The sequence below is a fragment of the Calliphora vicina genome, chromosome 1, assembly GCF_958450345.1.
Source record: "Calliphora vicina chromosome 1, idCalVici1.1, whole genome shotgun sequence".
In the NCBI taxonomy this organism is placed as follows: Eukaryota; Metazoa; Arthropoda; class Insecta; order Diptera; family Calliphoridae; genus Calliphora; species Calliphora vicina.
Window position 1 is genome coordinate 37,464,912 of NC_088780.1, and position 72,089 is coordinate 37,537,000.

The following is a 72,089-nucleotide window of genomic DNA, read 5'->3' on the forward strand; positions in this document are numbered from 1 at the left end:
TCGGGATGTCTTGTAGACACTAGGATTGCCAGGATACGATGCACAGTGCTTTGTCCCCATATAACGAATGGACAAAAGTAGAAGGAGCTTTCGTAGAGATATGAAATTTGGTACACTAATACCCTTTTGCATTGCTAAATAAAATACAAATTTTCAGCAAATTCGGATGAAGGACTTGCCTACCTGCCATATATCCTGAATATTAAAAATTACGTTTTAGCTAAAATATTGATTAAAATGTCTCACACATTTTCAGTTTTCTCTAGAATTAAGATGTTTCATTGTATGACAAATTTAGCCTTAAAGACAAGGACTCCTTTTACTTCCATATAAGCCTAATTTATATAAAATTCGTTAGACGATTTTATACAAATCGAAATACTATTTTTTGAATATTCTTGAGATAATTCACTTAATTTATATAATTTTCAATTGCAAAATAAATGGTAATAATTATAAAAGTTATTTATTGGAAATATAAATTTTTTTTAAATAATGTACAAGGGTTAGTCTCAAATTTGCTAATTCTAAAAACGGTAAATTAAAAATTCATATTCAGTGATTTTTATTTCTTAATTTATAATAAAGGATTGTTTTTAATTTTATTAATGACATTTATAATAGCACTGTTTACTGAATTTAGTTATACGCGTATTAAAAAAGTTTACTTTTTCAAATAGTTTTGTTTTTTCAAAATGTACATACAGTAGCCCAATAAAGTCTACATACAGGAATTCAAATTAAATTTCTTTCGTTGAAAGCTGCATTTGTAAGTTAAAAGTAATGAAATATATTTGGTTAAAACATAAATTCATATAAAAAAAAATTAAAACAACATCACTTAATTCGGGTTTAGCAACATTTTCTATCACGTCCAAAATTTTGGTGGTTTTTTGGGCTTTAATGTTCAAAATATTATGAAACATAATAGCCCCGCCCACCCAAAAGTAGACATGACCGAGAATAAATTTTTCGTTATTTTACTCAGAACCAATAACTCTAATAACGATGAACTTTTGGGCGTTATTTGAATTGTTTTTTTGCTAAAATCGACATAAGACATGTATTACTATATGTATATCTCATAAAAAAACTAAAAAACTGCTTTAAATTAAAGTAACACAATAATTTTTACTGTATGTAGACTTTCTTGGACTACTGTACATTACCAATTTTTTCTCTTACAAATTTATATATTTTTATTATTCTTTTACTTGAAGATACTGAAACCAGCAATCAGTCAAGTCTAAATGTTTTAAAACAACCATATTGATAAAAAAAAATTTTTGTAAGAAGTTCAACGATCTTCAATACACTAATTTTACTAAAATGTTGTCAAACAACATCATCACTTATTATTCAAAAATCAATATTAATATCGAGAACAATTATAACAAAATTCCAAAATTATAGAATATTTTTTTTAAGTGACAAAAACCATAAATATTACAAACAATACTTAGCAACTCCAATGAACCAATTATTGAAAATAAAAAAACAGGACAAATTTTTTAAGAAAATTTATTCAAAATTTGAAATACATAATTTGTACAATTGATATTACAATTTAAATGATTTAATTTAATTTTCAATTTGGGATATAATTAACATTATATACTAAAATTAACCATAATAGGCATTTTTAAAAATAATTGAATTCAAAGATGCGGCAAAAATTCCGTTAATTTTATTTTTAATAAATAAATGTATTAACTATAAAAAGCAATAACAAAAAAATACTACATTTTACACACTTTGTTTATATTTTCCACCAAAGTGAGATATTATTTAATTTTTTATATGCATTTTTTAAAGCTATGTAAAAACATTCTAGGAGTGAAATTTCACAACAAATTGTTTTTTGGTAATTGAACGTATACATAGTTATTTAAAATATTAAACCAAAAAACAGTTTTTTAAAAACCTAAATTTTTATAATATTTTTTGCAAATCTATCTTCAAAAGCACTTTCGTTTCCCTGAAAAATTTTTTGACTTTAGAGCCTTCTCTCAATAATAAATATGGTCATATCAAAATAATTTTTGGATACGTATATTAGTTGTCTTCTTAGTTTTCAAATTATATATATCTTATTAAAATTTGGAAGAAACATTTATTTTCGACTTTTGTCTATAGAACAGAGTACTGTGCGATGGTGGGTCAAAAACGTGCCTTTTTGAATGAAACACAGGTTTCTCTAAATTTTGCATCCTTCCAAAAAATACGATTTGTCGAGGTAATCAAAATATGTATTTTTGCCGAGTCATTTCTGCAGGTAGAGGGCGGAAGCTTAATTCATGGATTTTTGACTGATGCATGTTGACCGGAGCAGTGTTGACCTTTTAAAGTCGCGGACTTATTGGCACACCCTCGTAATATTGCATTAATACTGAAGCCAGCTGATGTCACAGGAATACATAGCCACATACGCTTTCCTAATAATTGCTGAGTGAGTCTTTTAATTGCTTCAAGCTTTATACATATTGTTAAAATAACCTTATATATTCAGGAAAGAGTGTGATTCTCCATGATGCAAATATATCCATATTGCTGTCTTCACCGATTTACCTTTGGTGTTGGTATATTGACTTGAAGAGAAAATAATTTGTTGCATTCTGTTTCTTAAATGGTCAAAGCCCTACAGATGTTAGGAATCCAGGGGGAAGGGGTGATGGGAAACAGGAAATTCCCTGTATTCGGTCAAGCCCGACCATATAATACCCTACACTAAATAAAAGAGCAAAAACATTTTACTTTTAAAATTTCAATAATTTATATTTTTGAGTGATTTTCGGAAGTGTGGTTATATGGGAGCTATGACCAATTATGGACCGATCACCTTGAAATTAGGTCGTGTGATTTATGTCTATATGAAAGTTAACTATGTTGAATTTTGTGTGTATACCAACATTCTTAAACGATTTGTGCACGTTAAAGTGATTTTCGGAAGCGGGTCTCTATGAGAGCTATGACTAATTATGGACCGATCGTAAAAAAATTTCGTGACATGAATTTTGTATATATAAAACCTATTTGGAGCGCAATTTGTGGAGGTACATTTATAAATTAAACATTTATGACCGATAAAGTCCAATTTTGGAAGGACATTTGTATGAGGGCTAGGTGAAATAATGGACCGATTTCAGCCAGTTTCAAGGCTTGGTCCTTGGGCTGAAAAAATAATATGTACCAAATTTGATCAAAATATCTTCAAAATTGCGACCTGTACTCTGCGCACAAGGTTTATATGGACAGCCAGCCAGCCGACCAGACGGACGGACGGACATACTTTAAGGTGGGTGTTAGACTAATATTTTTGGGCGTTACAAATATCTGCACAAACGCATAATACCCTCCTCACTATGGTGGTGCAGGGTATAAATACATACTGGCATACGCTTCATCTGTTTTTGCTGTCAAGTAAGCATCAAAATCGTAAAAATCCGAGGAAATCGAGTTCTATTGCTCATATCTCAGACATTTATGGACCGATTATCAATATCAAAATTATCGAACGTTTATCTGATATATCTTAACAGGATTTATGTCCATACAATATCTGAGGCTCTTTTTCTATAGAAAAAACTTGTCTTTTCTATAGAAAAGTTATCGATAACTTGTCTTTCCTTTAGAAAAGTTATCGATAACTTGTCTTTCCTTTAGAAAAGTTATCGATTACTTGTCTTTCCTTTAGAAAAGTTATCGATTGCTTGTCTTTCCTTTAGAAAAGTTATCGATAACTTGTCTTTCATTTAAAAAAGTTATCGATTACTTGTCTTTTATATAGAAAAGTTATCGATAACTTGCCTTTTATATGCAAAAGTTATCGCTAACTTGTCTTCTCAATAGAAAAGTTATCGATAAATTGTCTTTTCTACAGAAAAGTTATCAAAAACTGGTTTTTTCAATAGATAAGTTATCGATAACTTGTCTTTTCTATACAAAAGTTATCGATAACTTGACTTTCCTAAGGAAAAGTTATCGATAATTTGTCTTTCCTATAGAAAAATGATCGATAACTTGTCTTTCTTATGGAAAAGTTGTTGACTGCTAAAATCGTTCATCACTGCTATGAATATCAAGATGAGATATTTCCCTTAAAGCACCCAAATTGTTGAATATTATGTTCTTAATCATGTTCCCCAATAGCGGATAAATACCTTAATAAACTAAACAATTTGTTTTTGATATTATGATTCTATTTCCAATTTGGAATTGACTTGCATTTTGTGGTTGCAACTAGCAAGTTTGGGAATTTCTGATTGTTGAAATTGCACATACAAACCCCTTTTTCATATAAGTTTTTTTTTATTATTTTCAATTTACACATCACTTAAGTTATGAGTAGCATAAATTTGTAAACTTTCAAACAATGTGTAAGAGTATTTTCTTGTTGAATAACTAAGTGAACATTTAAGTTGTTTGCCCTTTTTTGTGTCATTGTTCAAAATCAAATATTTTCATAAATATACCGTTAAAGGGTCAATAAAAATTTCCACTTGAACACTCTTCAATAGCCAGTCAAACAAAAAAAAATTGCGCACTTTTTCTTTTTCAACATACCCAATGAACTGCAACAATAAGAAAATCGGTTTTAAAATTTTTGGCAAAAAAAATAAGAATTTCAAACATAATGCAATTTTTAAAAGAAAACGGTTATTTTCGTAAGATTTAAATAAATAAGAAATTTAAAATTTGTACAAAAAAAACAAAGAGAACAAAAGTTTTTAGCGTGTTTAAACAAACCGTGAGAAAATTTTAAAAACAATAGTGTCCCGCGCCAAAAAGCCTTTTCAATTCTAAGGCATTGCAGTAAAAAGGGCTGCTTTAAGGAATTAAGCACACCCCTCTTTAGCATAAAAAGCAAACACTTTACAAAACAGAACAATAAACTTACCAAAAAAGAAAGAAGAAACAAGCAAATTACATCTTTGCCTTTTCAACTTCTTAAGAAATGAAAAAATAATGGAATATAACTAAATGCCTGAAATTGCAAAATAATTATAGTCTTTTAAATAAAACTTGAAGATTAAAAGCAAAGAATAATTTTGTTGGGCGGTCAACTCCCATTTTAATGAAATTCAAATCCCTGTTACTGCTTCAAAACACAAAAAAATATAGTTTCTCTCAAAGGTTACGGCTCTCTTTTAGAAAATTCTTGCATTTCAATTCCCTTGCATTTCCGGTCGTTTCTACAAAAGAGAACATATCAAATTTCCGTTTCAATTCAAATAACTACAGATCTTGTGGCCTTTTTTGTGATCAAACTAGAAAACGTATGAGTGAGTGAATGAATGACTTTCTTGACATTTTGACTTAATAAAACATTTTACTGCGTGTTTATGATCGTATCAAAAGATCACAATCTTAACACAATAACCTAAACACAAGTAAGTAATACAAATAAATGCTGGCTGGCTGGCATTGAAATAAAAAGCATGACGTAAAGAAAAACCTTTGACAATTAAAGTACCGTTTAGCTCGAGGCAATGTTGTCCCTCATTTGAAAGTCCTTTTTCTTAAATATTTTTTTTTGTTCATACTCTAGCTATAATTGTTCATTGATTTCAAATGTATGAGTACTTACTTGAGGGTTACTTTTCTTTTTAGTTCTTTTAATGACTGTTTGATTTCTTTGATGACAAATATTCGTCATCTTGGTTGTGTTGTTTTGTTTCTTTTAAGGGGTGACATTTATGGCTAAGTTTTCCTTTGTTTGTCATTTCTGAAGTGCAAAGTTTTAAGTAATCAAACCATTTAGGTATGAATTAATTGATTGACTTTGTTCGTTACAAAAAAAAAATTCAAATCTAATATTTTGTAACATCTACCACTTAATGTCTAGAGAGATGTCGTTGAAACTTTAAGAAAGGAAAAAATAATGTATCCCAGCAAAAATTTCAAGTGAAGTTTTGAATATGAATTCAAAATAAAATTTGCATTAATGTCTCCAATCCTCCTCAATATGGTGCTCTTAGGTATAAACATGTGAAAACCGAATATCAAAATCGTTTGTTCCAACTAATTCGCTTTGTTTTTTGGACCTGAAGCACTATTCCCAGCCACCGTGTTTCGCTGAATTTCCGAATTCAATCGTCTTTTGCTACCAGGACGTATTTCGTTAAGATCGTCTAAAATCTTGTTTCCACTCTCGTATATATATTTTTTCCTTTATTTATTCCACTTGGGAACATAGGGCTTGTACAATGAAATTCCAATAATTCTATCATTACAAATTAATTTAATTTCATCAAACGATTTGTTTACTTTCTTGAGTTCATAATTGGACGACCGGAGCGCCGACTTCCTTGGGGATTCCATTCTAAGGCGGCTCTCATAACGCTGCCTATAGGTTTATGGAGAGTATGTCCTATCCAACTCCATTTTCTTTTTATTGTTTGACGAACTATTGGTTTTTCCTTCGTTAGCTTCCAGAGCTCTGTGTTACCTTCCAGAGCTCCAAGTATTCGTAAACACTTGTTTATAAATACTTGGAGTCTCTGAGCTATAGTGTTTGTCATCAGCCAAGTTTCGCTTAAATAAAGCAGTGTAGGTTTTACGCTAGCATTAAATTTGCGGATCTTCGTGTCTCGTGATATTTGAGGAGCCCTCCACGTTTTATTTAGGCGACCAAATTCTGACCCTGCCTTTTTTAGTCTACTAGACACATCTTCCTCCACACCACCATCAATTGACATCATTCATCCCAGATAACAAAAGTGTTTTACAAATTTAATCATCTGGTTTTGTATTCTGAATTGGTTATCGGTGACGTTATTAACTCGTTGTCTTTTCAATGTTTATTTCCAAAGCAACGGTTCTTGATAACTTAACTAAATCGTCCAATTTGCTTTGCGAAATGAAGCAGATATCGTCTGCGAAATCCAAGTCTTTCAGATGTTTGCGAAAGCCCCACACAATACCCCTTTTCCTCGCGCAAAGTTATAAAATATATTTACTATTGGTAAATAGTAAATATAACATGGATCTTGGCGTAAATGCTTATGAAGTTCACGGTTTGAATCTTGTGCACTGCGAAGTAAGTATAATTCTGTTTTCCTTGTCGTCAACCTCTATTTGATCAAGGAAGAACTGTCAATTAGAAATGATTATTTGCCAAAAGTCTTTGTAAAAATAAGAAAAGCTGTCACTAGGAAATCATGGATCTTGTCGTGAAGCTTATGAAGTTCACTGTCTGAATCTTTTAAACTGACCAATAAGATTCATTCACACCTTAAGCCCTGTGAAGCAAATATAATTTAGTTTTTCTATAGAAGAACGATCAATTGGAAATGATCATTTCCTTGAAAAAATAACAAGTATAATTGTCGTCATAGTTGATAGTTGTTCCTTGATCAAATAAAGGAGATCAAGTAACAACTATCAATTAGTAATGATCATTTGTCAAAAGTCTTTGTAAGAATAAGAATAACTAGGAAATCGTGGATCTTGTCGTGAAGCTTATGAAGTTCACTGTCTGAATCTTTTAAGCTGCCCAATAAAATTCATTCACACCTTATGCACTGTGAAGCAAATATAATTATGTTTCCTTGTTGAGGAAGAACGATCAATTGGAAATGATCATTTGGAACCATAACTTTACACCCAAAAATCTAATTCTTAATTTCCTACATCAGAAATTAGTTGTGATGTCAACGTATACCAACGCTTGTAGAAGCGTTTAATGTGTTTTCGAGCTACCGCAATCGAAGTTAAAAGAAGACTTTTACAAAATCGAATATACACATGTAAAAGTATAAAGATCTTATACAGATAATTTGAAATAATAAAAGAGCCATGATGATGACAAATAATCAGATTTTCCAACTTTTTGTATTTCCAATTTCTGGAAAATATTTAAAAAATTAGTGGGAATATCCTTTAGTGATCATGTGGATGTAGAGGATATCTGCCTTTTGATCAATCATTGAGAAAAAAATCAAGATCAATCATACCGAGAGAGTTTAACACGGTCATTAAGTTTAACTTCCAATTAAATATTATGGCATAAGTCAAGAATGCATCACAAGAGCTTGTGATGATCCATGATTTCTTAAGAAATAGTTGGTTGTTGGCTTCTAAATTCGTTTATTGTATCTATTTAAGTATTCTTAAAAAAGTGGCTTCCATAATTGGTCTTATTGGTGAGATAGACTACAATGATCTACAAAGTCTAGCATTCCTACTTTGTACCATATGAATGTAGAATACATTCTCTAAACCACTATAATACTCGTATTATTCTGAGGTTATTAGAGGGTGGTGTACGATAGGTGAGTTTGATTCAGCTATCCATTTCTTATTAGTTTAAATTTCAAGTTGCTGAAGGCTAGACAGTGACATATACAATGTTCAGTTGTCTCCGATATTAAATTTTGTAATGTAATCTCAATAGATTGGTTCTATCCGAATCCATTTAGCAATAAACTTTCCAGACTTTAATGCAACTTGGATCATTGTCTCACGAACAACGATATATAGATACCCTCATAAAAAGTTATACCGCCATGACAACTGTTTTCCAACAAATTTAATGCACGAACCAATCAACCAAGCAAATATCTTCAATGTCTAGGTTTCAAAAGGCTTCCATCATTTAGAGACAATCTTCGATGTAATGTACAAATTCTCTAAGGATCTAACGTGTAATCTAAAATATATTTGGCTCTCTTGCACTCTTTTTCTGTCCAAATACTCCTAAAATAATAATTTAATGTCCATAAACAATGTGGACCAAAATGTTATTGAAGAAGCAAAAAATTGCCCAACACATGTAAGACGCATCTTTGCATCTTTCTAGAAGAGCGCCGAACACTTCTGGCAGATAATCAGCTCTCGTATAACTGAATGTTTATGATATTCTGTACATACGAATACATTTTTAAAGAAACATCTGGATATATCGCTTAAACCTATAACCGGACAAGCATTTCTCAGTAAAGTTTGAGTGCAATATGGAATATAAAAAACAACAAGATTTCCTATAAAGTTTCATTTGCAGTTGTGGCAAAAGAAGTCAATCCACAGGAAAGGCTTTCTGAAGATAGTTAATGTGTCCTTTTTGAGCTAATTTGGTACTATTAAAAAAGGTTCTTAGTGGTAAACATTAAAGTAGACTTTGTAACAGAGGAAATGGAAAATTGGAGGACATTGTAAAGGAAAGGTTTAAAAAAGACCACTATAAGTTTAAGTAAAATGCCTGATCCAAATAGGTAACATAAACTGACATCAAATTCTTAATGAAAGCATTGTCAGAAAAGTGGAAAATTTTTAAATATTCCAAGATCTTAATGTCTTAAGAGTATATATTAAATGTCAATAAATTAAATGTGACTAGAAATCTGCCGGATGAACAAATACATTGTAGTTACAATTAGTTATCGTACCAGTACTTGACTGCCAATCGTCTCTAAATAATATAACTGATTAGTTCGCCACCAAGATTGTATTAATTCAGAGAAATAAAGAAGTACAATAAATGTTTAGGGTGAAAGATCCAATAAGAGCTTTGGGTGCTACTCAAGCAGCAATTTCAAAATGTTTTTGCGAGCAGAAGGATTCATCCAAAAGTAGAGAAATTGAGTGCCATATGATTGAAGACGATATGATGCCTGAACGCTATAAAAGAAAATTATTTTATGACAATATGAGCATCACATAAAAAAGTCCTTCCAAATTGTATCCTTACATATCTTAGAGATTTTTTTTCATTTCTATAAATCGTCTTTTTTAATTTAATGGAAATTAAGAACAGAACCTCGATTTACTCTAATTCTGATCTAAAATGTGAGCTCTATTTATAATAATTATGTTTTATTAGTTTCTATAAATCATCACTTTAAATGTAAGTTTCTTAAGTTCTTCTCATGATTGTAGTTAAAGATCTTTGGCTCCACCTTCTTTATCAGTCCAAGTAATTTTAAGCACATTTGAGATAATTTCGCTTTCAAAGAATATTCTCTTAAAAGTTAATTTCGTTTATTATTTCTTAAATAAAGCAACAAACTTCTAATTCGTTCTTATTGTATTTTTCGTTGCCACAACTGTCTTCGTTGTTCTTGGTAGCTAAACATCAGAAAACAAGTTCAGTTCAGTGAAACCATTATGGGGGTGTATCATTGGCAACACGTTGTAGTAATTCCTTTAGAATGGCTTTTTTGTTAAGCTTTTTATTTGTTCGTTTATTTATTTAAGGGTGTATTCTTAGTACTTAATACATTTCAATGGTTTCTTATGACTCTTGTTCACACTTGCATTGAGAGACTTTGGCAAATGGTGGGTGGCCCCCTTGTTAAACGGAAATTTACTACAGTTATTCCTGTGTTTTTGTTTTTTTCTGTTGTTTATTTATTTATTAACCACATTCACTGAATCCACATGGAACTTTTGCCCTAAGGACCACAAAATGAAAATTGTAAAAGGAAAATAAAACATAATAATCGAATCAATGAATTTGCACTTAAAATGTGGGTGTATAGATAGATGTTAGAATGAAAAGGTATTTAAAACATGTGTTTTAATAAAATCCAATAAGAAAATGGGAAAGTTTATGGGATTTTTAAGTTAAAAATATTAAGAAATTTATGTTGAAGTTAATAAACTTAATAAATATCGTGGATAATGGTATTCATAAGGGAATATTGGGATATATTATTCATATGTAGCTACAAAGTTCGCCAAAGTGGAAATTGTAGCTTTTCATAATGAATTGGTTTTCATTTATTAAAATGTTCTACTCGGACGTAGTCAAGGAACTTAACAAAGAATTGAAATAATGGAGTAAATTCCAAAGAAACGCTTGAAAAATCAATTGCAGTAAAACAAGCAAGAGTTCCATATATCTTTATTAACCTTCACCAAAGTATTTCTTAAACTTTAGGTAAAAAAAATTAGGTAAAAACAAAAATAGGTGAACAAATCGAGGATGTCGCGGTTTTTTGTTTATATCACAGCCATTTGTGGGAAGATTTTAAAATCAGCCTAAGTAAAATTGAAGGACATGTCACTCGTGATCAGAATGGTTATTTTCGAATATCTGGAGAACTAAAATTGTGGAAGTCTTCAAATTTTGTTCGAATATCACCCTTATTAGTTTGTGTGAAAATGAACGGTATTATGTTAGTGGGCGTGGCACCTCCCATACAATATATATTGTTAATTTCGAATATCTAAAGAACTATAATCGTAAAAGTATTGAAAATTAGTATGACTCAATTTCTTATTTGGCTGAAAATGGGCGGGATTGTATTAGTGAGCGTGGCACGTACCACAAAAAGCAAAGAATTATTTTCGAATATCTGGAGTATAATACTATAATTGTAAAAGTCTTCGAACTTTAAACGATTCAGTTTCTTATATCTGTAAAAATTTAAGGGATTGGAACAGGGCTGAACCACCTACCATACAAAGAAAATATTTATTGCTAAATATCATTCGAATTATCATTGCAAGATTATTCAAACCATTTTTTATACTTGCAATGGCTAAAGCATGGTATTTAATTTTTTATAAAATCCTTGCACATTTTTTTATTTTACTACAAGAAAGAGTGTTATATTCGACTGTCCCGAAACCAGCTGGCTCCTTTCGTTTGGGACCTATCGTGTTATCAACAGACAGGGAGAAGGAATCGGAATAGAATCTTACGACCCAGGATATACATATGAAAATTTTTGTTCTTCGACCAATATTTCGATATGTTACAAATGGAATGACGAAATCAATATATCCCCATCTTTTTTGATTGTGGGAATAAAAACATACAACACAGTCCCGTTTTTTGTGGATTTCAGCTCATTCAGGATCATGTGAGTCTAATTTTAAGATTTTATGTTCATTATTATAAAATATTTATAAAGTACCATTAGAATAAACAAGAAGTACTTTGGATTCTCCCTCACTCAGGACGATATGTGCTTAATTTCATGTTTTCAGGTTCATTATTAAAGAATTAAAAGAACAAAAACTACCATTATTTTCCCCTTGTTGGTACCTTAATACCATTAAGCCGCCTATTATTGATTATTTCGATAAGTTAAATAATTTAAAATATCAAAAAAGTACCAATCTCTTTATCGTCTTAAATTTCTTAATACGGAGATATGTATGTCTCAAACGTTTTAAATTTGTATTCATGTGCCCAAGAAAAAATATTTTTTAAAAAAGTACCAAACTGTTTATATAGATTTGGGACAATTTACATCTTTGAACTAGAGTTCCAAATAACATCATGTGCTGTAAGTTTTGTATGACTGGTGGAACTAATGTTTCAAATTGCCTTAATAATTTGGAAAAACATTTAATTGGCCGTTTTAATGCCTTTTTGGTACTTTTTTACCCCACTAATATTGATGACTAAAAAATGTGGGACTAACAATAGAACGCGGTTTTTGTTTTCAATAACTTATATGTCATTTTGAAGGGTACATATCTGTCATTTATTCTCACTTAGTTATTGAACATTATAGTTTAAACAACAACAACAACATATGAGGAAAGTTTTGCTTTACTTCTTTAATTTGAAAAAAAGTACCGCTGAAGCACACCGATTGCTCACCGAAGTTTATGGTCTATTATGAACGGTTTCAACATGCGAGAGATGGTTTGTGTGATTCAGAAGTAGGGGATTTTGACACGAAAGACAAAGATCGCCCAGGCCAGTCAAAAAAGTTTGAAGACCAGACTCAACAGGAGCTTTCAAAATCATTAAGAGCTACTCAATCAGCAATTTTAAAACGTTTGCAAGCAGCAGGATTCATCCAAAGACAGGGAAATTGGGTACACATGAAAGACAAAGATCGCCCAGGCCAGTCAAAAAAGTTTGAAGACCAAACTCAACAGGAGCTTTCAAAATCATTGGGAGCTACTCAATAAGCAATTTCAAAACGTTTGCATGCTGCAGGATTCATAAAAAGGCAGGGAAATTAGGTACCATACGAAAGACAAAGATCACCCAGACCAGCCAAAAAGTTTGAAAACCAAACTCAACAAGAGCTTGCAAAATCATTGGGAGTTACTCAATCAGCAATTACAAAACGTTTGCAAGCAGCAGGATTCCTCCAAAAGCAGGGAAATTGAGTCGAATCATTACTTGCAATAAGAAATGGATCCATTACAATAACCCGAAATATAAGAGATCGTATGTGAAACCTGGCCAATCAGCCTAATCGACACCAAAGCCATATATCCATGGCGCTAAGGTAATTCTCTGTATTTGGTGGGACCAAAAGGATCCTATCTGTTAAGAGCTGCTTATATTAGACCAGACCATCAAAGGGAACCTGTAGCGAACACAACTGATTCGTTTGAAGCGAGCATTAGCCGAAAATCTCCCAGAATATGCGGCCAGACATGAAATCGTAATATTGTATCATGACAAAGCTAGGCCACATGTTGCATTACATGTTAGAAACTATTTATAAAGAAATGGTTGGGAAGTTTGCCTTCAACCCGACCAACTATTATTTGTCTAGATCATTGCAGAACGCTCTCTCTGAATTTGGCTTGATTAGTACTTGGCCTTGAAAGAAGAGCAGTTCTTTTGGCTCGGAATCCATATGTTGGCATAAAGATGGGAAAATGTCATAGCTATCAATGGCCAATACTTTGAATAAATTTATATTGTACAAATGTTTTAAAATAAAAGCAAAAAAAATTTGAACAAATTTCACATTTTTAAGTCATACACCGAATGTTTGCCACTTAATAGTCTGAATTTCATGAAAGTAGATGCATTTGAAATGTATTTTGTATCTGTATTAGTTCAGAAAATATAAGGTAACCAAATTTACCAGTTTTTACTCGTTTGCTTAGTGGTAGCATTCGAATTTCCAAAATTCCATTCTTAGTGGATCTATATGGAGAGAGATTAACATACAATTCAAATTGCGTGTCTCTATCTTTTGGCGTTTGGGTTGAGCTATGAGGAATCAGTCAGTCTCTCAGTAATGTTACTCTTTTATAATAAAGTCTGCTATATATCTGTCTCTATAAGCAATTTCCCTAAAGAATTTTAAAACATACTGACTTAAAATGTTGACCAAATTGTCAGCACGTTGAGTGGCATATTAGCTCAAGTTAAAGCCTTCGACCTCTGTTAAACGTATACTTGACAATTTGTGTAGCTCATTGAACTATTGCTACCAAAATGTTGTTGTATATGTTTAATAAGTTAGTGGCTTTTACTTTATTTGTAGTAAAATTTTCATATCACAGAAAAAAAACGTTAAAGAAAAAATTCTATATATTGGTCGTATTTAATTTTGCACTTAGTACAGTGGCACCCTGCCATGTCATGGCAACGGGATACACTCTGTGTACCGTTTGTTTTCTTCCTTTCTCCTGTACAAAGTGAATGTGTGGCATGATCTGTTGAGAATTTCTACCCCAACATTTTGATTGGCCTCCCAATATGATACAAGAAGTATAAAGTAGTAAAATAAATAAAAATAAAATAAAATACTGAAATGTCGCCACTTTGGCGTAATTTAATCATATTATCAATGATACGACAACACAGAGACGCCAGTGTAAATAACATTATTCCAACAAGTCCTTCTCCTTCCAAATACTTATGCTCGTACAATGACAAAGGCCATGAGGGTGATGTTCACCATTGATAATGGTGATGTTGCTGATGATGATAATTTTGATTCGGCTGTTGTTGCAAATGCAATTAATGTGGAATATTGTTCATTTTCCCCACACGTATAGAAAATATTTATAGATTTTTGTCTTTTTTTTATTAACTGAGAATTCAGTTTGTTCTTGGATGTGGGTGGGTGTTCTTGTGTGTGTTGCAATTAAATTCTTGTGCCAGGAGTTTGGCTACTCATGCTTAATTTTAATTCAATTAAATATTGGCATCCATGGTGAGACCCATGACAAAAACCATGTTGTGCTGAAAATGTGAGATGTGTGATACGTACGTGTTTAATACGAAATGTTTTCTCTATTTAATTATTCTTAATCATTAAATTAAGGGGAGGTTTTAGTCTGTAAAGTGTTAATGTGTCTGTGCACTGAGTACATGGAAGTAATAACAAAGATCCTTTTAAAATCCAATAAAATAGCAAATAATTGAGGGACACGATAGTCGTGGGATTTAAATTGTTTAAAAATTTTGTTATCAAAAGTTGTTGAAACTGCTGAATAAAGACAAATTGGATGACATTGGTTCCAAAGTGTTTCGTTTAAAGAGCAGCAAATAAATGTTAAACAAAATCGATCATGTTGCTTTAACATTAAGCCTTTAATGAGGTATCAGTAATACCTTTTAAATATATGGGGCATTTCATGTCAAGTGAACCAACTTTTGAAAACGATGTCTTCCGATCGGGATGAAATTTGTACTATTGGATAGTAACTCAGACACAATTTTTCAACAAGATCGGTCGTGAATTCTCTGAGTTAGAGAGGGTCAAAATTTGACATTTTGGCCAAGCAGGTGTTTTTTCTTATCCATGTATCTTATTGCCTATTGTTCTTAGCGAAATGTATCCCAAATAGCTTAGATAGCTCTTTCTTTAATCTTTCGAACAAAAATATTTAAAAAATTAGTAAAAAAATTTTTAATATTTTTTTCCGAAATCAAAAACTTTTTTGACTTTCTTTTTTAAATGGGCCCTTTCTTTTGACCTAAGCTTTCTTTTGAGCAAAAAAAAAATTTTAAAAAAAGGCACATATTGAAAAAAATTTCGGTTTTGCAAAAAAAATTCAAAAATTGTATTTCTTGAATTACAAAATATTTATTTTGATAGATATCCCACTTGCATTCCACTAAGTGACCAAAATTATCTTAAAGGAATGGACCTAAGTTTTCTTTTGAGCAAAAAAAAAAATTGGAAAAAAGAGCCCATATTGGAAAAAAAAATTCGATTTTGCAAAAATAAATCAAAAATTATATGTCTTGAGTTACAAAATAAAAAAATCTATCAAAAATTTATTTTGATAGATATCGCACTCGCATCCCACTAAGCGACCAAATTGGTCTTAAAGCTTTTTTTTGAGCCAAAAAATATTTAAAAAATGGTCCATTTTGAAAAAAAAGTCAACAAAGTTTTTGATTTTGCAAAAAAAATTCAAAAATTTTATATTTTGAGTTACAAAATATTTATTTTCATAGATATCCCACTCGCATCCCACTAAGCGACCAAATAGGTCTCCAAGGAAAATATCTAAGCTTTATTTTAAGAAAAAAAGGTCCCATTTTAAAAAAAAAGTCAAAAAACGTTTTTGATTTCCGAAAAAAATTTGAAAAATTTTTTATTTTTTTTTTTAATATTTTTTTTCGAAAGATTGAAGAAAGAGCTATCTAAGCTATTTGGGACACATTTAGCTAAGAACAATAGGTAATAAGATGTCAAATTTTGACCCCCTCTAACTCAAAGAGTTCTCGACCGATCTTGTTGAAAAATTGTGTCTGAGTTACTATCCTTGGTGCAAATTTCATCCCGATCGGAAGACATCGATTTCAAAAGTTGGTTCACTTGACATGAAATGCCCCATATACATTTTAACACTAAAAACTTATATTTTCCTCTGTAAACTTTAAACCTTGGATTTCTCGAAATCCCTTTGAGGTTACTATACCTGACAAGAAATATAACATAGCAATAAATGTTAAAAGATAATAGTGGTATATTCAAGAGCTGGCCCTTCAACTATACTCCCAGATCTTAATATGATCTCAGGTACATATGTATCCAGGTGGTACTTTCAATAAGGATCTTTAGAAAGACAAGTAGTGGATTGTGGAGGTAATTAATTATAGTCTCGTAAGAACAGGGATCTTAGCGAAGGCATGATATTATTTCACTTACTTTCGTTATAATAGACAGAAACTCAACATTAGGGGAAATGAATCTGTCACAAAACTAGTAGAGACACAGAAGTAGTGTATGATTATCTTGGAGCATCACATTTCTGCTATAAACACGAGTCATGATTATAAGCATATGAGGCTTCCAAACGATCCATATACGTCAAGAGTTGCTGGTAGACTATTTCTTTGGACAATTCGGTTATTTCGAATGATAAACCACAATCAGTAATACAAAGTCTTTGAAAAAATAAATAAAAGTTATCGCCAAACACGCATCATTCGCCCACAAACAAATGACTTATTTAACTCTTTGATAGGTCATTCATTGATCTATACTTATTTGGCATAATTTGCTTTCCAAAAATGTTTGGACATCCATTAGGTGCAATAAACCTAAAATCAATGTCAGAAGTACCCTTCTTCTAGTATAGAAACATGTTCAGACCCGCACAGAGACACAGGGAAAGGCTACGCTAAACTGCCTCACTGATCCGGATATATTGGCAATGAGCTAAGTCAAAGTCCACACTCACTATTGCAAACTCAGAGAAAAACCTGCAGCGAAAAATGAAACAAACGAGGTCGGGGTCTCCATGATACCCCCACATATTCAGATAACCCTTCTTCATTTAGTTCAATGAATTTGGCCTTAACCTCGGTGCAGAAACCCTAAATTAGAAAATTGTATAGTTTGTCTGTTAAAACAACAACAAAGAACTAGTAATGTAACAGGGTAGAGAACAGTTTTAGTTCTAACATTTTCAATAAAATGGATAAATTAACACCTTCTAGACAATCCGAAATTTTCATAGGCACTTTGAGGTACTATTGGTTTAGGACGAGATTATGCAAATTCGATGCATCGCTCTAAATTGTAAGCAAATTGATTTTTTAGTTATAAGATCTGAATAATTATTGTAAGGAGTAGGAAGTAAAGACAGTTTCAATGAATAAATAAAGCTTAAGCTAAAACAACGAAGACATGGGATACTAAGTTCCACCGCAAATTTTTTGTATTATATGTATCCCAGCAAAAACAAACTGCTTATCCCTAAGATGGCAAGTCCCGTTTGGTAGGACTGCGAGGTCGGTATCCGTTTATAAACTTCGTTCAAAGTACTATAATTAAGGCTATTAATTTCTGTATTCAAAACATTTCAATTGTCCTCATTTAAACACATAGAATCTAATCGGTAATCCCAAACAAATATTTACGATCACCCCTGTAACTAAGAAGTCATAGCTTGAGAAATCTGTTTACGATTATAGCATTCTTGGAAGCGCCAAATAGACCATCAGCAAGGTGCTTGAACGCAACTACAGTTTAAAGGATATCTATCTGCCTTTATGCATCATGGGTATGATACACACAATCATGATATTGTTGTTCATTATTAAGCTTTTTAACCTCAACCAAATTCATTATTATTATTCCATTTTTTATTATTAATTTAAATTCAACATTTATTCTTCCTTCTTCTTTTAATTGCATTAAAACTGCAAAGCAAATAAAAAATTAAAAACAAAATAATAATGGAAAATATAAATGTTTTCCAATTTTTATATTAAATGGAATTTGTTGTCTTCCTGGTTACCATTTTGTTGCCACTTGCTGTGCGTTTATCATTGGCTGTGTTTGAAACTTCAACGCTTTAGTCAATGGCCAGCAAAAACAAAAACAAAATACCTGAGCAACTACAAAAAACGTTGTTGGAAATTAAACAGAAGCTGTAGTTTATATTTTCACATTTCATTTCAGCATCATACAATTAATTATTAATTAAACAAGATTTTATTTAGCAAATAATGAAAATTCATTCTTTGCAGCCCATGATGATGATGTTGATGGTGTAAATTTAATGCAATAGAAAATGCACAACACCAACAGCAAAAACAGCTAGTAGAAAGAACATCCTGTCAAGGGAAGTAGAGCTAGCGGAATGAGGAGCTATGAGATTTTAAGTTTTTAATCTGAAGGCAGGAAATACTCATCAAAATGAGTATCCCCTAAGCTTCCTTAGGATATTTTTAAGTTTAAACATTAATTCCCTTTATCACCTTAAGATTCCTCAGCTATCCTTCCCCTTTATATTTTTTATATTATTTTCCTTTATTTGCTCATAAATTTACACTCATGAATTTATTAGTTTTTATTTTTGCTGGCATTTTACTGCATCTTATAAATAACAGAAGCACAATTTAAGGCTTTATACCAGGTAATTAATGTTATATTTTCACTAATAAATAATCTTTAATGATAAAACAAGAAAATATAGAAGAAAAAAAAAAAAAGAAACAATAAAGAAAACACAGCACAGAATTAATGACAACATTAAAATCATGAAAATTATTAAACATGCAGTTTAAGAACAATGAGGTTAAGTGAATAAATAATCATAAAAAACTTTTAATATTAAATAAAAAACATTAAATTATAACTCTCATTAATGTTAATCATTTGTACTTGTTTAATTCGAATGAAGGAGGCGGGATTTTAAGACATCTATAAAAAATGTGTTAACAAGATGGTGCCAAATATGGTCGAGTGATTTTATTTGGAAGTGGAAATTGCATATGTAAACAATTGTCTACATATCATGCAAATTAACTTTATGTGGATTTTCAATAAGTTGTTTTAATTGCATTCTTTGAGAACAAATATGTTTCAAATTTCAGAAATAGATATTTATGTATAAAAAGTAAAAAATCGTATTGCAGAAACGCAATCTACAGAAGATTCTAAGAAAGTTTCCTCAAGAAACCACAGGTCTAAAATCAAATCCAATCTTGCGCATTTCGTCTTTTATCCAATAAAAAAACTATTAAAAAAAATTTTATATTGATATATCATTGGATAAAAGACTAAATGCTCAAGATAGGATTTGATTTTAGACCTATGGTTTCTTGGCGAAAATTTCTTAGAATTTTCCATAGAATGCGTTTCTGCTATACGATTTTTCGTGAAAAAATCGACTCCACCCTAATATATACATACATTTGTGACAAATCCAAAAAATTTTTACAATTTGAAAACTAAATCAGTAAACATTTTTAAAAGGTAATCAGTAGATTTTCCTCACCACCTAGAGAACTGATATGTAATTTCGATTTAGTGGTTGCCTCTGGTCTATTTAAATACTTATTTAATAAATTTTAAGATACTCTAGAAATAAAATGTGCCATTATTCCTTTTAAATGTTTCAAAAAGTTTGGAAAATGTTTAAAAAATTTCAAATGAAAAACATTAGATTTTGATTAAATCATTTTAATGAAGTTAGTAAGTATTAGTATTTTAGAGAAATCGTCTTCTAATCATGTTCATAAATCATGTTAGAATTTGGCTGTTCAGTGAATAAATCTCTAAAGCTTTTTGCCTGTAAAGTTGTAGCCTACATATGCTGTTTCTATTGCGAACAACAGCAAATTTGTTACTGTTGTGACTAAATCGGCTGTTAAACTTGAAAATTAGATTATGTAGGCAGCAACTTTCAAACTGCTTTGACGCTTTGTTGACACTGAATTCGACATTTTCGAAGAAAAAACAAGTAAGAAAGTATGGTCGGTCAAGCCCGACCATATAATATCCTACACCAAGTAAATTAGTAAAAATATTTTTCTTTTAAAATATCAATAATTTATATTCGTGAGTGATTTTCGGAAGTGGGCCTTATATGGGAGCTATAACCAATTATGGACCGATCACCATGAAATTAGGTCGTGTGATTTATGTCTATATGAAAGTTATTTATGTTGAATTTTGTGTATATACCAACATTTTAAGTGATTTAAGCACGTTAAAGTGATTTTCGGAAGCGGGTCTATATGGGAGCTATGACTAATTATGGATCGATCGTAACAAAATTTGGTCACATGAGTTTTGTATATATACAACTTATTTGGAGCGAAATTTGTGTAGATACATATATAAATTAAACATTTATGACCCATAAAGTCCAATTTCTAGAGGACATTTGTATGGGGGCTATTTCACTTAGCCCCCATAGACCGATTTCAGCCAGTTTCAATAGGCTTGGTCCTTGGGCCGATAAAATAATATGTACCAAATTTTATCGAAATATCTTCAAAATTGTGACCTGTACTCTGTTTTTTAAATTTTTTTATTATTTATCGAAAAAAACTTTTGGTGAACAAAATTCGGGTTAAAAAATATTTTTTCCGATTTTGACCCATTGTAGGTCCAACTTACTATGGTCTTATATACGTAGTTGCAAAGGTCTTTGAAATATCTATCATTACATATCCATATTGTTTATATTAATGACTTAGTAATCCAGATATAGTTCAAAAATCTAGGTTGTCCCGGTTTTTCCTTATATCTCAGCCATTTGTGGACCGATTTTCTCAATTTTAAATAGCAACCGAGCCGGAAGAATTCCGGAGATATTCAGACAGACAGACAGACAGGCGGACATTGCTTAATCGTATTCCTAGACAGTCTATGGATTAGGATATTCATTGGACTAATGATCGTTCGATTAATCGAATAATTTCTTACGAATAATTAATCGAACAATTTAAAAATGGCCATTTTCGAATAACGAATAATTTGAACAATTTTATGTAGAATAATCGAATAAAACGAATAAATATTTCATTTCATATATATTTAAATTTATTAAATTGCTTAAAATTTTTCATAATTCCAAATTTAAATAAGTAATAATGACTCACAAAATTTGTATTGTTTCTGAAATTCGACAAATAACTAAAGACAAAGGGACTTTCGATGAGTGTTCCGTTGGCTCCTTCCTTATATATAAATATATAATAATTACTGCAAGAAGTTACAATTATAAAAACAAATCTTTAAAAATTTTTAACTTAGAACTTCAACCAATGAAAATAAAAGGTACGGAATAAAATATTTGTTATTTAGCTGGTAAAATATTTGAAGAATCGCAATTAATAATCAAAATATTAACTTAGAATAAAGTGGAGTTGAATGTGATGGAGAATGTGAGTTTGAAACGGTCGTCGAAAGTGATATTGAGGATAACATTTATAATGATAACGTAGAAATAAACAAAGGCCATATTCTTAAATTATATTTAAGTGATGTTATTAACCGCGTATGTAAGTGTTGCAAAATATTTTATAAATCGAATAATAAACACAAATATTGCAAACTAACGTTTTGCTGCAAGTTCGTCTTAAAAAAGTTCTTAATACTTGTATATTGTTACGTTTTAACCTTTTCAAAACGTTTGGTTTATTTCCTTTAAATAAACCGGATACTTTTGATTGCAAATAAAAGCCGTTTAGTAGTTTGAAAATTGTAACAACTCTTTATTTATTTAAAATGTACAACAACAGAATTAAATAGTCACTCAGATATACATACACTTTATAATGTATACGAATTCACTTGAAAAATACAGCACACTTTAAGGCACTTAGTTGATGTTTATTCAAATAGCGTCTCTGATAAAACTAAACTCACGACTGCAACCTCTGCCACTATTTATAAAACTGCCATCTGCACTCTAGATTGTTCTTTAACTATCAAAATTCGAATATTCTAGATCTTACTAATACATACGCCATCTGTGGTGTACTTTCTACAATGTTCTTTAACTGAATATTCGAATTCGAATACAGCGTTGCCAACTTACGATCAAATCAACTGAAAGCTTTTATTTAATAATGCCCACAGATATGTTACAGTTTGCTATTACAGCACTGTTATTTGAAAGCATTATGCCACTTTTAAATCAGCCTTTAAAATCGTTATATTTGAATTGAAGTACAATTTCGTAACAATATTGTACTTGAATTCATGATCATATCCAACTAGCTCAAATTTTTTAAAGCATAGCTCCAAAACGGAAACTATAGGGTTTGCTAGTCAATTGTCAATTGTTGTCAGAATATTTTTGATGAAAATTTAATGATAGACTTTGTTTTCGAATATTTTTTAACATTATCAATACTTGAATTGTTAACTTTAACGTTATTTTTTGTTTTTCTTTAACAATAAAATATTAAAAAATCCATATCAGAACTTCATTCTTTACCTTTTTAAACAAATTTAAATTTAATTCGATTAATTTTAAACGTGTGATCGAATTATTCGAACAAGTTAAAATCTCTTATTCGTTTTATTTGAACAAGAGAAAAATCGAATAATTCAAATACCATACTATGGATATTATTAAACTTTTAAAAGGGTTATAACCATCATGGATATTACGACACTAAATCATGCGACTAACGAATCATTTTCAATCGAGACTAGTCTCAATGTATCAAATTGATATCAATAAAAAACGGCGCGTTTGAAAATAATCTCTTCACTTTTTATTTGCAAAACAATAACACAATATTAAATTCAAAGTATTTAAAAGAGTAATAAAAATAAAATTGGCGTAAAAATTTATTTTTATTAAAAAATAGCTTAAAATTTAGGGTGTTTAAAAAAATTTACAATAAAAAAATGTTTGCGTGTATCAATCAGATCAGTTGCGAGTAACGGAGGGTTAACTGGAGCCTTTCGGTCAGATTCCCCAATCTCTGATTTTAATGTAGTTCAGATTTCGTCTTTGCTTCAAAACAAAATCTGATCACAAATGACATTGCGAAAATTATTGTCGTCAGACCTATGATTAGTCCAATTGAACTCTTTTATTGACAACAAATTAATTTAATAAAATAATTCTATTCTCAGTATCTACATTTGTAGATACTGTACATAAACATATGTGTAAAAACCGTAATTGATGTTCTAGACCACTTAAACTCCCCTCATACATATCTACCATGCTACTTGACCTAATCTCTTGCGACCCTTAAATTATTTCGTATAACTACATTGTACCAGAGACCCCCAGCTCAATTACAACAGCAATAAATTCATTAATTTAATGAAATTGTGGTCAAATTTATTTCAATTCCTCGCTATGTTTTGATTTGTTTTATTCATGTTCATACAAAAACAGATAAATTTATTTAAGTTTGTTTTTTTCACATTTTATTTAATCAAAAGCAATTGTTCATTTCAAGTTATTGTCTCTGATGAACTGACAAATTTATACAGATTGCAGCAATTACGGGGATTTTATGTTTTTTTTTAATACCGATTGCCTCGTACAGCAAAGAAGGGGGAGCTCAGCCACTCACTCACTCATCATTAGCATTATCGTTGTCATCGTCATCAGAATCATTGTCGTTGTTATCATCATCATCATCATTTTCCATCATTGTCATAATTGGATTTATTATCCAGAGAAGATACAATAAAGAACCACAACAAGTAGGCATGTGTGGCAAATTTGTTTACTGCTTTTTTTTAAGGGTAATTTTTATAAATTACAAGTATATTATTAAACATTTCCTTGGAATTGCGGTTTTATACTCGTGTGTGATACTTTTTATGAGATTTTAAGATGTTTTGAGAAAAGGATTTTTAATGGCTTTTTTGTGGAAAGAGAAATTATAAAAAAAAATGGTGTCAAATCCTGTCCATGTCAAGAATATCCTGTCCCCAGTCAATTGCTGTAAGGCACAACACCTTAAAGAGAGATTGGAGTAGACGGTCTTGTCTGATGTTGGTGGCACCATCTAGGGAACACTTGACAAAAAGAGTTGGCATCTTTCTTGGAAATAGAAGGTGCTTTTAATAATGAGAATGTATCAAGAATGGTCCATATTCTAAATGACTTAGGCATTGATCAGCGGATAACGAACTGAACAGGAAATGTGTTTAAGAGCAGGCCCACTAACTCGAATATGGGTATTGGTAGGACAAGGAAAGGAAATTTTTCTTAAAAAATACTTTTCATCCTCAGTAGGATAGTAGTCACATAACTGATGGAACTCATAGCTCTTAGAGTTCGACTATCATGAGCCAGGGAAAACGGTCTGGGGGTCAACCCAACGAAGACCGTATAAATTATTTTTGCCGGAAGATATAAAATTAAGATCACCACGATTGGATGGTACTATTCTAAAAATTTCGATTGAATCCAAATATCTCGGCGTAAATGTAGACTCTAACATCCATGACAGCTTAGGGTCTAGAGCAGGGAAAGGCAACCTATACTATTGCATTTTACGACTGTATTAGTTATACACTCTCTCCGCTCTCACCACGAATCGGTGTTGCCAGTAAACTTTCGTCTCTTTTCCGCAATTAAAAATGTAAAATCTCATATTGTTCATCATACATCTTCAAAAGTTGGTACATTTTTTTTTTCACTGGCAACGCTGATTCTTAAATTGTGCGATAAAAAAACGATACACAACCTGCTTGTTTGAGTTCTCAAGCTAGACTGATTAAAAGTTGTTTATTTCTCTACAATGCGTGTGCACACGTACGTAAGAGAAGAGTAAATGAAAAACGCGCTGCCCATGTTTTGCCTTTCCCTGGTCTAGAGTAATGCTGAGAGTCGAATGAGGAAGGAATTATGATAATTATATTGGCTGTATGACGTATCTTTCGGCATATCTTTTGAACGCGGTTTTTGTCATTTATTCTCAATTAGTTATTGAACATTATAGTTTTGTGTCAACAGGGAGTCATATGCAAGAAGTTTTGCTTTACTTCATTACTTTGAAAAAAGTGCCGCTGAAGCACATCGCGATGCATCAATTGCTCACCAAAGCTTATGGTGAATGTGTTCCATTGGTTTCAATGTGCAGTTTGTGAGGTGATTTTGATATGGAAGACAAAGATCGCCCAGGCCAGCCAAAAAAGGGAGGCATTACTTCATGAAGATTATTGTGAAACGCAACAAGAGCTTGCAAAATCATTGGGAGCTACTCAAGCAGCAATTTCAAAACGTTTGTTAGCAGCACGATTCATCCAAAAGCAGGGATATTGTATATCATACGAATTGAAGACTAGAGACTATTCTTCAATTCGTATGTAATGAAGTGCTAGGAAGTATTGCCTCACCCGCCTTATATTGTACACCTTACTTCGTCCGAATACTATTTGTTTCGATCTTCGACTTTGGAACAGAGTATCCGATATTGGCTTGATTCGTTCTTGGCCTCAAAAGATGAGCAGATCTTTTAGCTCGGAATCCATATGTTGCCAGCATTTAAATAATATTTTGAATAACTTTATATTGTACAAACATAACAGCTAAAAATTTGAAAAAAAAAATCCCGCATTTTGAAGTCATACACCCAATAAATTTTTAAGAAAACCTTTAGGAAAAGATTGGGTCTCAAACCTTATATTGTGCACTAGAGGTACACTGCGGTCATAAGACCTATCTTTAATCATGGAGCTCTTACTTGGTGGAGAGAAAGATAGAGAGTCTATCCTGTCTTGCTAGATATACCTGCCTTCAAAATCCCGTTTTTCATAAATAAATAGGGGAAATTGTAATTTTTGTGTGCCTTTTTCATGCATTTTGACATTCTACATGCCCAAATATCACAAAGTGATGTTCAGAAATGTTGTTAAGCTCAACTCCTGCTACAATATAGTTAATCAACGAAAACGGTATGTTTGGTTTTCCTTGAGTGGGGCTCTAGAAAATCAATTCTTCACCTTTTTTTGTAAGTTGTCTAACAAAGCTCAATTTAAATCCTCTTCAAATGAAGTAGATTTTATCAGGATTCAGAACTATCAGTTCTTCACAATGAGAATATAAGTCAACCATTTCACACAAACGCTGGAGTAAAACAAGGATGCCCCCTATCACCTCTGCAATTCACTATAGTGCTGCATGACATCATGAGCGAAGTCTGTTCAGAGAGAAGAGGAATAACATGGAGTATCTCACGCCAACTCGAAGATTTGGATTATGCGGATGATATTTGTCTACTCTCGCATAAGATCTCCAACATGCAAGCAAAGATGGATGATTTGGAAAGATTGGCACGCAATGTTGGACTTGAGATAAATATCAAGAAAACCAAAGCTATGAGAATCAACAACGTTAGCACCGATTACATCATGCTACAAGGCCAACCAGTTGAATACGTAGAAAGCTTCTGCTATCTAGGCAGTACAGTATCAACAAATGGCGGCGCTGAAACAGACGTAAATGACAGGCTCAATAAAGCGAGAGCGGCATTAGGAAGACTACACAGAGAAAACAGATTCGTGATAGCAACCAAATTTGTTGCCAATCGAATGATTCGGTTGCACACATAGTTTTTTTCAGTTCTAACAACAGAAAGTCAGTTGATAAAGAAGAATTTCAGTTGAGGCAACCAAACTTTAGTTACCCCTTCCAAAATATTATAGCCATAACTGTAAAATTCGGTCACTAAGATAGAATCATTCGATTGGCAACAAATTCGGCTGCTATCACGAATCTGTTTTCTCTGTGTACAACCAGTATGGAGAAACTCACAAATATCCAGACGTACCAAGCTTAGAATATTCAACGCATGTGTAAAGTTTACTCTGCTATACGGAAGTGAAACTTGGTTAGTATCGAACACCATCACGCAAAAACTACAGGTATTCATTAACAAGTGCCTCAGAATCATATGCAGAATATTCTGGCCTAACAACATCAGCAATACGGATCTCTGGAACCTCACCAACGAGGAAACCATACTAACACAAATAAAACGTAGAAAATGGAGGTTGATCGGCCATACTATCAGAAAAAATCCTGACAGTATAACAAGGATGGCGCTAGAGTGGAACCCTCAATGTTCAAGAAGCCATGGTCGACCAAAGAATACATGGACTCCAAGATCTAGGACAGTGCAATCTTACATGGGAAGATGCGAAAACAACTGCAACAAATCGTGTAAGATGGAGATGCTTTGTGGAAGCCATAGGAGTAATGGAAAAAAAATTCTAAAAGACAAAATTTATTAAAAAAAATAAATACTGAAATATCATTGGATAAAAGACGAAATGCGCAAGATAGGATTTAATTTTAGTCCTATGGTTTCTTGGGGAAAATTTTGTACGTTTCTTTCTTATATTTTCGGGATTTTAGATTTCCCGAAAATCCTGAAACCCCTGGTTTCGAGATCAAAAATCAGTCCCGATTAGCATCTCTAGTCTTAGGCTACTTGAACAAGAAATTTAGGAAAAAAAATTAACATACATATTTCGAGAAAAATTAAAATAAAAGCTAATTTTTATTTAAAATATTTACTACCTATTCGCAGGTATGGCCAAAAAAAAATATTTTTTTAAAGGCTGTTTCGAATCTCCATTTTCAAATTTTTAAAAATTTTGTTAACAAATTTCAGAATTATTTGATCATCACATTGGGATTTATTGAGATCATATTAGGAAATAAAAATGTGAAAATATGTCAATACCTCTTACAGTTTTTCCGTCCCTGTGATTTTCAAGAAAAACTATTTTTTTCCATATTTTAGCGAATGAGCCCAATTTCCTTACTGTTATAAATTTTAAGTAAAACCTATTCACAATATTATAGTCCTGGTAATTTTAAATATAGTCTGAAAGTTTTACTAAAATAGGAAAACGTTAACCTTTAAATCGTGAAAGTCAAAGGTCAAATTTTTCAATATTTGGAATTTCTAATGAAAAGGTAGCGAAATGTTAAATATTTTTGGGCCGATTTGAATGAGGACTATTTTGTTTCTAAGCAGAAATTCGATCAGGCTTCTTAGGAAAAGAATCGGTACAGCTTCTATATGACTGCCCTGTGTTTAACAAGGGAGATGTAGCACTGAGGAATCTGATCAAATTTGTCAGAATTATCGGTTGGTTCTCTCTAGGACCAAATGAGTTAACAAAGTCATTCGGATTTGGGTGGGCGATTTTCTCTTTTAATGTATGATTGTCAACATAAGAGAACATTTCTAAGGATATCACAATGGGCCACAAGGCTTCTCTGTGAACCAACTAAATTGCGAGCAATCCACGTAACCTAACCTACCCAATACTGTCAAAGATCAGATTAAGTCTTACTGCTTAAGAATTACTATTTTTACTTAATATATTCATATGCCAAAAATTTAATTTGTCTCTCTTACTGTTTCTTATCGTTAATATCGCTTATGAAAAATTACTTTGTTAAATCCATTTCCTTTAATATTTCTCTATTTATATTGTACCTATCTATGTTTGAAAGTGTATCCAATATATTTCCTTTTGTGAAAACAAACATCAAATTCGTTACGCTAATAATTCTTAACTTGGCTGCTTAAGTTTTTGACACCTTTTTTTTCGTGCTGGAGAGAGTACGTAAGTGTGTAAGCATAGCCAGAGGACTTCATAGACCCTGCCTGTCAGTCAGTGTATTATTTCCTTTTATTATTTATTTCATGGTCTTTGGCGAAAAACTCTTATTTACTCGCACCACAGTAGTAGTTGTAGTAGTAAAAAACAGTAAATCCTTGCATGTTTTTTAGTAATTCGTCATTAACTGCGGGTTGTCTATTATTTTGTTTAGTTCGGTGTGTGTGTCCCTAATTTAAGTTTTTTTCTTCTTCATTCATTCCATTTGCTTTTTATTATTTATTTGCAGAGGAAAAAATGCAAACCAACGTAAATATTTTGCCATCTTTGTAAAGGCTTTTAGATTTATACAACTAACTCAAACAACATTGATAAATTGATTTAGTAATTCATTCTTTTTGTATTATAATCAATTTAGATTTTGATTATAATAATTTTGTTTACTATTTTTTTTAGTTTGTATTATAAATGACTTTAATTTATATAATAAATTAGTTAATATTTTTTGTTTTTTTTTCAAAATAAATCCAAATAATAAATGTTTTAGGAGGAAATATATGTGGAATTTTAGAAAATATTTCCGTTTTAGGAAATTAATGAGGGTTAAGCTTAAAGGAAAGTATTTAAGCTTTCACCTGCAGAGCTTTCAATGAAAATAATGATATGGAAATATTTATAGTATAACTAATTGTAAGTATATAAGAAATATACTTGCAAACCCTTAGACTCCATAAGAGTATTGTTAATAATTTCGTCTATTCCAGGTGCTTTAATGGAATTTATAAGGGTGTCATAAAATTTGTGAAAGATTTGAATTTTATTTAGGTTGTTAATGGTTATTAAATCATAAAGTATAGGTTAGGGTTTTTCCAATTCAGTCGGAAATAACTGGCTTATCATGTCGCTATATCGAGCACCAGTAACAGTCACTGCTTTTCCAGCATCATTTTCAAAGAAGTAGGGTCCATTGATGCCTCCAGCCGAAAATCTACACTAAACAGTGACAATGTAGGTACCATGAACCAGCAAATTGTAATGCTGCATTTATGCTAATCCCCAAACTGTTTGGTTTTTGGTTGGCAACACCTTACTGCAAAAATAGCGCCAAATTTAAATCATAAATTAATTTTGGGGCACAGCAAGCAATCAAATAAGTTGAATCGATATAATACCATTTTGAGAGGAACACACCACTCAGTAAGATCGAGAAATTAGATTAAGATTGGATTCAACACAGAAAAAATTATATTTCAATTCAAACATTTATCCCATATTGAACTAGTTTCAATTATTTCATAATTAAATCAAGTATTAATTTGCTCAAAAACAAAATTTCTTGATATTTTCTATTGAATTTTGAGTTTTGAATTTGATTATTTTGACAATTGAATATACAATTTTCGTTATTGGTTGAATTTCAAATACAAAAATTATTGAATAGATAATTTTCGTAATTGAAAACACAAAAAATAACAAAAATGTTCAATTACGAAAATTATCTATTCAATAATTTTTGTATTTGAAATTCAACCAATAACGAAAATTGTATATTCAATTGTCAAAATAATCAAATTCAAAACTCAAAATTCAATAGAAAATATCAAGAAATTTTGTTTATGAGCAAATTAATACTTGATTTAATTATGAAATAATTGAAACCAGTTCAATATGTGACAAATATTTGAATTGAAGCGGTTTAAGAATTAGTTTTTTCTGTGTAGTGAGAAGATTACACAGGGCAACAAAATCGAAAAAAAATTTGAGTGTAAATTTTGTTTTTGTTAAAATGTTTGTTACAATAACAAAACACATGTAAAATTTACACCCAAAGAACACGTTTATACGCACATATAATTTTCTGAAAATATGCAAATTCACTTAATTTTGAATAAATTCGAAAATAATTCATAGATTTTTATGATCGATATCTCATTTTGTTCCTATTACATGTAGCTTTGCGATAAAGCAAAAAATCTTAACAATTTCTGCCATTTTCGATTTTTTATGATTTAAAAAAAAAAAAAATATTATATTTTTACATAAAACATATATTTTTTTCTTAAATTTTTTATTATAACTCCGAAACTACCGATCCGATTAAAACGCAATATATATGTAAAAATTTGTACATAGCATGGGGAAAATGTTTTCAACATTCAATCAATTCATAGAATAACATTAACTACTCAATTTTATGTATATCAAACAAAAATGTTAAATTTTGTGAAAATGAGCGAATTCACTTAATTGTGAATAACTTCGAAAAGAATCAATCGATTTTTATCTTTGATATCTCATTTTGTTCCTATTATACGCGGCTTTGCGACAAAGTAATAAACACAAACAAGTTCCGCCGTTTTCTATTTTTCATGAGTTTTTTAAACCACAAAAATTTTTTTTTTTAACGAAAAAATGTATTTTTTGTTTTAATTTGTTATTATAACTCCGAAACTACTGAGCCGATTAAATCGCAATATATAAGCAGATTAAAGGCTATGTAAATATAAACTTTTCTAAGTTTACTTCAATAATATCGGACTAACCCTTTTTGAGTTATCATAAATTATGTGGAGAAACATCTAAAAAAATTCACAATTTTAGAAAAAAAAAATTTAAAAAAAAATCTATCCATAGAATTCAAAAATTTTACCATTTTTGCACTTAGGTAACCATGATGCATCAAATCTATATAGTGGTTAGTGAAGCCTTTTTTTGCTGTTGACCTGTGTTATTGATCCAACTGATCACATTTATGTATTAAGATTTCAAAAGCTCATATTAGTCAGAACATTTTTGGTCCCACCAAATACACAGAATTACTTTAGCGCCATGGATATTTGGCTTTATTGTTGATTCGGCTGGTTGGACGTTCTTCACTTTTTTTGTCTTCCATGTCAAAATCACCGCTTGTAGATTATCCACAATTATCACAGAAGATAGGACCAGCACTCTTTTTTCTCTTGTCAGCAATTCGATCAGACTTCGTACGGGTATAATTACTGGGCACCGTATGATTGGACACATATCGGAAGGTATACAAAAGTTGTTTAGATTTTAAAGAATCGGCGCAACATCTTCTATGTGACTGCCCTGCTTAACAAGAAGCAGACTAATACATCTAGTTACTAATCTCTTTCCTAATCTGGATTGTATCAGAGATGTGGCACTTACGAATCTGAACAAGTACCAGTTGGTTCTCACGAGGACCAAAGGAGTTAACAAGGTCATCTGGATTTGAGAGAGCGATTTTTCTCTTTTAATGTATGATTTTAAGCATAAGTTCAAGCATCATTTCGGACATACAAAATCATCTTTCAAGGTCCCTCACTTAAATTAATATGGTAGCCAATTTCTCAGCTTTTGGATGAATCCTGCTGCTTGCAAACGTTTTCAAAATTGCTGATTGAGTAGCTCCCAAGGATTTGGAAAACTCTTGTTGAGTTTGACAACAATCTTCATAGAGTAATGCCTCCAATTATTGGTCCTCAAACTTTTTGGGCTGGCCTGGGCGATCATTGTCTTCCGTGTCAAAATCATCACATCTGAACAGCACAAACCATCTCTCGCACTTTGAAACGGATGAAACACATTCACCATAAGCTTCGGTGTGCTTCAGTCACACTTTTATGCCCTTCATAAAAGGTTGTCATTCCGTTTGTAATTATCCGACCCTATAAAGTATATACATATATTCTGGATAATATTTTTTAAACCGAATTTTTTTTTCACAAAATTTTTTTTTTCGCAAATATTACAAAAAATTGGAAAAACAAAAAAAAAATTTAAATTTAAAAAAACAAGTAAGAAAGTATGGTCGGTCAAGCCCGACCATATAATACCCTACACTAAGTAAAAGAGCAAAAACATTTTCTTTTAAAATTTCAATAATTTATATTTTTGAGTGATTTTCGGAAGAGAGCCTTATATGGGATCTATGGCCAATTATGGACCGATCACCATGAAATTAGGTCGTGTGATTTATGTCTATATTAGAGTTAACTGTGTTGAATTTTGTGTGTATACCAAAATTTTTAAGCGATTTATGTCTATATTAGAGTTAACTGTGTTGAATTTTGTGTGTATACCAAAATTTTTAAGCGATTTATGCACGTTAAAGTGATTTTCGGAAGCGGGTCTATATGGGAGCTATGACTAATTATGGACCGATCGTAACAAAATTTGGTGAAATGAATTCTGTAAATATAAAACTTATTTGGAGCGGAGATACATATATAAATTAAACATTTATGACCGATAAAGTCCAATTTCGGAAGGTAATTTGTCTGGGGGCTAGGTAAAATAATGGACCGATTTCAGCCAGTTTCAATAAAATATAAAAAAAATAATATGTACCAAATTTGATCGAAATATCATCAAAATTGTGACCTGTACTCTGCGCACAAGGTTTACATGGCCAGCCAGCCGGACGGACGGACGGACATCGTTTAATCCACTCAGAAAGTGATTCTAAGTCGATCGGTATACTTTAAAAACAATATAAAAACAAAAAAATTTGAAAAATTAAAAAAAAAATAATTCTATTTAAAAAAAAAAATTAAAAACCAATTCGAAACATTTTTTTACAAAAAATTAAAAAAAACAACTTTTCACGAAGGTGAAGTGTATAAAAATAGTTTCTTCTAAAATTAATTGTATTTCGCACTTAAAAAGATCATCTAAGATGCTCGTAAATCTCAATGAAGGTTCTCTATAACGAACTTTAAGTACAAACCCGTTTTTTATTGCTTTTATTGCTTAACCAGAATTAATTTTTCATTAAATCCTTTAACACAATTTTTTCATTCAATTCTTGATGTTTTCCTTTTTTTCATTGCAAACAACACTCATAGAATTGATATTCATATCAAAGGTCACGAAATCATATTGATAGGAAATCAAATAACAACCCCAGGGGTGCTAGAGCAGAAACGTCATAAAAAAAGAGTGTAAAACGTAAAGGCCACAAGGAATGTTGCCAAAGGTAAAAATTCGAATGCTGATGACAAAATTAACAAAAAAAAAAACATAAAAAATATGAAGAAAAAATATCTCATGACAAAATGTAAAGAAGATGAGGCTGCCTGTAATATAAACTGATGTCTGATGGTTGATGCAAGCGATAACGATGACGACTGGGACTGGGTTTGGTACAAAAACCATGAGGCAGCACAACAACATGCATTTTGTCACCTTTAACAAACGAGATGTCAATAAATTTAACACTTCACTTCTTTAGCTATTGACTATTTATTAATGATGGCAACAACAGCTACGACAAACAGAAAAAAAGGTAAATTCAAAAGGACCTGTACTTTTTTTTACTCTTGTCCAAGAACATCCTTGTCTGCTGACGCACGTGCTAATGGCTGGGAAATGTATGCATGGGTCCTTTAACCAGCGTTATGTAATAGAAAAGATGTTTAAGGCTGGAGATAAAATATAATTTTATAAGGATCCTTTGGCAGTTTGTTCATATTAGATGGCTCATTATGCTAATGAATTTGTTAAGCTGTAAAGTATGTATTTCATAAATAGTTTAGGTGTTTCATTTTATAGAGTTTTTAGTTTAAAAACACACTCGAAGGAATTACTAACATTTCCTTGCTCTTCCTTTCATAAAATATTTTTATTGCAGAATGTTAATAAAACTATCTCTATTTCTTTTAGTGTATACATGTATTTTATGAAGGACTTTAGTTTTTCATTTGAAAAATCAGTTGGTGGTCTTGTTCCGCTCAGCAGCATTGTCGTACGTTGTATCCTTGCAAACAAACCTTGTTTTGTGTTGTTAGAAAAATATTGTCATATTTACCTTAAAATTAGTGGCTTATTTTATTGTATTTTTTGTCCCTAAGATACATTTCATAGTTGTGTTAAATAGTTTCTGGTTTAGTTTTGTGGACATTTTACAAATTTATCTTTTCAAAATTGTTTTAAAAACTCTTTTACTAATGATGTAGATAACCAGCATATAATTTTATTTACACCTTTTTCTTTTATAATTATTCTTGCTTTCGTTCTAAGCAGCTGTTAATATGTTTTAATTGTTGCAGAGATATTTGAGGATAATAGACTCGTAGACATAATTATTAGCACGGGTAAGAAAATAAGGATTGTATTGAGCAATAAACTCTAGTTCTGTTTTAGTTCTGTTCTAGTTCTGTTCTAGTTCTGTTCTAGTTCTGTTCTAGTTCTGTTCTAGTTCTGTTCTAGTTCTGTTCTAGTTCTGTTCTAGTTCTGTTCTAGTTCTGTTCTAGTTCTGTTCTAGTTCTGTTCTAGTTCTGTTCTAGTTCTGTTCTAGTTCTGTTCTAGTTCTGTTCTAGTTCTGTTCTAGTTCTGTTCTAGTTCTGTTCTAGTTCTGTTCTAGTTCTGTTCTAGTTCTGTTCTAGTTCTGTTCTAGTTCTGTTCTAGTTCTGTTCTAGTTCTGTTCTAGTTCTGTTCTAGTTCTGTTCTAGTTCTGTTCTAGTTCTGTTCTAGTTCTGTTCTAGTTCTGTTCTAGTTCTGTTCTAGTTCTGTTCTAGTTCTGTTCTAGTTCTGTTCTAGTTCTGTTCTAGTTCTGTTCTAGTTCTGTTCTAGTTCTGTTCTAGTTCTGTTCTAGTTCTGTTCTAGTTCTGTTCTAGTTCTGTTCTAGTTCTGTTCTAGTTCTGTTCTAGTTCTGTTCTAGTTCTGTTCTAGTTCTGTTCTAGTTCTGTTCTAGTTCTGTTCTAGTTCTGTTCTAGTTCTGTTCTAGTTCTGTTCTAGTTCTGTTCTAGTTCTGTTCTAGTTCTGTTCTAGTTCTGTTCTAGTTCTGTTCTAGTTCTGTTCTAGTTCTGTTCTGTTCTAGTTCTGTTCTAGTTCTGTTCTAGTTCTGTTCTAGTTCTGTTCTAGTTCTGTTCTAGTTCTGTTCTAGTTCTGTTCTAGTTCTGTTCTAGTTCTGTTCTAGTTCTGTTCTAGTTCTGTTCTAGTTCTGTTCTAGTTCTGTTCTAGTTCTGTTCTAGTTCTGTTCTGTTCTAGTTCTGTTCTAGTTCTGTTCTAGTTCTGTTCTAGTTCTGTTCTAGTTCTGTTCTAGTTCTGTTCTAGTTCTGTTCTAGTTCTGTTCTAGTTCTGTTCTAGTTCTGTTCTAGTTCTGTTCTAGTTCTGTTCTAGTTCTGTTCTAGTTCTGTTCTAGTTCTGTTCTAGTTCTGTTCTAGTTCTGTTCTAGTTCTGTTCTAGTTCTGTTCTAGTTCTGTTCTAGTTCTGTTCTAGTTCTGTTCTAGTTCTGTTCTAGTTCTGTTCTAGTTCTGTTCTAGTTCTGTTCTAGTTCTGTTCTAGTTCTGTTCTAGTTCTGTTCTAGTTCTGTTCTAGTTCTGTTCTAGTTCTGTTCTAGTTCTGTTCTAGTTCTGTTCTAGTTCTGTTCTAGTTCTGTTCTAGTTCTGTTCTAGTTCTGTTCTAGTTCTGTTCTAGTTCTGTTCTAGTTCTGTTCTAGTTCTGTTCTGTTCTAGTTCTGTTCTAGTTCTGTTCTATTCTGTTCTAGTTCTGTTCTAGTTCTGTTCTAGTTCTGTTCTAGTTCTGTTCTAGTTCTGTTCTAGTTCTGTTCTAGTTCTGTTCTAGTTCTGTTCTAGTTCTGTTCTGTTCTAGTTCTGTTCTAGTTCTGTTCTAGTTCTGTTCTAGTTCTGTTCTAGTTCTGTTCTAGTTCTGTTCTAGTTCTGTTCTAGTTCTGTTCTAGTTCTGTTCTAGTTCTGTTCTAGTTCTGTTCTAGTTCTGTTCTAGTTCTGTTCTAGTTCTGTTCTAGTTCTGTTCTAGTTCTGTTCTAGTTCTGTTCTAGTTCTGTTCTAGTTCTGTTCTAGTTCTGTTCTAGTTCTGTTCTAGTTCTGTTCTAGTTCTGTTCTAGTTCTGTTCTAGTTCTGTTCTAGTTCTGTTCTAGTTCTGTTCTAGTTCTGTTCTAGTTCTGTTCTAGTTCTGTTCTAGTTCTGTTCTAGTTCTGTTCTAGTTCTGTTCTAGTTCTGTTCTAGTTCTGTTCTAGTTCTGTTCTGTTCTAGTTCTGTTCTAGTTCTGTTCTAGTTCTGTTCTAGTTCTGTTCTAGTTCTGTTCTAGTTCTGTTCTAGTTCTGTTCTAGTTCTGTTCTAGTTCTGTTCTAGTTCTGTTCTAGTTCTGTTCTAGTTCTGTTCTAGTTCTGTTCTAGTTCTGTTCTAGTTCTGTTCTAGTTCTGTTCTAGTTCTGTTCTAGTTCTGTTCTAGTTCTGTTCTAGTTCTGTTCTAGTTCTGTTCTAGTTCTGTTCTAGTTCTGTTCTAGTTCTGTTCTAGTTCTGTTCTAGTTCTGTTCTAGTTCTGTTCTAGTTCTGTTCTAGTTCTGTTCTAGTTCTGTTCTAGTTCTGTTCTAGTTCTGTTCTAGTTCTGTTCTAGTTCTGTTCTAGTTCTGTTCTAGTTCTGTTCTAGTTCTGTTCTAGTTCTAGCTCTAGTTCTGTTCTGTTCTAGTTCTTTTCTAGTTCTGTTCTAGTTCTGTTCTAGTTCTGTTCTAGTTCTGTTCTAGTTCTGTTCTAGTTCTGTTCTAGTTCTGTTCTAGTTCTAGTTCTGTTCTAGTTCTGTTCTAGTTCTGTTCTAGTTCTGTTCTAGTTCTGTTCTAGTTCTGTTCTAGTTCTGTTCCAGTTCTGTTCTAGTTCTAGTTCTGTTCTAGTTCTGTTCTAGTTCTGTTCTAGTTCTGTTCTAGTTCTGTTCTAGTTCTGTTCTAGTTCTGTTCTAGTTCTGTTCTAGTTCTAGTTCTGTTCTAGTTCTGTTCTAGTTCTGTTCTAGTTCTGTTCTAGTTCTGTTCTAGTTCTGTTCTAGTTCTGTTCTAGTTCTGTTCTAGTTCTGTTCTAGTTCTGTTCTAGTTCTGTTCTAGTTCTGTTCTAGTTCTGTTCTAGTTCTGTTCTAGTTCTGTTCTAGTTCTAGTTCTGTTCTAGTTCTGTTCTAGTTCTGTTCTAGTTCTGTTCTAGTTCTGTTCTAGTTCTGTTCTAGTTCTGTTCTAGTTCTGTTCTAGTTCTGTTCTAGTTCTGTTCTAGTTCTGTTCTAGTTCTGTTCTAGTTCTGTTCTAGTTCTGTTCTGTTCTAGTTCTGTTCTAGTTCTGTTCTAGTTCTGTTCTAGTTCTGTTCTAGTTCTGTTCTAGTTCTGTTCTAGTTCTGTTCTAGTTCTGTTCTAGTTCTGTTCTAGTTCTGTTCTAGTTCTGTTCTAGTTCTGTTCTAGTTCTGTTCTAGTTCTGTTCTAGTTCTGTTCTAGTTCTGTTCTAGTTCTGTTCTAGTTCTGTTCTAGTTCTGTTCTAGTTCTGTTCTAGTTCTGTTCTAGTTCTGTTCTAGTTCTGTTCTAGTTCTGTTCTAGTTCTGTTCTAGTTCTGTTCTAGTTCTGTTCTGTTCTAGTTCTGTTCTAGTTCTGTTCTAGTTCTGTTCTAGTTCTGTTCTAGTTCTGTTCTAGTTCTGTTCTAGTTCTGTTCTAGTTCTGTTCTAGTTCTGTTCTAGTTCTGTTCTAGTTCTGTTCTAGTTCTGTTCTAGTTCTGTTCTAGTTCTGTTCTAGTTCTGTTCTAGTTCTGTTCTAGTTCTGTTCTGTTCTAGTTCTGTTCTAGTTCTGTTCTAGTTCTGTTCTAGTTCTGTTCTAGTTCTGTTCTAGTTCTGTTCTAGTTCTGTTCTAGTTCTGTTCTAGTTCTGTTCTAGTTCTGTTCTAGTTCTGTTCTAGTTCTGTTCTAGTTCTGTTCTAGTTCTGTTCTAGTTCTGTTCTAGTTCTGTTCTAGTTCTGTTCTAGTTCTGTTCTAGTTCTGTTCTAGTTCTGTTCTAGTTCTGTTCTAGTTCTGTTCTAGTTCTGTTCTAGTTCTGTTCTAGTTCTGTTCTAGTTCTGTTCTAGTTCTGTTCTAGTTCTGTTCTAGTTCTGTTCTAGTTCTGTTCTAGTTCTGTTCTAGTTCTGTTCTAGTTCTGTTCTAGTTCTGTTCTAGTTCTGTTCTAGTTCTGTTCTAGTTCTGTTCTAGTTCTGTTCTAGTTCTGTTCTAGTTCTGTTCTAGTTCTGTTCTAGTTCTGTTCTAGTTCTGTTCTAGTTCTGTTCTAGTTCTGTTCTAGTTCTGTTCTAGTTCTGTTCTAGTTCTGTTCTAGTTCTGTTCTAGTTCTGTTCTAGTTCTGTTCTAGTTCTGTTCTAGTTCTGTTCTAGTTCTGTTCTAGTTCTGTTCTAGTTCTGTTCTAGTTCTGTTCTAGTTCTGTTCTAGTTCTGTTCTAGTTCTAGCTCAATTCCATTTTTATTACTGAAAACTGAATTAATTTTAATTCCAAACATCCTCAAATGCATCTATTTTTGCAACAACTCCTTTTAAACACACAAATTATATCAAATTTTTGTATTAAAAAAATTTGAGACACCTTTCCATCGAATCAACAAAAAAGCGGGCAGACAACAAAAGTAAAACGAATTTTTTTAGAAATTAAATTTTCAAAAATTTAATAATGTTTTATTAACACCACAGGATACATACTCCAAAGGAATTTTACGCCTCTTTAACAAAATTTATTAAAATAACTTTTTTTCATTGTTGACGCCATTTTTTCAAAATTTAACAAAAAAAAAACATGAAGAAAATTTCAACATATGTGACACACATAGAAAAATTTCGCGCTCATAATTCCAAACAAAAAAGAAAAAAAAACACACAACAATGCAGTTGGCTGCTTATTATTGGAAGCTATAATTACGCTGCTTATTATTGGAAGCTATAATTACATTTTATAAATAATAACAACAAAAAAAATCTAATGAAATTCTGGTTGCCACCACAACGTTTACTTCTGTTATCCCTCTTACACAGTGTAAGTTTGCTGATGTTGACTTTATGTACAACATCAAGAACTACTATAGTAACAACATCTGAACAATTGTTGCTGCTGCTACCACTAGAACGAGTACGAATACTCATATTAACATCATCGAAATCTTCATCATTATGTTTATCGACTTCATCATCATCGTCATCAATGCCAAACCCCCCATTGATGTTGCTAAAAAAGCATTTCAATGTTTTGTTCACCTGGGGCGTTCACAAAATAGAACAAAAACAAAATGTTTAAGAAAATCTGCAGTCCGTTTATGAAATAATTCATTCCCTTACTTGCCAATTGATTCGCATGTTTTATATTACTCGTTTCCTTTTTTTGTTTTGTTATTTCCCAAATCTAATGAATTTGTATGCCCTACAACTTTATTAGTTTCGTTAATGTGCTTGTACTTTGATTTTATTAAACGACATAAAACTGAACTAGAACTGAACTAGAACTGAACTAGAACTGAACTAGAACTGAACTAGAACTGAACTAGAACTGAACTAGAACTGAACTAGAACTGAACTAGAACTGAACTAGAACTGAACTAGAACTGAACTAGAACTGAACTAGAACTGAACTAGAACTGAACTAGAACTGAACTAGAACTGAACTAGAACTGAACTAGAACTGAACTAGAACTGAACTAGAACTGAACTAGAACTGAACTAGAACTGAACTAGAACTGAACTAGAACTGAACTAGAACTGAACTAGAACTGAACTAGAACTGAACTAGAACTGAACTAGAACTGAACTAGAACTGAACTAGAACTGAACTAGAACTGAACTAGAACTGAACTAGAACTGAACTAGAACTGAACTAGAACTGAACTAGAACTGAACTAGAACTGAACTAGAACTGAACTAGAACTGAACTAGAACTGAACTAGAACTGAACTAGAACTGAACTAGAACTGAACTAGAACTGAACTAGAACTGAACTAGAACTAGAACTGAACTAGAACTGAACTAGAACTGAACTAGAACTGAACTAGAACTGAACTAGAACTGAACTAGAACTAGAACTGAACTAGAACTGAACTAGAACTGAACTAGAACTGAACTAGAACTGAACTAGAACTGAACTAGAACTAGAACTGAACTAGAACTGAACTAGAACTGAACTAGAACTGAACTAGAACTGAACTAGAACTGAACTAGAACTGAACTAGAACTGAACTAGAACTGAACTAGAACTGAACTAGAACTGAACTAGAACTGAACTAGAACTGAACTAGAACTGAACTAGAACTGAACTAGAACTGAACTAGAACTGAACTAGAACTGAACTAGAACTGAACTAGAACTGAACTAGAACTGAACTAGAACTGAACTAGAACTGAACTAGAACTGAACTAGAACTGAACTAGAACTGAACTAGAACTGAACTAGAACTGAACTAGAACTGAACTAGAACTGAACTAGAACTGAACTAGAACTGAACTAGAACTGAACTAGAACTGAACTAGAACTGAACTAGAACTGAACTAGAACTGAACTAGAACTGAACTAGAACTGAACTAGAACTGAACTAGAACTGAACTAGAACTGAACTAGAACTGAACTAGAACTGAACTAGAACTGAACTAGAACTGAACTAGAACTGAACTAGAACTGAACTAGAACTGAACTAGAACTGAACTAGAACTGAACTAGAACTGAACTAGAACTGAACTAGAACTGAACTAGAACTGAACTAGAACTGAACTAGAACTGAACTAGAACTGAACTAGAACTGAACTAGAACTGAACTAGAACTGAACTAGAACTGAACTAGAACTGAACTAGAACTGAACTAGAACTGAACTAGAACTGAACTAGAACTGAACTAGAACTGAACTAGAACTGAACTAGAACTGAACTAGAACTGAACTAGAACTGAACTAGAACTGAACTAGAACTGAACTAGAACTGAACTAGAACTGAACTAGAACTGAACTAGAACTGAACTAGAACTGAACTAGAACTGAACTAGAACTGAACTAGAACTGAACTAGAACTGAACTAGAACTGAACTAGAACTGAACTAGAACTGAACTAGAACTGAACTAGAACTGAACTAGAACTGAACTAGAACTGAACTAGAACTGAACTAGAACTGAACTAGAACTGAACTAGAACTGAACTAGAACTGAACTAGAACTGAACTAGAACTGAACTAGAACTGAACTAGAACTGAACTAGAACTGAACTAGAACTGAACTAGAACTGAACTAGAACTGAACTAGAACTGAACTAGAACTGAACTAGAACTGAACTAGAACTGAACTAGAACTGAACTAGAACTGAACTAGAACTGAACTAGAACTGAACTAGAACTGAACTAGAACTGAACTAGAACTGAACTAGAACTGAACTAGAACTGAACTAGAACTGAACTAGAACTGAACTAGAACTGAACTAGAACTGAACTAGAACTGAACTAGAACTGAACTAGAACTGAACTAGAACTGAACTAGAACTGAACTAGAACTGAACTAGAACTGAACTAGAACTGAACTAGAACTGAACTAGAACTGAACTAGAACTGAACTAGAACTGAACTAGAACTGAACTAGAACTGAACTAGAACTGAACTAGAACTGAACTAGAACTGAACTAGAACTGAACTAGAACTGAACTAGAACTGAACTAGAACTGAACTAGAACTGAACTAGAACTGAACTAGAACTGAACTAGAACTGAACTAGAACTGAACTAGAACTGAACTAGAACTGAACTAGAACTGAACTAGAACTGAACTAGAACTGAACTAGAACTGAACTAGAACTGAACTAGAACTGAACTAGAACTGAACTAGAACTGAACTAGAACTGAACTAGAACTGAACTAGAACTGAACTAGAACTGAACTAGAACTGAACTAGAACTGAACTAGAACTGAACTAGAACTGAACTAGAACTGAACTAGAACTGAACTAGAACTGAACTAGAACTGAACTAGAACTGAACTAGAACTGAACTAGAACTGAACTAGAACTGAACTAGAACTGAACTAGAACTGAACTAGAACTGAACTAGAACTGAACTAGAACTGAACTAGAACTGAACTAGAACTGAACTAGAACTGAACTAGAACTGAACTAGAACTGAACTAGAACTGAACTAGAACTGAACTAGAACTAGAACTGAACTAGAACTGAACTAGAACTGAACTAGAACTGAACTAGAACTGAACTAGAACTGAACTAGAACTGAACTAGAACTGAACTAGAACTGAACTAGAACTGAACTAGAACTGAACTAGAACTGAACTAGAACTGAACTAGAACTGAACTAGAACTGAACTAGAACTGAACTAGAACTGAACTAGAACTGAACTAGAACTGAACTAGAACTGAACTAGAACTGAACTAGAACTGAACTAGAACTGAACTAGAACTGAACTAGAACTGAACTAGAACTGAACTAGAACTGAACTAGAACTGAACTAGAACTGAACTAGAACTGAACTAGAACTGAACTAGAACTGAACTAGAACTGAACTAGAACTGAACTAGAACTGAACTAGAACTGAACTAGAACTGAACTAGAACTGAACTAGAACTGAACTAGAACTGAACTAGAACTGAACTAGAACTGAACTAGAACTGAACTAGAACTGAACTAGAACTGAACTAGAACTGAACTAGAACTGAACTAGAACTGAACTAGAACTGAACTAGAACTGAACTAGAACTGAACTAGAACTGAACTAGAACTGAACTAGAACTGAACTAGAACTGAACTAGAACTGAACTAGAACTGAACTAGAACTGAACTAGAACTGAACTAGAACTGAACTAGAACTGAACTAGAACTGAACTAGAACTGAACTAGAACTGAACTAGAACTGAACTAGAACTGAACTAGAACTGAACTAGAACTGAACTAGAACTGAACTAGAACTGAACTAGAATTCAATTGCTTTAAATAAGGTACATTTAGTTTGATGTTGCCGAATGATTTGTTTTCATTTCCACGGTATTAAATCCCTTTTATTACACTTTTAAGAGTTTCATTGTTACAACGTGTTGCATTATTTTGTTTCAATAATATTTTACGTTTTTTCTTTCATTCATTTTTAATAACGTTCCGTATAAAGTAAATCAAATAATTTGGTTTGTGGCATAAATGACTCCATTTACCTAATAATGTTTTGTTATGATTTTAGTTTTTTTATCCATATTTTATTAAAAAGAGCCCTTGACTATTGTTCTTCTTTGTTGAATTAGTTACATAAAAAAATGTTAACAATAACTTTGAGTATTTATTGGAATGAAAAGTTTTCAAGAGCTATTCATTCAATCTCTTATTTATCTAGTTGACTAATTTTTGAAGTGCTTTAAGGAGATTTTTTAAAGATTATTATAAAATAAAGCTGCTAAAATTAAAGAGTCATGTGGTTTTACTTTAATATGGTATATATAAGAATTTCTTATTCCCTAATTTGGAATTCCTCATTTTCCAATTTAGGCAATTATCATTATCCATTCAGAAAATGTTCTGAATTTTTGTATAACAGTCACACAGACTGAATGAATTAAATTTTATACTTTTCTCATTATTTTAATTTAATGTGTTTCACTAGCCAACCTTCTCTCCCAAATAAATACCTATTATGCCACAAATACTCCTAAAAGAAGCCTCTAGAACTGCAGACTCCTACTCTTTTCTATTCCACCACCAAACGCACTCATATGATTTCGTTTGCTAATAAATCATTTAACATAAATCTGAAGAGTTTAAACATTTAAAATGATTGCATTTAATCGTTCAACTGTCACATTTTAATAATTCCATGGTGCGATCAGTGACCAGCCCCCAATGGCGCCCTTTGGCTAAAACTCATCAATAAATCTCATGCTAAACTAACAGCGACAACAACTACTACAACAGCAACAACAACAAAATATGGCAGAATACATATTTTTTTTTTAGCTTGCAGAAGTAGAAACGCAATCCATATACAAACTATTTTTTATACGCAATGATGACCAAATGGTCACAAGAACAACAGCAGCAAGTCTAAGGCCAGACAAAAATAATGTTTGCAGGCTGGATGCTTTTGGCTGCTGTTCATTTCTTTGGAATCTGTGCATTAGTTCTCATCAATAGTCAGTGAAAGAATGTATGCACTAGATGTAGGGTTTTCAATTCAGGGTAAACTTATTTGAATTGTATTAGAATGTGATAATCAAATAAAATTCCGGAATAGAGAGGAACTAGAACAAAACTAGAACAGAACTAGAACAGAACTAGAACAGAACTAGAACAGAACTAGAACAGAACTAGAACAGAACTAGAACAGAACTAGAACAGAACTAGAACAGAACTAGAACAGAACTAGAACAGAACTAGAACAGAACTAGAACAGAACTAGAACAGAACTAGAACAGAACTAGAACAGAACTAGAACAGAACTAGAACAGAACTAGAACTAGAACAGAACTAGAACAGAACTAGAACAGAACTAGAACAGAACTAGAACAGAACTAGAACAGAACTAGAACAGAACTAGAACAGAACTAGAACAGAACTAGAACAGAACTAGAACAGAACTAGAACAGAACTAGAACAGAACTAGAACAGAACTAGAACAGAACTAGAACAGAACTAGAACAGAACTAGAACAGAACTAGAACAGAACTAGAACAGAACTAGAACAGAACTAGAACAGAACTAGAACAGAACTAGAACAGAACTAGAACAGAACTAGAACAGAACTAGAACAGAACTAGAACAGAACTAGAACAGAAGTAGAACAGAACTAGAACAGAACTAGAACAGAACTAGAACAGAACTAGAACAGAACTAGAACAGAACTAGAACAGAACTAGAACAGAACTAGAACAGAACTAGAACAGAACTAGAACAGAACTAGAACAGAACTAGAACAGAACTAGAACAGAACTAGAACAGAACTAGAACAGAACTAGAACAGAACTAGAACAGAACTAGAACAGAACTAGAACAGAACTAGAACAGAACTAGAACAGAACTAGAACAGAACTAGAACAGAACTAGAACAGAACTAGAACAGAACTAGAACAGAACTAGAACAGAACTAGAACAGAACTAGAACAGAACTAGAACAGAACTAGAACAGAACTAGAACAGAACTAGAACAGAACTAGAACAGAACTAGAACAGAACTAGAACAGAACTAGAACAGAACTAGAACAGAACTAGAACAGAACTAGAACTAGAACAGAACTAGAACAGAACTAGAACAGAACTAGAACAGAACTAGAACAGAACTAGAACAGAACTAGAACAGAACTAGAACAGAACTAGAACAGAACTAGAACAGAACTAAACTAGAACAAAATTGTAATGTTCTAATGAAGTTTTTCTAAATTCCCAGCATTTCTCGTTTTCACATATTATCCCCTGCATTACGGAATCCCTATTTCCATAGTTATGTGGCGTCTGAGAAACTAAAGATTATGATTTGTTTCCTTTTAGTCGAAACTGGTATTAAAAGCGAACAGTAAGTAGTTTTTGTGCGTTCGCAAAGTCTTGTAAAACTTAAGTGTTAAACAAACAAGTCCCTTTTTTACGCTCGGCATTGCAGTTGTTGCTGTTTGTGATGCCTTTGTGGCCATTAAAAAGTGCAGGCCAGTGTTTTTCAAATGTTTACGATTACTCATTGCTCTGCTCCTTTTGCCAGGCATGGAGTATTGGCTGAAAGAAAAAATCCATAACAGAATTTTATATTTTTTCCTTACGATATATTATTTATCATTTCTTTAAGCAATTTTTCATATGATATATACATATACAGTGGTGGTCAAAACATATGCAACTAGCAACAGAATTTTACAAAAGTTGTTTAAACTAGTTTTAAAGGTAAACAAAAATATTAATTTGCTTATAATATTTGTTTATTAATGCTTTAAAAATGAGAATATGAAATTTAATTCAGAATTTTTTGCATTGAAAAGAAAAAAAATTAAAAAAACTACGAATGGGTTGATATTTCAATGGCCAAAACATATGCAACTAATTGCTTCTAAAACATTTATGTCTATAAAACTTAATATTTGGTGGTAAATCCTATATTTTCAATGACGGCCTTACATCGGCAAGGCATTGAAGCTATCATATTGGGAATAAAATTTGCAGGAATAGCGTTCCAAGCATCTACCAATCCTTGAAACATAATATCTGAATTAGTGCAATTTTCGGGGTCGATTCTTTGATTAACGATTTCCCAAAAGTTCCCAATGGGATTTAAATCCGGTAATTGTGGTGGCCATTCCATTACTGAAACTCTTTCTTGTGCTAACCTCGATTTAACAACATGTGAAGAGTGCTTGGGGTCGTAATCGTACTGAATAACTCATGGAAGAGGCATATTATCCTCAGAATTTGGAAGCATTACTCTTTCCAAGATGTCTCTATAGATAAATCTATCCATTATTTCATTAATTTTGAGCGATGGGCCAACTCCAGCAGCTTAAAAACAGCCCCCATACCATTACGTTACATCCTCCATGTTTCACTGTCTTTTTGCAGTATCGAGCTTGAAGCCGCGTGTTAACTGGTCGTCTTACATAACACATGAAATCACTTCCGATGATATTAAATTCGGGTTCGTCGCTAAATAGGACGACTGGTCCATTTGTTTTCTGACCAATTTAAATGCTCCATAGCAAACTTAAAACGTTTCTTTTGATTACGTTTTGATATAAGCGGTTTTCTGCGCGTAGGGAAAACGTCGTTGAAGCATGCAGGATGCAACGTAATGGTATGGGAGTTGTTTTTCAGCTGCTGGAGTTGGCCCATCGCTCAGAATTAATGAAATAATGGATGGATTTATCTATAGAGACATCTTGGAAAGAGTAATGCTTCCAAATTCTGAGGATAATATGCCACTTCCATGAGTTATTCAGTACGATAACGAACCCAAGCACTCTGCACATGTTGTTAAATCGAGGTTAGCACAAGAAAGAGTTTCAGTAATGGAATAGCCACCACAATTACCGGATTTAAATCCCATTGAGAACTTTTGGGAAATCGTTAATCAAAGAATCGACACCGAAAATTGCACTAATTCAGATATTATATTTCAAGGATTGGTAGATGCTTGGAACTCTATTCCTGCAAATTTTATTGCCAATTTGATAGCTTCACTGCCTTGCCGATGTAAGGCCGTCATTGAAAATATAGGATTTACCACAAAATATTAAGTTTTATAGACATAAATGTTTTAGAAGCAATTAGTTGCATATGTTTTGGCCATTGAAATATCAACCCATATGTAGTTTTTTTAATTTTTTTTATTTTCAATGCAAAAAATTCTGAATTAAATTTCATATTCTCATTTTTAAAGCATTAATAAACAAATATTATAAGCAAATGAATATTTTTGTTTACCTTTAAAACTAGTTTAAACAACTTTTGTAAAATTCTGTTGCTAGTTGCATATGTTTTGACCACCACTGTATATAACAAGAGAAAAAAAAATAAAAAAAAATTTAATACTGCAGCAGCATCTTGGTCCAGTTCCAATATTAACAAAAATATTTCATAAGTAACATTAAGGATTACCAAATAGTTTATGTTTTGTGTTGGTTAAAGGATTTATATCGTAGACTGTGAAACTGGGAAAAACTTTAAAAATGTTTAAGTAATTAGTTAAAGTCTCCTGTAATTTTAAAAATTAATGGTGAAAGTTCGGTTTGATTTATTTGAAATGATGGTTGTTTAGTATTATTTCAGTAACTTTCCTCCTAGCATAATTGTTAATTCCTCCTAATAAATAGATCAAAAATTGTAACGGCAACTCTGCTAACAAACATTTGCGCATTATTACGTTGGTGGTACAAATACTTGCATGCCATCCTGTTTCCTCAGGATTTCATTATTTAAAATTCCACTAGGTTTTTTATGGCGAAGATGAACTCATAAAACTTAACGTATTGTACGTACGAGTAGTATGTGATAAATATATTCCAAAAAACCAACCAGCAGAAAACTCCAACAATAAGATGCATAAACTTTTAAGACACATCTTTCTTATTCCCAAAAAATAAGACAAACTTTTTTTTGTGAGTTTTTTGTTGGTTCCTTCATTTATTTGTTTGTTTATACAAGTTGCGTGTTTATGGGCCATAATTCACTATTTCGTTGATTTCACCATACAATTCATACAGTTCGGGGTGAAATAAATATAAATGTCAAAAAACTGCCAAGTTATTGGCAGATCTACTGCGAGTATGTACGTTCATATATTTTTCTTTAGATTTTCTTAATAATATTAAAGAGATGTCTTTTTGAAGAGCAGTCATCATGTACTGAATATAGAGTATGGAGTTTTGGTAAGTTTAAAAATAGGTTTTGGAATTTGTTTATTTAGATTGGAAATTAAAACAACAGTAGAAATCATGTGGCATAGAAAAAGTAACATATTGAAGCTTTGCTGATAGGATAAAACCTCACCTAGTTCTTCCCTTTGTCATGAGCAGTCATACAGAAAACTAATTTCTGTAACAATTAAGCTCTTACCAAGATTTAATTCTATAAATCTGAGTTTACATCAAGCAATCAACTCTAAAGGGTGACACACATGCACATCCATGTTCCTCCTTTCCTTCATCGCGACAAACTCCAACAGAAGTCATTATATGGAAGATTCAATATCCAATCATGCACACCAACTGTGATTCCAACAATTTATAACAAAACCGCGCTTTACCTCCAACTATTGTTAAAAGTAGGTCCATATTTGTATTAACAGGAATATTTGGGAAGTAAGTCGGTAACTCAATCTCCTGATTTGATTGCCTCCAACATATTATTGAAGTTTCAAGTAAATGCTCTGACGTCGATCACTTTGTTTTAATAGTTGCTAAATGCTTGTGAGTCAAACACTAATTGGCAAAAAATCGAATTTTGGTTTATTAAAAAATGCTAAATTGACAACGCTGATGACCGGTGATCACTGTCACCCTATTCCGACATCGATCAGGAGGAATATTTATATGTTGCATTTCGACAACAGTCTTACTTTAGTCTCAAGTGAATATCTGGTTCCATCATTTCCACGATGAAAGCGGTACACCAATAAAACGGTCAGCTTTATTATCTAAGAATGAAGCTCCCTTTTTGAATCTGCAATACAGACTCCAAGAACACTTTGGTGACCAGAAAAGTCCAACTGAATATATCGCTGTATCGTTTAGAGACGCCGGCATTCCTGGATTAAATTGGTTGTGGTGTAGACAACCATGATCGATTTCTGGCCGGCATGACTATTAGTCTAATTCTGAATACTCTCGTTAAAACCTCAGCCAATTCGAAAACCTATCGGTCTAAACCCGAATCTGAATTACCTTGAAGAACGCTACACCTGTCCAGTAATCTAAAATACATGCATTCCAATCCGTGAGATATAAAAGCCTGAGCTCACCTTCAACTTCGACGTTGAACCATCAGTGAATATCTTCTAGAAGAGATAATATCCCTTCAGTCCTTCCATCCGTGTTAGATACAATGAGGCCCCTGTCGAAGAAAGGTATGGGAGTGTCAAAGTTAATGTTGTCCGGGAGTCCATAGCGACAGCCCAATAGAGTCGCATGGTCCTACTTCCTCCGGTTCAATATGCCAGTAGAAACTTGGCAGCAAGGAGAGACTTTGAATGAGAATATAAAACCCTACCCTACAGTCATCTTAGATTATGAGTCATCAGTGAAGATCTCTAATGAATTTCTTTGAAGAGATTGCGTTCATATAATCCTTCCAATAGTACTGAGACTTATGAGAGCATTATGAGCAATATTCTTAGCCGTTGGCCCAATACAAAAGCATCCAACCATACCCAACTTCGAACCATCGGTGAAAATTTTAAACTGGTTTCCTAGAAGGTATTGTATACCTTCAGTTCTTCAATCCGTGATCGATATATTGTAGCCCCTGTGTAAGAAAGATTTGGGTGTGCAAAAGACAGCCCAATATGGTCGAAATTAATCCGATTCCATATGCCAGTTGTGGCAAGATTTTGAGCGGTAAGCCAATATAAATATATCCACCCACACCCAACTTCAACTCCAAACCATAAGTAAATATCTCTCCCTTGGAGAGACTGTATCCCTCCAGTCCTTCTGTGATCGACACATTCAATGCCCAGTCAAAGAAAGGTTTGGGTGTACAATAGTCAATGTTGACTGAAAGTACACCGTTCCAGCTCAATGTGATTATACGATCGCATTTCCTCCGATTCCATACGCCCTACTCCAACCAGAACTTTTGAATGAGAGAATATAAAATCCTCCACCCACATCCATCTTTGAATTTATGCCAACAGTGAAAATCTCAAACGAGTTAACTAATGGAAGCAACGGTAGTAGTTAGCCTTTGACTGGGAGAATATAAAAGCCTCCAACCACATCCACCTATAACATTGAGTCAACAGTGAAAATCTTAAATGTGTTCCCTTGGAGAGATTGTATCCTTTCAGACTTTCCATCCATGATCAACACATTAACGGTTTTGTCTATGAAAGGTTTGGATGTGAAATAGTCAATGATGTCCGGGAATCCACCGAGACACCAAAATACGGTCGCATGACTCCCCAAAGCCAGTGCAAATTCTTATGACAGCATTGCGAATAACGTATCTAGCCATAACTTCAACGGGAATTCAGTTAAGCAGGGTAAGTGGTGCCATAGATGGTGCGAATAGCACAACTGATCATTAGAGCCAAGGTCCATAGGATCCTATCAAAGGTCCTACTGGTTTGTAACAAATAATTTTACAGATTTCAAAATTTAGACAGAAGTATAAAAACTGAGTCGATAAGGTCTTGGTAGAATGACCGAAAATGGCGAGCTTTTCCTGGAAACATCCATGAATAACAACTTGGTCATTGGTGGAACGTTATTCCCTCATCGCCCCCGATAACGTCACCGAAAATCAAATCGACCATATTGCCATTAGCCGAAAATGGAGAGGATCTTGCTAGATGTCCGAAACAAGCGTGGCGCCGACTGTGGCAGTGACCAACCATTACCTTTTAAATGGCACAAGGAAAATACATATAACGTCGATAAACTGAAGAACCCAACGATCAAGGAAAAATTCTCTCAACGCCTCCCTTCATACGATTCCAAATAATACATTGCCTAATTGGAATACCAACATAATAGATTGCCTAATTGGAAGCCGAAACAGCAACTGCAATCACTAGAACAATGGATTTATACAAAATTGCTAAGAAACTATCCCAAAAATCGTTTGCAATTAACAAACCACTTAAAACCAGAAATGGAGATCTAGTCACATCCCAAAAGGACCAGATGGATGTATGGGTAGAGCACTACTCCTCGATGTTATCGAAAACGTCGAACACTGGCCACAATCTATATTATTGCACTTCCGCTTCCGCACGATCCGCTTCTCTGCAATGAGCAGGCTGGCAAATCATGCATTGACCATGTCAACAAATTTCGGCAATCTGTTGAGTGGAGGACGCCACTCTACTTGATATTCATCGATTTTGAGAAAGCATTGGATACGCTTTCCCATTCAGCCATATGGAGTACGTTAGCATGCAAAGACACCCCATAATAATAAATAATTGGTATTGTTAAGGCCCTATATCACAATGCAGACTGTAGAATTCTTCATTATGGCTGTATTAGTGACTCATTTAGAATTCAAACTGGAGTCCGACAAGGCTGTGTTCTGTCGGCCCTACTTTTTAATATCGTCCTGGACAACATATTGAGAAGAGTTTCGTGTGAACAGAGGGGAATAATTTGGGGATTCAACAGAAGGCTAGAAGATCTTGACTATGCCGACGACATTTGTCTACTATCCCACAACTTCAATGATATGCAGGCTAAAATCAATGCACTAAAAATTGAAGCAGCTAAGGCTGGTCTAACAATAAATATTGCCAAGACTAAGGTAATGAGAATTAATGCTTCTAACAATAGAGCATTTGCAATAGACGAGAAGAATCTTGAAGACGTATCCACGTTCTGCTATCTCGGAAGACTTCTGACTATTACAAGTGGTTCTGCAGACGACGTAAGAAACCGAATAAAATCTGGTAAACATTCGTATTGGAGGGACAATATCCGTGAGGATGGGATGTGCAATAATATGCGGATACAATGATATCCGTTAGACTACCGACAGCCCAATATAGTCACATTGTCGAAGATTCTTCGGTTGCATACGCCAGTAGTAACGAGTCTTATGTCAGCATTGTGAGCAACGTAACAAAATCTCAAATCAGTGAAAATCTCAAAATGTGTAGCATGATTGTCAAAAATTATCTATAACGTGCCACTTTGGTGAGGATTTTTAGCTGGAGGAATCGTTGGAAGATACATCTTCTGCTGTTCAAACAATGCCTTTACTAGTGCTCGATATTGTGATATGATAACAGAGTCATTCTGCCTATATTGGATGATTTGCCCGTGAAACAATTCAATTAGTTCAAAAAGTAGAAATTGAAGGGGGAAATTGAAGGCAGCATCAACGAAATTCGTAGATGACAAACCCGACTTTAGATTAGGAAGCTATGAATATTTAAAATTACAAACTATGTAGTGAATATTATGCAATGTTCTTATTATATTCCTTGCTATCATTTGTGCTTTGTTTTCCTCAAATTAATAAGACAACCGAGTCAAAAGGACCCTTAATAATCTTATCCCAATTTTGTCTTTCAATTGATCCACAAACATTGTATAATTTTCTAGCTTTATCGTTCAAAATGAATGCTCTTTTATATATTATTCCAAACCAATTCCTAACCCACAATCAAAAAATTTATTTTATTGCAACAACAGAATTAGATATCATGAAATTATCATTCAAATGTTATTGTTTTACAAAATTGTGTTAATCAAATTGTATTATGATTTTAAAACAGCTGCTAATTTAACTATCGTGCTGGGCTTTTCTACCCAAACTAAATTCAAATACAAAAAACTCTATCTTAGTTTTAACAACATCCTCAATTGGCCATAAAATCAGAAATAAACAAACAATTTAGACAATTTCCATTTTTAACACTTATTGAAGATTTCCGGTTTCCTGGTTGGTATTTAGTTTAGTTAAGAGTGTTTTGTTAGTTGATACAGTTTGGCTCATTCCAAGATAAATTACTGTTAAATGGCCCAAATGTTTGTTTGATTGTAGGCAAAATTTTACACCTTGTTAAAATTGTACAACCAACAGGATATTTCGCACATGCCACAAACTGCGCAATTATGGTTTTGTTGTTCAGTCGTATGCCCACCAACAACAACACCACCACCACCACCTCAGCCTCAGTCACACACTTCTAAGCTGACTGACTCTGTGACGCATTGTGTGTGCAAAGAACGCAAAACTAAGAATGGCCAACCAAAGTGAAATGTAAGCAAACCGGCCCCGGCCAGCCAGTCACATGAAGTAACAGCCAACCAAGCAACATAAACATTTTCTTTTTAGCACGCCTCTGCTCTTTCAGTTTGTAGCAACAACAATAATGTTCCGTTTTGTAGCTCATACCCATTCGAAAACCAGACTGACTGTTATATGTCCAACGCAACAACAAAAAGTGCAGCCAAACACCCCAGCTAAAGAAGCTGTCTTCTTTCTTTACGAGCACATTTGCTGGATGTTTTGCCAAAATGGAAATTTCTGTGTGTTTTGTCTCATTTCTCATGGAAATGACGACGCACGCGTTTCATAGCGGGTGTTTTTATTCAGGTTTTCCTTTTCGTTTTGTTTCCTCACCCACTGCGGTGGTAGTGTGCGTGTGAGTGCCTTGGTGTTTGTCAACTCCTTGCAACAAATCCTTTTTGCAAGATTTTAATTGAGGGGCATAAACAGTTGTTTTGTTGATTGTAAAACAAACCTTTACACTACAATTGTTCCATTTCCGTTTATATTTGTAACATGAATAGCCTTTTGCTTTCATTTATTTTTTGGTATCTCCGTCATTTGTCATATGTATTGTTTAATTTTTCATGTAACCATTTAGAAACCACTTGGTGTTATTATGCTTAGAAATCCATTAGATAAACTCAATTTATTAATATAATGGTTTTATTATTACTAAGTTTATTGGGCAATTCTTTTGTGCTACTTCTGGGGTCACTTTAATTTTGTATGATTTAATCGCTATAATTACACAAGGCAACAAAATCAAAAAAAAATTTAGAGGCTTTTTAAACCACTACACAGTTTTGATGTATTGTGGTACCAGTAGTTCAAATATGGTCCAAATTTTAAATTATGTGGAGAAGTATTTATACCCTACACCACCATAGTGGGGAGGGTATTATTTTTTCTAAAATTGTGAATTTTTGTAGATGTTTCTCCACATAATTTATGATAACATAAAATTGAGTGGTTAATAATCTTCTTTAGATTGATTGAATTTTGAAAATATTTTCCCCATGCTATGTACAAATTTTCACATACAGTTGCGAACAAGATAATAGCAGTACCACGAAAAATACAAAAGAGAGTGGACGTCGAATATATTAACTACAGCCTGAACTTCCAAATAAAACCAGTTTAGACCCTCCTGTTCACAAAATATTGCGATATTTGCATGTAAACCAGTCGGCATCATATCAATAACTTCTAAATTTCATTCGGTTTTTATTAGCTTGACAGATTAAATGGATTGCATTTGATGATTCTGCCGATATTTCGATCGTCCTGAGGTGCAGTTTTCCGTTTGCAGTTCCTATTTACTATTTTTTTCTTTCTATTCAATAGAGTTTGATATATTTCTGATCAAAAATAGATTTTTTATATGAAAACTCACAATATCTAAAATCGCTAATATATTGGCCAATAAGCGTTTAATCAAGAAAAGGAGATTTCTGGCCAAAGATCGATTTTTTATGTAAAAACTCAAAATATCAAAATTCGATAATAACTTGGCCAATAAGCGTTTAATCAAGAAAAAGAGCTCGATCTGTGATCAATCATAGTTCTGGCCAAAAATCGGTTTTTTATATAAAAACTCAAAATATCTAAATACGCCAATAACTTGTCCAATAAGCGTTTAATCAAGAAAAAGGGCTTGATCTGTGATCAATCATATTTCTGACAAAAACTCGATTTTTTATATAAGAACTCAAAATATCTAAAATCGCTAATAACTTGGCCAATAAGCGTTTAATCATGAAAAGCTGCTCGATCTGTGATCACTCATATTTCTGGCCAAAAATCGTTTTTTTTATATAAAAACTCAAAATGTCTAAAATCGTTGGTAACTTGGCCAATAAGCGTTTAATCAATAAAGGGAGCTCGATCTGTGATCATTCATATTTCTGAACAAAAATTGATTTTTTGATATAAAAACTCAAAATATCTGAATTTGCTAACAACTTGGCCAATAAGCGTTTAATCAAGAAAAGGAGCTCGATCTGGGATCACTCATATTTCTGGCCAAACACCGATTTTTTATATAAAAATTTAAAATATCTCAATTCGCTAATAACTTGGCCAATAAACGTTTAATCAAGAAAAGCAGCTCGATCTATGATCACTCATATTTCTGAACCAAAATTGACTAAAATTCGATACTTATATAAAAACTCTAAATATGTACATTTATTTACACGTATGCTGTTGTTGCTTGGACAGGACAACGTCTGTCGGGTCAGCTAGTTGTGAATAAATTCGAACAAAATCATTCCATTTTTATGATCGATATCTCATTTTCTTCCTATTACATGTGGCTTTACGATAATGTAATAAATCTGAAAAAATTCTGCCGATTTCGATTTTTCATGATTTTTTTAAAACAAAAAAATGCATTTTTCACGTAAAAAATATATTTTTTGCTTCAATTTATTAACTCCGAAACTACTGAGCCGATTAAAACGCAATATATAAACGTATTAAAGGTTATGTAAATTGGAACTTTTTTAAGTTTACTTCAACAATATCGGACTAACCCTTTTTCAGTTATCATAAATTATGTAGAGAAACATCTACAAAAATTCACAATTTTAGAAAAAAAAAATTTTAAAAAAAAATCTGTCCAAGAATTAAAAAAATTTTATCACTTTTGTACTTAGGTAATCTGACGCATCAAATCTGGTTAGAGAAGCCTTTTTTTTTTTGCTGTTGACTGTGTTATCAATTTCCAGAGCTAGGGGTTCGACATACATTGCGTATGTTTCCTTAATGGCTCAATCGATTACATTTCAGTTAATTTGTCAGGTGATGTAATGAATAACCAATCCATTTATCCCTCTATTATGTCAACAGGTACTAGAGTTGATCTAGAATGAGTGCATGTCAATATTAACAAGCAAGAGTTTTATAATCGGCTGTACCGAATCTTGTATACCCATCGCCAAAATAATACGAGCACCGGTTATTGTGCGTTTTGTATAAAAACATTTATCTGGTTCACCCGATCAACAACGAATATTTGATGAATATTTTAACCTCCCACGTCATTCCCTCGAGGCCCTATCGTACCTTCAACATATAGACGGACGGACATAAGAACCCAGAGCATATAATATTTAGTTCTAAGACCAATATTTCACTATGTTACAAATGGAATAAGTAACAAAATCCATAATTTTGTTGATGGGTATAAAAACGGACAAGTGAAGTGAAGCCAAATTGTGAATTAAGTTTCTGTATCTTTATTGTTTTATAAAATTTAATAAAAATCCCAAAAAAAAACATAATTATATCACAACATCCAGTACCAGGGCAGTAGTCCTAAACATCGTTTGGTTTAGTGATAATTAGAGTTTTACACGGGAATTCCCAAAATCCCCGGAAATTTTCCGGGAATTATGTGATGTTTTTTGATCTTGGCTTTCTCTAAAAGATGCTTAAAGTTCCAAAACAAATGCAGAAGATTCATACAACAAAAAAGATTTAATAACAAGTTCATTCCATAAACTCGTGAATGTTGAGGTCTATCAAAGAATGCTATTCCTATCGAAAGTGGAATTATTTTAATTTTGCTTTTTCACAATGAGTAAAACGAAAATTTTTGAAAAGAAACACCTTCCGTGGAATTGAATTTTATTTAATACTATTGGGTTTTCTTCAAGTTGTAATTCACATCTTTACTTAATTTTTGATTTAATAAACAAAACATTGCCAATTCAATATTAAAAAAAAATAAAATATTTATTTTTTGCAAATTAACAGAATTAATTGGAATATAATGAAGGTAGAACAAAATCTAATGGAAATTGAAACCATTCCGAGATAAATGGTGACAGGTTTGTATATAGCCAACATTTAAAATCGAGTCACTTTATCTGTTTTGATTGTTATTTTTTATTTAATCATAAAGTGCACAGTATAGACTTATGTATGGGCATCGGGCAAATGACCTCCATTATTTTGTGAAAATTGTGCATGATCAGTTTGCATTAATGTGTGTGAATTTCGTTGATACAACGTTGAATTTCCTCCTTTCTAGATGGTAATGCAGTGTTATAAATAGTGGCAGAGGTTGCAGTCGTGAGTGAGTTTATCAGAGACGCTTATCGAATAAACATCATCTAAGTGCCTTAAAGTGTGTTGTGTTTTTTTCAAGTAAATTCGTGTACATTACAAATTGTGTCTGTAATTCTGAGAATTTATAAAAGTGTATAAAAAAACATTGAGTGGCTATTTAATTATGTGGTTGTTGTACATTTTGAATAAATAAAGAGTTGTTACAATTTTTAAACTACTAAACGGCTTTTATTTGCAATCAAAAGTATCCAGTTTATTTAAAGGAAATAAACCAGCGTTTTAAAAAGGTTAAAACGTAACAATATTTTACATAATGTTCAACTATAAAAACGCGTGATTTTTTCATGTAATGCTCCATTTTAACTAACCCTAAACTGTTATCTACTGCGATACTTCAATGAAAAATTTAACGCAAATTCAAATCATGCGTTAATTTTGTCGACTTAAGCATTTAATAAAAAATCTTTCCGATTCTTAAGTTTTTTTGCAACATTCAGATTTCTTAATTTCATAATTGGTAAGATTCGTGTTACTCAAAAGTCATCAGTGAGTATTTAACAACTGAACTAGTGATCTCATAATAAACTGTAAAATAATAAAACGTGTGGTCGTCAAAACTTAGTTTTTGGAATACAAAATTTAATTTTAATAAGTCCAATAAATTGAGACTTTTTGATTGAAACAGAATAGCGACGAATATTTTAATCATTAATTGTCTTTTTTGAAAGGACTTTTATTGATTTTCTCGAAAAAAAAGGTCAAATAAAGTAGATAGAGGGTTAAGACCTTCTACAAAAAAGATCCCCATAAAATTCCACAATATAACTCTGATAATAAGAATTCTCTCAGACATTAACATTCGATCAAAAAATTAAAAATCTGTAAAAAAAAATTCAAACCATCTGGACTATAAGTTTATTCTACAAAAATTATCTACTCAACATGCCCTTTCAGAATTATAGGGTCCCTATTCTGTTCCAAGGAGACTAAGATTCTACAGGTGAAGAAACACAAGGTCATGTTGATGCAACAGTTTATTCTGGGATGTCAATAGAGGACCATTCCAACTTCGAAATCAAACAGTTGGGGACTCAGCCAAGACATGTCGGAAACGACCTAAGTATGAACGAGAGGATCGTATATAGGTACTTGCAGTATTCATTTGATCGCAGCTCGTTCATGACAGCTTTGAATAACATTCCTAGAGTCGCCAAAAATTCGGTGTTACTAGGATACCAACATACTTGATAACAGACTCCTAAAAGATTCTGCCGCGTAAAGCAAGAGTCGCAGTGGCAACTGCTGACTGGATGGTACAACATTCTTAATGCCTTCTGTCCCCGCATAGACCATACCTTTGCCAACTTATGCCCACTATGCGGTCAGGACTCATCCTATACAATTTGCACAATTCCTTGGACTTTATTTCCATGTAGAACCCCCTTCTAAAATATTGTAAACAACACCTACTAAGTGGAAAATTACTGATATATAAATCAATTCGATCAGATAATGAGTTTGAATAAAGCTACGTGTTCATTCCACCCGAGCTTAAATTTAATGTCAGATAATTCAGATACTTCAACGAATATAGCCGATTCCATGAATACTATTCGAATCCTTATGACAGTTATGACAGAGATATCCGTCGTACTCAAAGGAAATAATGAGGTAGGACGGTCTATATTTAGATGGCTACACATCTCATATTCGACAACTCTTCAGTACTATGCCCAAGTCTAACTTTGCAAGCGACTTTCATAAATTCAACAACCGAAATTCCTCCCCGATTTTCTCATTTATATCCGTGAACCCTGTGATCCAAATGATTAGCATGTTAGCCTTCTCCTAAAGAAATGAGAGTGAGTCACGTTTTTTTTTGTTCTTCATGATTGTCGAATAGACATTATTGGCAGATGTGGAGATCCTAGCTATATAACTTCCAGCAATTCTGAATGAGAAACGGTTGATTATTTGGTTTATGTGGTTGGCTCGCTGCACATCAATTACAATTTATATGATTCCGTCACGAAATTTTCGTATTGGCAAGACCAAACCACTCAATGAGATCAGTGAAAACTAGATTAAGTCCAAATGTCAGTGAAAAGGACTCCTAGATCCATCCTAACTCATTTAAGTATCCACCAAAACCACGCTGTCTGGTACTTGATATCTCAGATAGATCATTCAAGTATGTTCTGAAATTTGAAAAAACTGTGCGGCAGTAACTGTTCGAATGGAACTACTAGTCTGCTTTCTTGCTCACCTATCGCTCAGTGACTCGTTAACACTTTTATTAACCTCGAACGGTGCTTCCAGTTCCTATAAAAGAGTTGTAAACTGCGTGTCTCAGCCTTTTAAAGGTAGTGTCTCAAGATTTCTTAGCTGGGTTCGTATGCCTTATCATTAACGTAGAAGTTCCTGTGTGGATGAACCCAACCAATACTTGACCTTGCTCTGTCTTACTAAATCATATGTTCTTTAGCGTACAATTTTACATACGTCCCTAATCGCCAATATATCTGAAAGACCTATTGAAAACTTTAACCCGAGTTCATCATAGAATATACTAGATCCCAGAAATGGTAATAGATTGGGATGTGTTGTGGATATTCCATATTGAAAACTAGGTCGAAAAAGCACAGGTTTGGACTTTCATATAAAGAATTAACCCAAGTATGACCTATTGCAGTAGAATTTTAACAACAATCCAGTTTTAAGTAAAGACCTTCTTTAATTTTTAATTATTTTCAAACCAATTAATATGCTGAACATTAAAAGGGGAATAATCTGAAGCTGTTAAGCCGACACATTTAATATATGGAACACCGATTATCAAGTTGGAATATTGACCCCCAAATTGAAAGGCAAAAATTCCACCCATTAGACACAGACACAATAATCATTGTGGCTAAATGACCTCAAACAAATACAGGAAGATACAAATTTAGCAATCATCCTTTAACCACTTCTTACACATAAACACTCTTTCATATACGACTAGAATTTAAAATTTCATTTCCAATTAAGTAAACCAAGGTTAATATCCTTTTTTAATTCTTAATTACAATTACATGGAAAACTAATTACATTTGTATTAAAATGAAACCCCCAGAGGCAAAGGGCACGGGATTCAACTCAAAGACAACCAAATGTCATGACACAAACAAAAACAACAGCAACAACGTAAAGAAAAACAATTTTAGCCAAAACAAAACATCCCACAGCGACAAATTACAAGAGACAGCAACAATAACTCAAACAAAAGAGAGACACACACAAACAAACATACATACATACATACGAAATGTAAAGGGAAAGAGCTGGAAAAAAATGAACAAAAAGTAATAAATGACAATAATAAAGATGACACAAAGAAACTTGCAAAACTGCGAATATTAGATCATGCTGAGCAATAAATATGTCAACGCAAACATGGGTTAAACAAAATCATAAACAGCAAGAGCCAAACAAAAGGAGGAAGAGCCAAGGCAAAGAGAGTGAAAGATAAAAGGAAAACACAAACATAACCTAAGAGAGAGTGAGAAAAATTCAAATAAGAAGGAGCGTTTAAAGGATATGCTGATATGAATATGATAGTAGATGAGAAGTGATAATTATTAGCATGAATGTTGACAAGTTTTTTTTTTGTTTGCTGACATGAAGTGACATGTTTTTAATTGTTTTTTTTTTATTTAAATCCTTTTTGAGCAGTCAATAAAAAGACAAACCACAGAACGCTGAAAAAAAATTCTTTAAAAATAAATACATAGAAAAACATTTAAAGAACCTGTTAGATTAGGCCGAACACAACTCAGAACCAGTAAGCTTCAGCGGAGATCTACACTGAAGCCTTTAAATGGAATGCAATCATACTTTGGTTATTTTGTTATTAAATTGTTTAGTTTATAAGGATTCAGGGTAGATAAAAGTACCACAAATATTAAGTGACATTAAGATATCATATAGTATCGCCTAATCCCATTTTAAATATCTCAGTTTGTATTATATGTCTGAAGAACATACATAATTTGTCCCCCGAACACAAAGGGAAATTAGGAGATCAACATGGCGGTGCCGCGGCGAGAATATTTACAATCTTCCTGATGAAATTCGCCCGCATAAGACCTAACTTCAGAATCACAGCAAAGAAAATTTTACGCTAAAACATTCGAATGGAACGTACATACAATCACCAGAGGAGAATTATACACTCCTTCCATATACTCTCGTTTCAGGTTCAATTTGTTTCATCTGCGAATTACACGTTGTTACCTTAAATACCTTAAATAACCAAAAAGTAATCGCACTATTTTCGGAATAGTGAAGTTAAAGTAAATTTCGCCCATTTAAATTCCCTGGTATTTATCTATGATTACATCTATTATGGAGAATGTACCAGAGACTTGGTTAAAGTGATCTTTATACCAAAGACTGGTGTTAAGTCAAATTAGCTACCAAAGTAAAATCGAGCTGAACTGCCACAGATAGTTTTTCCTCAAAATAGTGAATAAACTGCTGCAATGTCACATTAGGAAAACCTATCGTTCGATGATTCCAATTCATTGTTTTCAGTTTGCTTATCAACCTGGAAAATCCACAGTGACTTCCACTCATTACGAGATGACGTTGATTTAGAAGGCTCCAGGTGATTATTATTTAGCCCTATGTGTGTTTATCGACATTCATGGGTCTTCGGTAACAAGAACTTGTAATCATGTAATATATCTGTGCAATACTACTGAAATATCATATGAGTTGTGTTCTTCATTCCTCGCATATAGGCTCTGTCTTAGTGCTTCCAGGTACCAGTAGGCAGTTCTTCGCCTGACTTAACCATTTTGGAAACTAAATATTGTGAGAATAGGATTTGGAAATTTTCCATACTGCAGAATTTCAGACATAAAAAATCGTCTTTCAACGTGTTTCAGTTCAATTCGTTTTTCCCTGCTTTTGGATGAATCCTGCTTCCTGCAAACGTTTTGAAATTGTTGATTGAGTAGCTCCCAATGATTTCGCAAGCTCTTGTTTAGTTTGACAACTATCTTCATTGAGTAACGCATCCAATTCATGGCTATTTCAGTCACGGAAAACCAGTCAGATGATGGACATAATGATTTTTAATTATTCTGAGTCGATTGATCATTAAGAAATAACTGGTTAAGTATACAAACTCTTTTCTGAATAAATTTTGGTCACGGGAAATACATACATATCAGTTCCACTTAATTGTTTTTATACATTTTTAACATAATGATGTCCTTTAAAGGCGGGACAATTGAGTTATTAAGTTGGTTTTAGATGGATCATCGAAGACCATGCAAGCAGGTTCCACAAGGTAATGTAGTATCTACTGAGAATCGACTGTTGGAATAGTTTTTCATCTCATATTTTCTGTTGCTGGGTGGGAAGACATCAGAAAATATGCAGATTGCTCTTGATATAACCCCTAAGTGTCGCGGGGACCAAAATAATTCTTGTGACGTAGAGATTATCAGACGTAGAGTTTTCGAATGAAGTAAAATATATTGAAGTTACACTTGACAGGACCGTCACTTGGATTACCAGGTCCCTCTTATAATCTGGGTTCTAGCCAGTACCCTGGATTATAAGAGTGTATCTAGGCCAACAGTAACGTAACGTGGTTGGGCATATGCGAATTGTCGGGATATTTGAGAACAACCGTTGTATTTGCATTTGTCCTAGAATGGACAAGAATTCAAATAAGTCTTAGTGACATTAAAATGTTGATAATGTGTGGTTTGCCGAGGATTCAAGGGATATTCCAATGGATTCTTACACATAAATATTTTCCGCTCATATTAACGCTATCCTTATATGCGCTTTTGAGTGTTTGAGAATGAGATAATGGGACAATTGGACTTTTGTCATACAGAAAGTTTGGGTTTCGTCATGGACAGCGTTACTTCTTTGAACGTTCAATGGGCTGGGTACCTGTGCATGAGGGCAATGCTGAGAACGAACGAGCCGATTGGTTAGCTAATAGGGGTCCGATTTGGAAATACCTGTAGTTTTTGGTATTTAATCAAACAGGGTAATTAGCGAAGCCATAATTTATACGAATCAGTTTAATAACATTCAAAATATTGCAGACGGTAGCTCGTGGGCATTTAATATTTTCTTTCCATTTGTTAATTTTAGACTTAAGATATTTTTCTTGGTTCAATAGGTTCAGTAAAGGTTTCATAAAACTGAGAGATATTTCAACGATGATAGCCATTCCAAGGTCCATCTGGTTCCTATACACTAGTTGTAAACCGCGTTCAATCTGTTTATTTAGTCAGAGGGTAGCGCATGGGCATTTACTACATTACTTCCATTTGTTAATTATAAGCTTACGATGTTTTTCTTGGTTCAAGAGATTCTGTAAAGGTTTCAATGGATTTTTCATACTTATACTCGAGATAATATGAACACATTTTTAATTCATTGGCTACTCTAAAATATGAACTTAGTACAAAAGCTTTAAAATGTGAACAACTTATTTTTTGTTTTTTCTAACGGATTTTATATATCTACACAGAGTTGAAATCTAAATCAACAGGGTAGTGGTTAAATTCTAATTCAACTTCATAATAATTTGGGGATTTCCTTAGCAGTTTGTGTGGGAAAAATGTTTGTAGATGGGTATTAGATGCCATTCGCAAATGTGAACAATCTTGCAAATGTGAACTGGCCTGGTTTTAATTAGTTCATATTATCGCGAGTGCACTGTATTGATCTTTTAAGTCGCGTTCAGGATGATTTTCTCCAATTGATTCAGAAAACCTTTTGGATGTAAATTTTTCGGAAATAAATCTAGACTAATTTTTTAAGAACTATTCTCAATGGTAACACTGAATCTCGATCGTATAGATCTCTCAGACATTGCATTCTTTAGGACATTTAAGGAATATGACGAAACATTGGAGCTGTTGCCTTCATTTGGCCGTTTTAAAAACAAAGAGTATGAGAGGTTTTTTATAGGAAACTGGGTCCTTAATAAAACTGCGAAGTTTATGGGTAATCTATGTTTTTTTATAGAAAGCACAATGGAACAACTATGGTTTACTTTCTTAGGATGAAACAATTATAATTTCTGAGTTTCGAATTAGAACGAAATGAGTTTTAGATTGACAATAAAGAATGTGTGACCATTTAAATTTAATCGAGTTTAACTAAACCGCTAATATTTCAAAGTTTAATAAAGTGATTTGTTATATTTATATTTTTTTCACGTTTCAGAAATCAATTTAGTAATTTTAGCTGTAATTATATAATTTTCTATCTTGTTGACTGTCTGTCTCCTCCTCTTTCACCCTGTTCAAACCCTTTTCAACGATTCTTCTTTTCTATTTCCTACTTTATTAATTAATTTTTAACCATGTTCCTGGTGTTAATTTGTACTTTTTTTAATTATTATTTTCAAATATAAATTGTTTTTTTACCATAATTTATTACTCTTTGTAGCTTATAATTTTTCATTAGTACGCCAAACCAAACAGGCCAACATGCTCTTGCGACGCAGCGGCAAACGGCAGGAGCGGAGGGGTTTATGGATGAATGTATGCAAGTTTAATTTTGTTATGATGTTCCATTTAAAATACAAAAATTATTTCCATGAAACCCTAATAATTGTCTACGAAATGAAACGAAGAAAACCTAAACAAAAGTTTCACACTGTGAAATGCATTCTTATTTATGGAAAATTATTAATGAACAGAATGAATGGAACAACAGCCCTGGAAGATAGAAAAGAATCAAACAAAAACAGCTACATAAGAACATAATATATAATATATATTGTATGTAGGAACATTAATGAAAAAAAAAATAATAACGAGAATTTTAATGAAAATGATAAATGCATACAAATTGAAAATATGTTTTATTTAAAATATGTATATGTAATTACATTAACAATTTACATTAGAAAATGTAATTTAAAAAGAGAAAATGTTTTTCTTTACATAATTTATATAATATTTTATTAAAAGTCTATACTATCAGCTGGGGTATTATGCCGAAAGGTATCAATAGGATTTTCAAAGCAGTCGTCAAACCTATCTTGTTCTATGGAGTACTGGTGTGGTGGCAGGCCTTGGATAATGCTACTCACCGGAAGGCCGTTGAACGAGTTCTAAGGACTATTGTGATACTGATTACAGGCGCTATAAGGTCTACTTCCTCTAAGGCACTTTTTACTATTCTAAACTGGTTACCAGAGGATTTGATGGTGATACAAATGGCTCTCAACTCTGCTGTGAGACTAAATGCTGGTTGTTCGTGATCTGGTAAGGACCTTGGACACTCTAGGATACTGAATTACTATGGGAACATAAATGGTAATGTCGATTACTGCATCGCAAAACCTTTTTTCGATATGCATTTCAATATTATGATCCCGAATATGGATTTATGGCAGCGCAGACTCTTCAACCTGCTGATGACATACGGATATACACTGATGGCTCTAATAGGGGGAATAGGGTCGGTGGAGGTTTCTAAATTGAAAACTTTGGGGTAAAATCCTACTTTAGGCTACCTAATTTCTGTACCGCTCTTCAGGCGGAAATTACTGCCATTAAACGTGCATCCAACTGGCTGAGGTATTATCGAATGTCTGGTGATATATGTATATTTACTGACAGCAAGGCTACCGTTAACGGAATAGCGGGTGGCTTCACGACATCTAGGTTAACCGAGGAATGCCGGGTATCCCTAAATGAGATAGCGAGACATTCTAGGATAACGCATATATGGGTCCCTGGACATGATGGAAATCAAGGTAATTGTATAGCAGATGATTTGGCCAAAATGGGTGCGATGATGAGTGAGGAGGCGATCGACCCCTTTTTTTGGTATTTCCCTTGCCAAATGCAAGATGGCTGTTCAGCAGAAACTATATGAGACTGCACAAAACAGGTGGACTAATGAACTTTCCTGTGCTAAAGCGAGGTCGACTTGACCCGTATATGATGCCTGCAGGATGAATCTACTTATAGACTACCGTCGTGAGCAAATAAGGCTGACTGTTTCCTTTATTACAGGACACTGATTAATCGGGACACATGCTAGAAGAATGGGCCTACTGTACAATGATTACTGTAGAAGCTGTCATAATGAAGAAGAGGAAGAGACTGTGTATCACCTTTTCTGTCAATGCCCGGCTCTGACAAACTTGAGGGAACGTATCCTCGGACTTCCATTCCTATCATGCTTGGAAGAGATCAAGGATGAATCTCAGACGAATCTACTCCTTCATCCGGGAATCTGGTTGGTTTAATTTGGAGTCGACGGAAGTATTGTAAATACCCTGCTGTCTACCCCTTAAGTATCAAAATGGGATCAGATTTGAATGGACCCAAGTGTGCTGCTTTGAGGAGCGGCTGCCCATGGAACCTAACCTATCCTACCAGCTCTTTACTGTAACATTGTTAATAGAAAATCTAGACCAATAATAGATTCTATGAACGAGGATTTAAAGAAAAGAAAGTTTGGTCACAATCTTTTTCAGTCATTCGTCTACAGCAATGGCTCGAAGGAAGAATTTTGGTTTACAATCTGCCTCCATAAACATATTTTAGCCTTCTGTGACTATCTCTCAATTCCAAACCCAAGAGAATGGTTCGAAGAACCAAAAACGAACTCTTTATAATCAAGACTATCCTTTTAATAGCCAGCTTGAAGAACTCAAAGGACCAATTCTGTCTCAATCAATTTGCTATATAACTTCTTTTGCCTTCTGTTCTCTCATTTTCAAACCCTAAAATAAACTAATTATCACTGATTTAGTCTTCTGTGACTATGTCTCAATTATAAAGCCAAGAAAATGATTCGAAGGACCAAAAACGAACTCTTTATAATCAAGACTATCCCCTTAAGAGTCAGCTCGAAGAACTCAAAGGACCAATTCTATCTCAATCAGTTTTCTATATCACTTCTTTTGCCTTCTGTTCCCTCATTTTCTAACCCCATAGCATGTTTCGAAGGACCAAAAAGAAAAACTTTATTGTCAAGAAAAACATTTGATTTTTCTACAAAAAAAAGAGCAAACATTTTTAAAAGAAAATCTTAATGAAGAAAAACTTTAAAGTTTCAACAACCTTGAATGTAAACTGGCGAAAAAGCACACAGCAACAATTTATTCAAGCGGAAACTCAAATCAATTCAATTCAAAATAAATCAACTCTGCAGTAAAAAAAAAGAAATCATAAAGGAATATTGCAAATAAACGAATCAAAGAACAAACGAATAAGAATAAATACGTGGCTGACTGAATGAATGAATATAAATGACGATTGACTGATTGCTCACCACGGTTTTGCGTATTTATATGTGTTTAATCGATGATGCCCTTGTTCACTTTGACAAACCAACTTAACTGTCATTTTGACAGTTCTTTTGAGTTCTTTTGTTTTTTCAACCGTATTTTACATGTATTTAAGCACATGAGTGTTGTTGTTTTTTGTTGTTTACCACGACTACATAAAAACAAAACACACAACAACAATAATAATAATGAGTTTACAAAAGAAATTTCGGTTTAAACAAAAATTTGCGTTTCTAACTGCGCTTTTGTTTGTTTTTATTTTCATTAAACTTTGTCGAGCTTTTTCTCTGAAGTACTAAAAACACTGGAAAAAAAACATAAGCATCATATCACATTCATGCTTTCATTCATTCTCATTCATTGCTAAAATTTGCCATTCAAATAATAAATTAAACAAAAAAAAACAAACGAAATCAAATATATGACAAAAAAAAAACAGCAATAACAACCTCATGAACTCGTATAGACCCCCAGTGTTGCATTAAGTTCACACGATTTATTTATTATAAAAATTATTTTTTTTTATTTATTTGCCTTATTGCTGCAGCTAGCAAACGTACGCTACTTATTTCATTATTTATTTATTATTTAATATTCGCTTTATATTTATAAGGTCACTTAATAAAACTGTAAATGCTTGCAATTGAGAAAATTCTTGTATAGGAAAAATTAATTTATTATTTATACCGAAGAATCCTGTTAGTCCAGAGTCAAATCCAATACACTATTAGAGTCTCCACCGTAGAAAGAACTTTCCGAAAGTCTATCAAACATAACCGATTCCATAAATATCATTAATTTACTTGTCAACGTAGGGATGGTTGGTTGGTTTACGTTGTAGTTCACTTCGTGCGAACAATCAAGTAGAGTCGAAGTGACCCCGTTTTGATAAGACCACACCACTCGTCGTTTACATCGCAATGTATCTAAAATGTGCACAAAAAAGTCGTGCTTGCTAAACCCAACTGTGAGATATCTCAGTAGGTCATTGAGTTTAGTTGCCCATGAATTTATGTCTCTTGACACTCAGGGCTTGGCATTCGCAGTGAAGGTGGAATATCGTTTCCTCTTTTTCCCTATCTTTACATCTACGACAATGGTCGTTAAAATGGAGTCCCAGGCGATTTGCGTGCTTGCCTAACGCCCAGTGTCCCGTAAATACTGCCAGCAATCTTGATATATCCCTTCTGTTCCGGGTTATCAGTTGCATAATAAGTTTATCGTTAAAAGATGGCCACATCAACTTGGCTACCCTACATGTGTCTATTACGCCATCAGCCTTTGTAAGAAAATGTCTGAAGATGATACCTTTAATAGTCCCCAGTGGAATTGCTACTGAGAACACATTGGGGATATCTAAGGCAGGTCCCATTCTGGCTAGTTCGTCTGCCTATTCATTACCCAAACCAAAGTAATGTCAGATAGACGACCTAGCCTTGACAGAGAATTCCTACATTGCCTAACTAGTGAAGCTGAAGTTGTGTAGGCATTCAGTGAGAGAAGTACCGCATGACTGTCAACAAAAATACCTATATTGTCACTGGTATTATGATCATATAGAGTATTGCAAGTTGCCATGATTGCAAAAATTTCCGCCTGGAAAATACTACACTCATTCGGAAGACGATACGAGATGCCTACCTCAGGTTCGTCACAGAAGACGCCAGAACCAACACCACAACTCATTTTAGAACCGTCTGTATATATCCTAGTGTCATATATGTACACGAAATTAACCCTACCCCACTCACTCCTGGAGAGAATTAAGACCTTGAATACCCTATCAAAATCTGTGTATGGAGTATTATAGTCAGATGGTTGGAGAACGATTGAAGGCAACTGGCCCAAAATCCCCGCGAGGCCATATGTTCTCGATCTCCAACAACCAGATGCTTGAAGCCTAGTTGCGCTGCAGGCAGAGGTGGCCATTATGTGAAGGTCGATTGGCACAAGGTGCAATATAGTGTTCAGTGCCTCTGAAGGACTAGTTCGGTTATATCAATGCAGGCTGATCTCTGGACTTTGTATAGTTGGTCTACGACATACTTCCTTCTAGTTGCAGTCCACCATACAAGAGATCCGTAAGTAAGAATTGGACGTAGGGGGCAGTAACATATTAGTGTTTAAAGTTATTCTCCTCGGTCATTATAATCAACTCCCAATCGCTGGCAATGAACCAGTGTCCAGCTATCCAGCTCAACTAAGGTTATATGTTTAGATGCCTGGCTATCCCTCAAATCTTAATAGAGGTACATGTCACGTCTCCAACTCTGCAGTCATATACCGAATTCAAAATTTGCAAGACAATCCATTATCCGAAAATTCATAAAATACAACCGATTTACTGGTTTCCTTATCAATGCGGGACAATGACATAAATGTTCAACTTCACCACCTCGTTCCCATCTCTGCAGCTCCAACAGAAGTCCTTATAATGAGGCAAATATGTATTCTAGTCATATAATGTACTGATGTGGCACTAGTTATCTGACTATCCTTCAACGGTTACTAGTGAATATAAGATGTTATATTTCCTAACCTTTTCTCCTTCAGCAAAATCAATGTTTTCAAGATAATTGTGGTTAGGTAATGCATATACTTGAGATTTCCAATTATGATCCTCTTCACGTACCCAAATTATACGTATGTTAAACCACTCGCCATCTCGATAAGATATGATCAGGTTATTTCCTCTTTAACGAGGATTCCAGTGTCGTAATAAACATTCACGACTGTGGTTGAAACGATACTCGATATTAGCTAGTCCTTCTTCCTTAACCTGTGACTTAATAACACTAAAGTGATAAACTTAATTTCTTAATATATGACACTGAGTTTATTGCCATCTCCTTCTACGAGCATCCGAATGTAACACATTTTATAGCAATCCCAAAAAGGTCCCTTTCTCCAGATAAATAGAACCAATGCGTGAGCTCTTACCAATTATCCTCTTGCAGGAGCAAAGACTAAATGTCGCCTTCGTTACACATTTCAAGACATTAAGTTTGAAACTCCATGTACTATACAGAATGATAAAATGATATATTTAAAATGAGCATAGATCGACCTTCGCCTTCTTAACTCATCCACGACATTCTGTTTGAAGCTCCACTTACTGTACACAGCGATATCAAGATATTTAACATTAACAGAAGAATATGATAAAAAAAAATTGAAGAATAGAACCAATTATCCTCATGCAGGAGAAAAGACCAAATGTCGCCTTCGTTACTCATTCCATGACATTAAGTTTGAAACTTCATGTACTGTACAGAATGATATAAAGATATATTTCCAATGAGCATAGCTCGACCTTCGAATTCTTAATTCATTCCACGATATTCAGTTTGAAGCACCACTTACTGTACAGAACGATATTTAACTTTGTCAGTATGATTAATTTCGGTATTGTGCAAAGGATTGGGGATAGTATTTTTGTCAATTTCGAATTGTTCAGCCCAAACTAAGATGATACGTTTGTGTGCAAGCAGTTTTCTTGCTTGCAGCTCCTAGCTCTTTCCAATGATCCTATTACAGGAGCAAAGGCGAAATGTA

The 72,089-nt window shown here is 33.1% G+C and overlaps 1 protein-coding gene across 1 annotated transcript; it reads left to right on the forward strand.

Annotated features, from left to right (window-relative positions):
- Positions 1–26,528: 26,528 nt before the first annotated feature.
- Positions 26,529–54,112, forward strand: LOC135963479 (uncharacterized). The gene is made up of 2 exons (XM_065515343.1): positions 26,529–26,837; positions 53,897–54,112. The coding sequence occupies exons 1-2, from the start codon at positions 26,529–26,531 to the stop codon at positions 54,110–54,112; spliced, it is 525 nt and encodes a 174-aa protein (XP_065371415.1).
- Positions 54,113–72,089: the final 17,977 nt, after the last annotated feature.

Excerpts from the sequence above, each read along its gene's own strand:
- LOC135963479 (XM_065515343.1), top strand. The coding sequence starts at position 26,529 with ATGAGCGAAGTCTGTTCAGAGAGAAGAGGAATAACATGGAGTATCTCA. Across the intron at positions 26,838-53,896 it reads ATGGCGGCGCTGAAACAGAC|GCAAAATTTTACACCTTGTT; the intron begins GTAAATGACAGG and ends GTTTGATTGTAG.